The sequence below is a fragment of the Nomascus leucogenys genome, chromosome 7b, assembly GCF_006542625.1.
Source record: "Nomascus leucogenys isolate Asia chromosome 7b, Asia_NLE_v1, whole genome shotgun sequence".
NCBI classification, from domain to species: Eukaryota; Metazoa; Chordata; class Mammalia; order Primates; family Hylobatidae; genus Nomascus; species Nomascus leucogenys.
In genome coordinates this window covers 76,576,992-76,649,080 of record NC_044387.1, presented here as the reverse complement: position 1 = coordinate 76,649,080, position 72,089 = coordinate 76,576,992, and the positions used below count along the sequence as shown (strand labels likewise).

At 37.6% G+C, this 72,089-nt stretch overlaps 2 protein-coding genes across 2 annotated transcripts; one reads left to right on the top strand and one right to left on the bottom strand.

Annotated features, from left to right (window-relative positions):
* Nucleotides 1-20,872: 20,872 nt before the first annotated feature.
* CTSO (cathepsin O) lies at nt 20,873-50,798 on the top strand. Its single transcript, XM_003257885.3, has 8 exons — nt 20,873-21,068; nt 31,839-31,947; nt 32,646-32,785; nt 35,523-35,690; nt 37,603-37,724; nt 45,222-45,385; nt 46,495-46,587; nt 48,851-50,798. Exons 1-8 carry the CDS (start codon nt 20,943-20,945, stop codon nt 48,883-48,885), a joined length of 957 nt encoding a protein of 318 aa, XP_003257933.2. The 5' UTR covers nt 20,873-20,942; the 3' UTR covers nt 48,886-50,798.
* A 3,707-nt stretch (nt 50,799-54,505) lies between these two features.
* TDO2 (tryptophan 2,3-dioxygenase) lies at nt 54,506-71,591 on the bottom strand. The gene is made up of 12 exons (XM_003257884.4): nt 71,493-71,591; nt 71,163-71,268; nt 70,122-70,212; nt 67,168-67,238; nt 65,951-66,078; nt 64,738-64,924; nt 63,048-63,155; nt 60,216-60,327; nt 58,726-58,783; nt 57,428-57,507; nt 56,664-56,754; nt 54,506-55,065 (listed from the first exon to the last, which is right to left on the bottom strand). The coding sequence occupies exons 1-12, from the start codon at nt 71,525-71,527 to the stop codon at nt 54,912-54,914; spliced, it is 1,221 nt and encodes a 406-aa protein (XP_003257932.1). The 5' UTR covers nt 71,528-71,591; the 3' UTR covers nt 54,506-54,911.
* Nucleotides 71,592-72,089: the final 498 nt, after the last annotated feature.

Sequence of the window (72,089 nt, the reverse complement as noted above, 5' to 3'; positions counted from 1 at the left end):
CGTCACCTTCTTTGTCAATAAAGCAGAGTCTGCATCATTATTTGGATGATTTTCTTGTTCACTGGGTTTTACAAAGCATTTGTTCCTATACCATCGTAAAGATAGAATGGAAAATAAAGATAGAAGTACTGATTCTTATAATAAGAAGGACAGCCACAAAAACAAGAACAGATAAGATTAAGCTGATCTTGGCCGGGTTCGGTGGCTCACGCCTGTAATACTGGTATTTCAAGAGGCCAAGGCAGGTGGATCTTTTGAGGTCAGGAGTTTGAAATCAGCCTGGCCAACACAGTGAAACCTCATCTCTACTAAAAATACAAAAAAAATTAGCTGTGTGGTAGTGGCGCATACCTATAATCCCAGCCACTCGGGAGGATGAGGCAGGAGAATCATTTGAGCCTGGGAGGTGGAGGTTATAGTGAGCAGAGATCGTGCCACTGCAATCCCACTGGGTGAAAGAGTGAAACCCTGTCTCATAAATATATATATATATTTATTTAGTTATATTTATTTATATAATATACATTGTATTATATATTATTTATTATATTCAATATATTTTATATATTATATTTAATATTACATATTAAATATACATTATATGTGTGTGTATATATATATATATTAAGCTGGTCTCCTGCCTCAATAAGTCCACTCATCAGGCCTCCAGTTAGAGTCTAATTGTGAACACAGAATCAAAATGTAAGACTTGTATGGAATGCTAGAAGTATGCTAAAGTTTTAAGATAAAACTTTAGAAGTTCTAAACTTAAAACTTCCGGGTATAAGTACAGACTTTATTTACATTTCTTTCTCCCCTTCTATTGGTCTAAAGTACAGATGTGAGTTAATTCAACCTCTCAATTTCTAATACATTATTAATAAAGTCTATATTGACCCCCTCTTTTGTTTTATTCATTTTTTCCTCTTCAACTCAGAGATGTCTTTCTGGGTGTTGATGAGAGGCTACTGCTATGAGACCAGCTATTTACTGCTTGGAATGAATCCCAGGTCAAATAAAAAAATAAGGTCCAAATGAATATAAATGTTATGACTAAGAGCATATGAGTTCTTAAGATATAAAACTACTGAATATCTGTAGTGTAAGAGAAAATGTCCTTGATTGGTTCCAAACAGAAGGGTAATAAAATACGGAATGTAGAAGAGGCATTTGAGACTTAGGTTCAACATGAATGCACTAGTAAGACTTAATTAGATATCGAGCACCGAGTCAAATATTCACTCTCAAAATTGGGCAATTATCAAATTTTGGGAAGCTAAGGGAGTAGATAAATATCAGAAAAATTGATCTGTGTTTTTAGGATCATGGAATTCTTCAGATGGGAATATCTGAATAAACCACTCACTCAAGGCTTGCTGTCACAATTGTTCTATTAAAAATCTCCAGCATAAAAACATTTTTAAAAGGCCATCTTCTCTGCCCAACCTACATTCTGCCTCCTCCTTCTCCCACCATTCACTTTTCTAAATGGACATTGAGATATGACCTCCGAAATCTGAACCAGAAGCAAACAAAAAGGAAACTAGTCATTCAGAGTGAAAACGTGTCAGGAGAGAAGTTTGAGTCAAATCCAGGTGGCGATGTGCCATGAAATACTAACAGAACTCTTCATTTTCATGAGAGAGCAAGAACAGGCAGTGTTTATAATGACGCATTAGCATCTGTCTGCAAATATCATCTCCATGGCCCCAAAGTACACCACCCATACCTGTAATCCCAGCCACTCACAGTAAAGGCAAAACTGTACCTTTTTGTTTTAAAATAGGGAATTAGTATTTGAACTGACAAAGAATCATCATATACCATTGACAGGTTCAACTAAAGTATACTATTACCATAATGTGTCTTTTCATACTAGATTAGACATAATTAAAGCAGACACAACGGAAGTTTTAGTATGAAAAATGTCTCACAGTCCACCACAGTTGGTGGCAGTAAAAGTACAAGTGGAATAAGTACTGCCTTTGACACTATATTTACCTATATTTAATATCAGATTTATCATTCATTAACTTTGTGTCTCTGAGAAAGTTTTAATTTCTCTCGGCTTCAGTTAAATTGAGGAGAGTAATACACTGTTCACTGTAGGAATTAAATGAGGTAATAGACATAGACCCCTTGCAAATTACTTACCTATTAATGTCTGTACAATAACTGTCAGCGTTCTTTCTGCTTTCCTTACAAAATCGTCTCCATTACTCTGATCTAACTTCATAATTCCACATTCATTGTGAAAGCAGTTTTTTGAGGCTATAAAAATGAAATGGCTTTATATTTTTTCAGTCACTACTCTCAGCCCATGTCACTTGAATTCCCTTTCCCATCCTTGAATGTCATCTTGGGCAGATATTAGAACTTTCTGAATATCTTTCTGTTTAGAATTAACAAATTAGAATTCAGTCCTGTGCATATTAAAATTCCAGTCTCATATCTAATTCAAAGCTTTCCCTTCTGCTGTCTCCGGCTATGCTTGTGAAGTGAGCGAAGAAAAGGGACATGTTTTGCTCTTTCCCTATCTCCTCCATGCCCTTGACAACTTGCAGCCCTGGATAGTCGTGAGCAGGAGGCTGGACTGTGGGGAGCGGGAGGAGATCACTGTTTAACAGGACTCAGCTGCAGGGCTCCCAGGCCGGGTCATTGTTGCCCCTCCAGCTCTCACTGACTGGCCATCCAGCCTTCTGTGAGGCAGACGCCCGTGCTGACCCTGTCCTTGAGCACATGTGTGTGGTACATGGAACGCCCTCCATGGGCTCCTGGGGCACAGTTCTCTGAGATGAGAAACCTGGGTCTAGTCCAGTCCCCAGCCCTAGACCCTCATAGTCCACCCTGAGCCCCCTGCTTCTGGGTTCCCCTCATGCAGTGGAAACTCCCTCTGGAGGGTTCCACTTGACTCATGAGAAACACACTTTCTTGCCATGCCAGAGATGTGGGTGCCCCCTGCGTTATTCCTCTCCCATCTCTCCATCCCACCTTTTCCCCTGTTCAGGAGGGCATAAGGAGAAAAGCAGGAGTGTGGCCTAACAGGCATCTAAATGCAAATTAGAATACGAGGCTTCCCTTTTTTCCGTTTTTTGCAGACAATCCCCCCATCTTTCCCTCCCTCCTCATGAATCTTCGCCGCTACCAGTAAACGGGAGCATTGGGAAGGGAGTGCCTCTTCCTTAGATGAGGATGAGGGACTCAATACTCTCCACTAACACTGTAATTCCCAGACGACTGGCCACTTTTTCTTCCCCTCCTGGGGCACCTCCTGGTATAGTCTTGGAGGGGTTCCCCTTTTCATGGGGCTGACTCTGCAGGTGTCTTGTTGCAATGGTTCATGGTTGTCTTTACAATGTAGGGTAGGTGCTCTTGCTAGTTTTCAGGCATGAATTCAGGCTAACAGTTTTAGGGTAAAGGGAAAAATTTTCATCAGTGCTGAGTTGCAAATGGGAAACAAAAGCCTGAGAAACAATAGAATTGAATAAATGGCAAGAAGCACAAACATTAGGTGTATGCAGATTCTGCTTTTTCCTCTGTGATGTGGTCACAAACTTACTCCAACTACAACTTTGTAACTAACCTAGTCTTCACAGCTCCCACACAAGGCAGTAGAAAGACTTCAGTCTATTCTTTCTGCTCTCCAGCTCTCCATCATGTTCCTCTCTAGACAGTGTTTGATGTGTGAGTGCAAGGACATGTATGGGATTGTGAGGAGGCACAGGGAATAGACCCTCAGGTCTGCCCTGTGTCCTTGAGGTCCCTGCCAATCCTGGCTCTACATCTGATATTTCTTGGGGAGTATACACCCGGTTTCTTCTCTGGATGTTCTGATGAGCAACTGTGGCTGAATCAGCAGTTGACTAATGCACAGTGCTCAGCTCATTTAGGACCAGCCTCCTCTCCCTGCAGATCCACACTTTGCTTGGCTTGTGCAAGGCTAGACACACATTCTCTGTCAGGTACTTCACCCCGATAGCCTGTGAGGCATGTAATTCTACCCTCTTAACGATGCAGGCTTTCCTGTCCTCTATGGAATTGTTTTAATAATAAGGTGTGTTTTTTCTATCAATTCCCTATAATCATAAGTTTCCTTTGGAAATTTCCAATAACTATTGGGCTAAGAGAGTGATCTATTAAATATTTAGTTCCCTGAGATGATTCAGGACAGTCATCACCTCAAATGTAATTGATGGAAGAAAGAAGCCATTATTCTTTACTTTGTCATTTTGAATAGGCATTTTGTTAGATTATTTGTTGCTTCAATTTTTAAAATTTTAATTTTAATTTCAATGGTGTTTGGAGTACAGGTTACATGGATAAGTTCCAAGGTTTTGGTGCACCTGTCACCTAAGCAATGTATACTGTACCCAATGTGTAGTATTTTATCCCTCACCCCCCTCCCACCCTTCCTGCCGAGTCCCCAAAGTCCACTGTCCATTCTTCTGCTTTGCATCCTCATAGCTTAGCTCCCACTTATAAGTGAGAACATACGATATTTGATTTTCCAATCCTGAGTTACTTCACTTAGAATAATGGCCTCCAGTCCATCCAAGTTGCTACAAAAGACATTATTTGATTACTTTTTATGGCTGATTGATATTCCACAGTGTATATATACCACATTGTCTTTATCCACTCATTGGTTGATGGGCATTTAGGTTCATTCCATATCTTTGCAATTGCAAATTGTGCTGCTATAAACACCTGTGTGCATGTGTGTTTTTCATATAATGACTTATTTTGTTTGAGTTTCCTGTAGATTCTGGATACAGAGTACCTTTGGGTAGGTACTCAGTAGTGAGATTGCTGGATTGAATGGTAGTTTACTTTTAGTTTTTTAAGAAATCTCCAGTTGGGCGCAGTGGCTCACGCCTGTAACCCCAGCACACTGGGAGGCTGAGGCAGGTGAATCACGAGGTCAAGAGATTGAGACCATCCTGACCAACATGATGAAACCCCGTCTCTACCAAAAATACAAAACTTTGCTGTGCATGATGGTGTGCACCTGTAGTCCCAGCTACTTGGGAGGCTGAGGCAGGAGAATCACTTGAACCCGGGAGGCAGAGGTTGCAGTGAGCCGAGATCGTGCCATTGCACTCCAGCCTGGTGACAGGGTGAGACGCTGTCTCAAAGAAAAGAAAAAAAAAGAAAAAGGAATCTCCATACTGTTTTTCATAGTGGTTGTACCAGCTTACATTCCCACTGGCACTGTAAAATATTCCCTTCTCATCACATCCATACCAACATCTACTGTTCTTTGACTTTTTAATAATGGCCATTCTTGCAGGAGTAAGGTGGTATCTATCGCATTGGTTTTAATTTGCATTTCCCTGATAATTAGTGAGGTTAAGCATTTTTTATGTATTTGTTGGCTGTTTGTATATCTTCTGAGAATTCTTTATTCATGTCCTTTGACTGCTTTTCGATGGAATTGTTCTTTTTTTTTTCTTGCTGATTTGTTTGAGTTTCCTGTAGATTCTGGATATTAGTTCTGTGTGGGATGCATAGTTTGCAAATATTTTCTCCCACTCTATTGGTTGTCTGTTTACCCTTCTGATTATTTATCTTGCTGTGCAGATGTTGCTTCAATTTAATATGAACAAAAATCTTGCTACAATATGACAGTATTACCCTCATTAAAATAGAGAAATGATTTTTTTAAGTTTTCAATATCTTTAAAGCTGGCAATTGTGTTAGCATTGTCTCTAATAGGTATATATTATGGAAATCTACTATACAGAGAATAAAAGTGACACTTAAAAGTAATCCCAATCACTACAGAAACTAAATATCCCACCATAGTACACAAAAGTTTATTCCTTTTTAGATTTTACAGATACATGGTCTGTAATTTGATAGTTGAAAAAAATTTACATTTCACATCTAGGAACTTATGCAGTTGAGTTGAAGGTTTTTTAAGAAATTATATTAATATCATAAAAATCAGCTTATAAAAAAACTAGTGCCATTATTCTCCTAGCCCCTTTAATTCATGTTACAGTATAAACTGTATAGTGTATAACTTTGAAAAGCCTCAGAATCAATACTTCACAGTTGCAGATGGGGTAGATTTTTAAAGTATTTATGTCCCAAACTATCTTTGAAAATGTGCCTATGTTTATTTAACTGGTTTATTTTTAGTGTTACTGTAATTTTCCAGGTTTGGGATAGTTATGCTACTTTAAAAAAATGAAAGCATCAGTTACTGATGTGTGAAATGATCATATAGATCAAGACAATCACATAAAAATGTTTTTGAAACTCCAGATTGTCTGAATTTTCAGAGGAGTAAAATAATTTGGTCTGTAGTTTACATTATTTTAATGCATGTACTAACTACAGCTTTCCTTCAATGTGTGATGCATACTTATTGCTTGTTTTTAAGACCAAAATTCACCTCTTCCAAAAGGGTGATTATTAGCTTAGCTGGAAAAAAAGACAGGATTCATTTAAACAAAAAGTCTTTGGCCAGGTCTGTAATAGCAAAGTGTAGAAGAGAGGCAATCAGCAACAACGACTTAATACTCACTTTCCACAAACCTTTCTAGCATGTCCCATGCATAACTTTAAAGAGAGCAACAGTCTCTGCCTTCACGGTATTGAAAATTAATTAGGAAACCTAAAGAAAAGCATCAACACACATGAATAAAATACCAGCAATTTGGAAACATAGACAAATGCAGCCAACATAGCCTTTATTTGTGGCACACATGCTTCCTTTTTTTTTGAGACAGAGTCTCACTATGTCACCCAGGCTGGAATGCAGTGGCACGATCTCTACTCACTGCAACCTCTGCCTCCCGGGTTCTAGCGATTCTTCTGCCTTAGCCTCCTGAGTAGCTGGGATTACAGGCACCTGCCAACAAGCCCAGCTAATTTTTGTATTTTTAGCAGAGACAGGGTTATGCCATGTTGGCCAGGCTGGTCTCAAACTCCTGACCTCAGGTGATCAGCCCGCCTCAGACTCCCAAAGTGCTGGGATTACAGGCATGAGCCACTGCACCCGGCCAGCACACATGCTTTCAAAGATAAGCATATTGCTCTAATTCTTTACCTGTTTGGAAGAGATAGAATCTAATAAAGAAGAATGTAGTACAAAAAAAAAACCATAGGATTGATCTATTATAATACAGAGGAATAATGAGAGGCTTTGCACATTAGAAGAATCAACAGTTTCATACATAACTTTGTACATGGGACATGTACTATTCTAAAGAGCTCACCGGAAAAATCAAATTCTATGATCACAATGTTCAGGTACCAGTGTCCTGGTAAATTTTACCTATCTACCCTTTCCTAAAATAGAATCTTGCCACAGAATTGCTTTATGGCATTAAAAAAAAAAAAATACAGTGGCTCAAAGACCAGAGTTGCCCCATCCAACCTGGTTGTTTTTAGATATTGTCACCAGTAAATTCTTAGAGACATCCTATAGAGCTCTAGCAGGTTATTTAAATAAATGCATAGTCATTATATCATTGTTGTCAATAATATTCAATATTAATTCCTATAAGCACTCTTTCTATTAATCATTTTATCTTTTCTTCAATAAATTCACTATGTTTTTCATGGCACTTTATCAGTTGGTGAATTAATTAGGTTTCTTCTGAATTAATCAGGTTTCTTCTGTAATCCGATTTTTCCAGAGATTGCATCAGGTAATGCCCATGGGTTATAAAAACAATCCTTTCGTCACACTCCTATGTTATTGGGGGATCTGCCACTGGGCTCATCTCAATTGGGCTTGCCTAGGCTTTTAGCCCTAGCGTGGATCACAGGCCTCAGATGGGTTTGGGTTTTCATTTAGGCACCCAGGCTGAGAAAACAATAATTTCCTGAGACTCGCTCCACTTGTGGCAAAGGGCAGATATCCCAGGAGCATTGGGGGTAACTTTATGTGTCTCTCAAGGCATCAGTTTGGTATAAGCACATAATCATTTCTGGTCACTATTTCATTAGCCAAAGGAATTATCACTTGGCCAAGCCCTAAGTCAATGGGGTAAGGAAACAGACTACACCCACAGGGAAGCTATGGAAGGTAGGGGAGAGAAGGGAAAATTAGGGACTCATAATATAATCTACCCCATGTATGTAAGTAAAGAGAGAGAGAATAAAACCTAGTATCTCATAATAACTTATAAACACTATGCTAAGAAAATCATGATTGCAAAAGAGGTCAGGATGTGGCAATTTAAACTGGCTAATAAAGATGACTCAGGCTCATCTGATCCAGGCCAGGGAAGCCCCATGACTGTTCAGTTACTTCTTTCAGGCACTGATAGGGGTGCTTCCACGACTCGGTTACATAGCACACCCTCCTGGCCTTCATTTGGTTTAGTATTCTGGCAATGATTTACCAAACAGCAGCTTTATTTCTAGGTTTAGCTCTGGCTCTCCCTCACATATTCACTCTTACCAAACCCTTTATTTTTACTCACTTAACCTGGGTCAGGTGCTCCCAATAGCCAAGCCCTCACCATAAGCATCTGGCACCAAGAACCTGGCAACCGTGACTACAGAGTGTTTCCTGCCTTTAAATTATCCAGCTTCTTATGGAGGATAGTACTTATTCTCAAAATAGGAAAGTCATAAATCAGCAAAAATGTTATTAATCTAGACTACTTAAGCAATATACTTAAAAATATATGATCTGATTTTAAATACTACATTTTTATTTAAAACAAAGAGTGAGTGGCCAGGCGCAGTGGCTCATGCCTGTAATCCCAGCACTTTGGGAGGCCGAGGCAGGCGGATCACGGGGTCAGGAGATCGAGACCATCCTGGCTAACATGGTGAAACCCCGTCTCTACTAAAAATACAAAAAATTAGCCAGGCGTGGTGGCAAGCGCCTGTAGTCCCAGCTACTCAGGAGGCTGAGGCAGGAGAATGGCGTGAACCCGGGAGTCAGAGCTTGCAGTGAGCGGAGATCGCGCCACTACATTCCAGCCTGGGCCACAGAAGGAGACTCTGTCTCAAAAAAAAAAAAAAAAAAGCGTGAGTATAAGCTGCTGAGCTTCCTAAATACCAAATAAGTCATGAAATATAGTAGAATAAGATAGTTTATGCTTTTATTGTGGCCTCTGTCATTAAGATTTAGTTACTTTTCACATGACATACATCCCTATATTTGATACCTTGGTAACCTCACTCGAATGATGGCAAATATTAGCTTTAAGGGTTTTGTATTGTCCTAGTCAACTGATATTAACTATTTGAGACATTACAAAATTATCTCTTTTTTTGAGATGGAGTTTCGTTCTTGTCGCCCAGGCTGGAGTGCAATGGCACGATCTAGGCTCACTACATCCTTCACCTCCCGGATTCAAGCGATTCTCCAGCCTCAGCCTCCAGAGTAGCTGGAATTACAGGCGTTCGCCATCTTGCCTGGCTAGTTTTTGTATATTTAGTAGAGACAGGGTTTCGCCATGTTGGCCAGGCTGGTCTTGAACTTCTCGAAATTATCTTTTTAAATTAAACACATACATATATTTTATTCATAAAGAATCCCAGTACCATATACATACAACTCTTCTAATTTGAAAGTATGGAAATTCCATAAAAATTTAGTCAATAATATATGATTTAAAGAACATTTAGGTAAAGTTGTACTTTTTAATTTAATCTCGAATCATTTTCAGATTAGCATCTCAAAGAAGTCTTATTCTCATGATTGTATTTTCATATAATTTGTGCATTGAATCAAAGGTCAGTCATTTCAGAGAACACTTATTGATCATCTACTATATTAGGCATTGAGTATTCAAAATGTAAAGGCCAGCAGTAGAGACAGCTTCAGTCATCAAGGACAATATAGTTTACAGATATTGTCTGCCAGTGATATCGACAGAAAGAGCAAACCAAGTTAAAAAGAAAGGCTGGGTGCAGTGGCTCACACTTGTAATCCCAGCACTTTGGGAGGCTGAGATGGGTGGATTACTTGAGCCCAAGAGCTGGAGACCAGCCTGGGCAACATGGCAAAACCCAAGCTCCACAAGAAATACAAAAATTAGCTGAGGGTGGTGGCACATGCCACCCCCAGGAGGCTGAGGTGGGAGGATAACCTGAGTCCAGGGAGGTGGAAGCTGCAGTGAGCCTTAATGACACCACTGCTCTCCATCCTGGGTGACAGAGTGAGACCCTGTCTCAAAAAAGAGAAGAAAATACATTTTTGGATAAAGTTTTATGAAGAATATAAACTTGGAAACAGGATAGAAAATGACTCGCAAGATGTGCACCACTTGAAATAGGGAGGTCAAGGAAGACATCTGAGTGAAATCTAAGGAAAAATGAGAAGAAGCCAGCAATGTGTGATACTGCAAAAAGAGATTCTAGGTTCTGCAGAAAAGAGGAAAGAGGCCGTCATGTGTGAATGAGCCTGTGGGGTTCAAGAGACATGGGGAAAAAAGACTCTTGCCTGACACCACAGAGCAAGGGTGAGCGTGGTACTTGGGGATTCAGGGGAGTGGGCAGGGGCTGGGTCCCTGAGGGAGTTTTGACATAGATGATGGTGACTTCCAGGGAAGCAGTGTGCCCATGATGAAACAGCAAATACTGGGTTTCTAAAAGTCACTCCCCCACCGTTCAGTAACTACGCATACCAGAAGTAAACCACTCTTTGGTTCTCATTTTATAAGCTGTAAAAAATGGGAATCTTTACAGTCATAGTACCAATATAGATTTTAATAGATTTATTTAATCAAAAATCTCAAGATCTAACATATTGACTGAAAACTAACATATATTAAGCCTCTTTATCTTATGTTAATCATACTTGGAACTTGTTTTGTCGTTTGTCCTAAAACTATAATATGCATACCTTTGTGGCTGGACAAAGTGGTTTCCTAGCAACAAAATGATAAGCATTTTCTTTGCAAGAAACTAATCACCTTAATATAGATAGAAGAAAAAATGCTGGCACTCCAGTAGAAGCAAAAATTCTTTCACAAGATAACTGATGGAATTTATGTATTCACCCATTCAACACATATTTATTAAATGCCTACTAAACACCAAACACAATGATGACCATTGAGGACTAAATGTTACTGCCTAGCATGATGCAGGGCTTTCATATTTAATAGATTACTTGTTGAATTAGTATATAATCCTAATTCATAAATTATTGTATAAATGGCTGTCTAGTTTCAAATGAAAATATATTGAAAACAGTATAATGGTCTGTATTAGGTTCTCCAGAGAAACAGGACCAATAAGATATATACATGTATATATAGATGGAGATTAAAAGGAATCACCTCATGGAATTATGAAGATCTGGAGGGCAGGTCAGCAAGCTGGAGGCCCAGGTGAGCTGATGGTTTAGTTCCAATCTCAGTCAGAAGGCCTGAGAACCAGGAGAGTCTACGGTAAAGCTCTAGTGCAGAGGCCAGCAGACTAGAGACTCGGAAAGAACTGATGTATGAGTTGGAGTGTGAAAGCAAGAAGAAAGCCTGTGTCCCAGTTAGAAGGCAGGCAGAGGGGAAGACTTCTCTCTCACTCGGGGAAGGTCAGCCTTTTGTCAGAGTCAAACCCTCAACCGATTAGATGAGGCTGCCCGTATCATCTTGAATTCAAATGTCTCATTCAAAACCACCCTCACAGAAACACCTAGAATAATGTGTAATCAATTCTCTAAGCATCCGATGGCCCGGTCAAGTTGACACATAAACTACCCATCACAGTGTCCGATTTCTGAGGCTGATGAAATAATACAGATGAGTGATAATGATGGCAGTAGAAAGGAAAGATCTGCAAAGAATGAAAAGATATTAAGGAGGTAGAGAGAAGTGGAGAGAGTGGTATTGTAGAGTAAGCATATTCTATGTATCCAGATCATCTGTTTATTTGAAGTTTGAGAAGGGATATGTACGAGAACAACTATAGTTGCAAAGTTAAAGCATCCCTCCCTCCAAAGCCCTCCCACTGTGGTGTTGCCAGGAGAGAGTATGGATTTGTTTGCATGATTCTGGCTTTATATGTGTATGGATTTGTTTGACTGTGGAACTGGGGTGGGAATGATGAGAAAAAGTAGGTGAAAGAAAGCTAGAAGATTTCTAGCCAAAACCAATTAGAACCCTTCTCTTGTTTGCTGCGGCTTCTTGGAGACAGTGCTGCACTTTCAAGACAGCTCACAAACACACAGTTGTGAGCAAAATATTAATAGCAACCTTGAAAAATCACGCAGTTAACTCTTCTGCCTTCAAGAACATACTTAAGTCCTTTTAGAAATAAGATTCTGTTTTTCTCTTTCTTCAGAAAGGAACATTCCTCTTGCTAATTCATTATCAGAAATATTATATTGCCTCTAAAGTATTGTCACACAAAATATTAGTGCTTAATAAAAAGTCTCTTAAAGTAACTAGGTGCTCCAATAACGCAATTATTATTGCTACTATTAATGCTGTTGAATGGTTCTTTGCTCTACCTTCAAAAGATATCAGTTGTGTGATTGGACTTGCTAATTGTCCTCCTTAGACCTCAGTTCTTTCAATTGTAAAATTAAAGTTTGGATAAGAAGATCATTATGGAGACTTCTAGTTTTAATTTTGTACCCATGATTTTTATGGCTTTATACTATATTTTTTTTCCCTCCACTTAGGCGATGCTCTTTGTCTTAAAAGGTACCATGCTGCCCTCATGTGGTCCGACTTGAAATAACACACAAACTATTACTACAACTGGTACATGCATTTTTAAATTTTGTTTTAATGAATAATGAATGAAATCCTACATTTGAGCTTAAAATTCACAAACAGTCAATACTCAAATCAATTTGAATCATCTGTTTACAAAAGTGCCAAGCATTAACTCACTCATAGTGATGTAAAATTTTGATGTAGAAATAATATTACAAATACGAATAGCAATATTAATTTTAATGAGCACTACTATGTGCTAGGCACCATAAATATTTTACAAATCTCATCCCATTTGATTTTTCTAATACAGGTTTTTTTAATCTATTATTTGTCAGTTGAAGAAATTAAACCACTTTTGGGGAATGGGCGAAGATATCACAATAAGTAAAATGATAAGGCCGTCGCCAAACTCAAGTTGTGTGACTCCATAGCCCAAACTCTTTCATCACTAGCTTCCCACTCAACCATTTTATATTTATAAGAGCTTGTTCTCTAACAGGACCACGTTCCTGTTTCCAGGACACATTCACAGGGAAATGCACATAGAAAGCTTGAAATGTGATGAGGTAACATATGTGAAAACTGCATTAACATAACGCCTGATATTGAATTAGGAGCTCACAGAATGTTCACGTATTTTTTTCATTATGTACAATACTCTTTCATTTAATAATTAATATTCACCTTGTTGGTCAGGCTGGTCTCAAACTCCTGACCTCAGGTGATCCACCCACCGCGGCCTCCTAAAATGCTAGGATTACAGGCATGAGCCACCGCACCCGGCCCTATATTCACTCTTAATCATGGCATGAATAAAGAGATAAAACATGTTGCCATAACAAATGAGTACCAGTTTTCTAAGCAGTTCTAACTTTATCACTTGTGAGTGTGAATAGGTCTATCTGAAGTTTTGTAATTCAGGAAAACTTTTTCAGGTTTATAACTTTATGTATGACTTCCTGGGACGTATGAACAATGGCTGTGTTTTAAATTCCATAAAGGAAAATAAATGCAGTAACTCTAGTTTTAAAAGTGAGAGGGGCTTATCCACTCAACAAGGCACCCTAAAATATCAGAAGGAGGTGGATGGTAGGAGGCAGGATACCGTGTCAACCCCTGGCTCTCCAAGTGCCAGCTCTGTGATTTTAGGAGCATGTTCATCTTATTAGGAAACTTCTCATCTGCAAATTAAAGAGGCGGGCTGTAGGATTTGGACATGCTCTGCTAGCCTCCACATTCCATTTTTCTAGTAATCCTAAAGTCTTAGGTTCTGAGCCACTTTCTTTCCTTGGGCCGCTTTGTTGAATTATACCGCAGTCACTCCCTGGCTGTGTGGATTAAGCCTCAGAAAGCCCCCATGGGAGGAGGACTTGTGCTTGGTTAGGCTTTGTTTAACTTACTTTCCTATTTCTTAACTACCTCTGTAAGACTCGAAGTTAATGGTCTTATCTCTGTCCATTATAACCGAATGCCAGAGCACGTGCCATTAGAGCCTCTTCTTAAAGCACTGCGCAGATACAGGAAGCTAGCAATTCCACTCCAGTTACTATTCTCTCTCCCCAAATTCCATGGCAGAAATCACACTTCCCTCTCTGCCATCCCCATTGCCTCTCTTTTCTATTCCAAACCCCCAAACCTTGTTTACCGAAACATCTCCAACCTTAGAGACATCACCTTAAAGAAAAATTCTCTGAGTTTTCTGGATCAGCAAGATATCTGAAAAGAAATTATGGCTAGGGTGGAATTACTGTATTTATAAAACCTAAACAAAGTCATTAGAAAATTGCCATATTCCTCCAGTATTAATGATAGCTACCTCTAATATGATATAATTATTAATGCAATGTTGATGTTAGTAAAGAAAATCATTAAGAAGCAGAATAGACAGGGAAGGGTGATGATCCTCAAATATAAAATTATTTTTGTCCAAAGACTTATCAATGAAGAGAGTAAAGTCTAATAATGTTGATCCTAAATCTTACCACAAAAGGAAACTTCATCGCCAATTATAGCTGCCATTATGAATGAATGCCTATGATCCAAGCATTCTGTATTCATTGTCTCTGACCTTCAGAACACCACCAGAACTAGAAATTATCATTTCCAATTTGCAGGTAATGAAACAGAAGCTAAAGAAGGATAACTAACATTCCTAAGGTCACAAAAGCCAGTAAACAAACAAGAAGAATCCATGTTAATTGGAATTAAAGAATGTGTTGTATCTACTATATTATATCATTTGACATTACCTGGGGTCTTAGCCCGAAGATTACCTTAGAGACTATGAGGTGGACCAATATGATATTTAAAATGAAGATCAAATAAAAATCATTTAAACCAAATAGTTCTTCAAAGCAATGAAACAAAATTTGTCTTTTTTTTTTTTTGACGTGGTCTCACTCTGTTGCCCAGGCTGGAGTGCAGAGGTGCAATCCCGGCTTTCTTCAGCCTTAATCTCCTAGGCTCAAGAGCTCCTTCCACCTCAGCCTCCCAAGTAGCTGCGACTAGAGGCGTGCACTACTATGCCCAAAACAAAATTTTTCTAGAGCTAACTGCCTCTGTGGCTCTCTTTCTCATATGCTGCCTGAGCTACAGGGTTTTCTATAATTGTTAGTTGGAAGGCAGGATTTACAATTAGGATGAGCCACCTTATTTTATATGAATTCCATCTAAAGACAGTTTTTTCTATGTGTATGTCTTCCCTGTGAGTCTTGCTTTCTCTTGCATCCCTCCTTTGGGATAATGTGATTTTTGCTCAGGCAATAGAAGTCAAAAGGTGTGTAATTCTTGCAGGCTCCATCTAACTTGAGGGAAATGGAGGGCTGTTAAAGCAGAATGGAGCATTAGCATTAATGGCATGCATTAGTGTTAATGACACATTAAAGATACTGGAGTTATTTTCTTAGATGATGAAAATGACAAATTTTGGCTCTTTAAAATTTTTACATGAGTAGGAAAGGGAGTTTTTGGAGCCTACAAAATAATAGTCATGTCAAAAGTGTTGTTTTGCCTACTGATCGTAGATTTTTCAGAAGTACTTAAGACTGTGGAATAATCTAAGTCTATGAGGGGACAACTGATGCAATTTTGCTCTGAGTAGTTAATAATGGTTCTAAGATAAACCCATTAGCGCTGTCTCCACAGTGTGTGTAATGTGACTGAGCTAAAGCATGCGTCAGCTCACATTTATTCAAATGTCAGCAGAATGGAAATGGATTGAGGTTTCCATAGAAACTGCTCTTGAGTTCAGGTGTTTCTTGGGGCTTTTTGTTCCATTAACTGTTTGGAGAAAGAGGTATACGTTATGGCTTTTCATTTACGCTATTTACTTTGTTGTTAGAAGTTGGCTGGTGGAGTTACCATGTCTTCCTTTGTTTTATGGCATTTTTGCCAACCCCTCTTACAGCCTTTCCCCTCCAGCTGAGAAACAGGAATGAGCAATTTCTATGACCTGACAAATCCTGCCCGTTAGCAGTGGCTGTTCAGACAGCATTTCTTCAATTTCAGCCAGAAAGGAAGTTTGAACATCTCTTACCTAGAAATTTATGTAACTCATTTTCTTATTCAAGATTTACATTATCCCTATGGAATGTCACCATTATAAGAAGTTAAGAACAAAGCAATGACTATGAACATAATTAACAACCACAATAAAAAAAAAGGATTTCCTGGCATTAGTAAAATATTCAGGTGTAAAATCTAAGATTAAAGTTAATCAACATTTTCAACTCACACACAAGCCAATTAGTTTCCTGGAGAAATAATGTTCCTTCCCATAATATAGAAAAAAAATTTAAAAGCGGGAAAAAAAACCCGAACAATTCAACTCAGAGGGACTACAATGACTCATGTCCATTACCGAATGCCACGCTTGCCTGTAAGTTAAACTAGAACATAAAAAGCTCACAGACTACCAAAGGTATGTTAATAAAGAAGAGCCAATATAAAATAGAAATAGTAATGACAAATAGCAAGATAGGCCTTGGACTTCCCGAGAGCAGGCTGGTGTAGAAGAAAACGCAGGCATGAGCTCTGAAGTCTGATAGCTCAATTTACATCTCACCATGGCCACTTACTACTTAGGATCTTGAATAAGTCCCTAATTGCTATACATGTCAGTACCCTCATGTGTAAAGTGAGAACAATAATTTCTACCTTGTTGGGTTGTTGTAAGGATTAGCAGTAATAGACATGGTTCCTTCTTATCAGTGTATTAAATATCTGAAACCCTGCAATCATGAGGTTGCGGGGATGCAAAATTCTTCATATTGTGAAAAACTCACTAAATACCTAATCTCTTATACAATTGGTATTCATTCCAATATTTTCCCCAGATTAACCCTAGCATTTTTCTCAGTTTATGTTTCAAATTATTTAATAATCTCTAGCTGATTATATGAGGTTTCCAATATCTCATGCAATTAGTACTTAACTTTTCTCTGCCTCAGTTTTCTCATCTATAAAATAGAAATGATGATAATACTACCTTTTGCAATGGGGAATTAAGGTTAATATTTGCAAAATGCTTAGCACAGTGGTAAATCATAATAAACACATGAATGTGTTGTGTATCAAGTAAAAATAAAAACAAGGCTGGGTGCGGTGGCTCACGCCTGTAATCCTAACCCTTCGGGAGGCTGAGGTGGGAGGATCACCTGAGGTCAGTTGTTTGAGACCAGCCTTGCCAACATGGTGAAACCTCGTCTCTACTAAAAATACAAAAAATTAGCTGGGCGTGGTGGCACTTGCCTGTAATCCCAGCTACCCAGGAGGCTGAGGCTGCAATGAGCCGAGATCGCGCCACTGCACTCCAGCCTGAGCGAGAGAGATACTCCGTCTCAAAAAACAAACAAACAAACAAAAAAACAGGTAAAAAAAAGAAAGAAAGAAAATAACTCCGTAGCAAGGTCACTGAAACATGAAGTAGCATGATTAAAAATGGAAGAAAACCCAGAAGGTGCATAAAGGGATAAAAACAACGGTAAATATTGATTTGTGTATCATAAAGGTTAAGAGGTATTTGTGAAAATGGTTAGCTCCGGAGTATTTTCACACATAAAGAAATGACTGCGTTTGTTACTGGGCTTATAATATCCAACATGGGGCTGTGGTAGCGGGCCTCCAAGATGGCACCCGATGACCCCACCTTATGTCAGCTCCACCTCCCACATCTTACCAGACTGGCTCTGTGTAACCAATGGCAGAAGAGATGATACGTTTCAAGATAAGATTATAAAAAGACACTGCTGCTCCCACCTCAGTCATTCCCTGGTCCATCGTCTCAATTTCTCTAGTCACTCGTTCTGCAGGAACAAAGAGCAGTCTGGAAAAGCCCAGCCTTCTGATAAGGTTCTGAGGATTTTGTCCAAAGGCCTAAGAGGAGCTGAGGACTCTTGCTAACAGCCACATGAGCTTGAAATTGAATCCTTTAACCTTGGGAAACCTTCAGAAGATTGCAGCCACATGCAACAGCTTGTCTGCGACCTCATGAGACACTCTGAGCTGGAACCACCCAGATAAGCTGCTCCCACCTGGTCCACAGAAACTGTATAAGAAAAATTCATATTTTTAAGATGCTAAGTTTGAGGGTTATATTTTATATGGCAATAGATATCTAATACAGAGTTGAGGGAAGTTCCATGTGCTATTTTGCAAATTTGATGAAAAAAACACGTCTCCACATATACATGTAATTTGTAGTGTTTATTCTAAGAATTAGCAGATACTTGCCACCTTCACTTTTCAAGACACTTTTCAAAAACTTTGTTTTACTACTTAATAGATGATTCTGATCTCCCTTTTAACTGACCCAAAATTATTCACAATCTGTGTGCTTCTTACTTATCTCATATTCTACTCTCCCCTCATCCTTTTTTTCCTCCTTTACTCCATCCATGCTGACTTCTTTTATGTTTCTGGAACATACCAAACAAACTTCCATCTCAAGAAGAAAGTGAGCCACATGGATATTCAGATATCCAGGGAAAGGGAGAAGCTAAGATGGAAAGAATTGTCAACACAAACAATTCTTTCTATCTTAGCTTCTCTTTCCCTGGATATCTGAATATCCACGTGGCTCACTTTCTTCTCCTTCAAATCTTTGCTCAGAAGTCTCCTCATCAGCGAGGACAGTATTGAACAGCTTATTTAAAATAGCAATGCAACCCCTCACACTCATGACTCTCCTTATCTGGATTTATTGTCCTTTAACACAGCATCTCTAATCCAAACACCCAAAATGCTCCAAAATCTGAAACTTATTAAGTATTGACATCATGCCACACCTAGAAAATCTCACACTTGACTTCATATGGTGGGTCATAGTCAAAATGCATTCAAAGCCTTGTTTTATGCATAAAATTACCTAAAATAGTCAGTAAGATTACCTTCAGGATATGTGCATAAGTGAAACACAAATGAATTTTGTGTTTAGACTTGGGTCTCATCCCCAGGAGATCTCATTATGCATATGCAAATATTCCAAAATCTGGGGGAAAAAAATCTGAAATCTGAAACACTTCCAGACCCAGGCATTGTGGATAAGGGATCCTCAACCTGTAGTAATTTTATTGCATCTCTCCCCTCACTGAAATACCAGTTCCAACAGGGTGGGGCTTTTCATCTCTTTAGTCACTTATGCACTTGATGTGTCCCGATGACCTAGAACAATGCCTGACACTTAGGAAGTACTCAATAAAATATCTGCTGATGTAAATCAATTGAAATATCAGTCTCATAGGGATGGGGATTTTCATCCCTTCAGTCACTTATGCACTTACTTGATATATCCTCGTTACCTAGAATAATGCCTGACACTTAGCAGGTACTCAATAAATACTTGATGTGAGCTCCTGAAATGAGTTTAGTTCAAGGGGCTTTTTTACAATACCAATTATCCTAAAGTAAAGATGACTGCCTATATTTAAATTTCCTAATTCAGTAGGTTGTCAATAAACAGGGACTAAGATCTGAAAGCAAAGCTCAGTTTAAAAAGAAAAGTATGTGCTTGTATGAGTTACAAGAAAGGGCTAAGTACAAAAGAACTGCTGAGGTTAACATGAACATCTTTCTGTGAACTTATGATTTAAATAAAATCTTTATCACCACACTTGCCAAGAGCAATATATCTTATCATGAAGGTACATAAAAAACTCTTGTGTCTTTCCTCTTAATACTCGGAACATTATTTTTATTTTATTTTTATTTTTATTACCGAGTTTGCACTGGAGAATATTGTAACTCACTGCACCTAGGTAAAAACTAAAGACATAAATCTGATGTTAGTTCTAAAAATCTACAAGGGTAATGATATGAATTTCATAGACATGGAAGCCTTATTCAGAATAGATTATAAAAGAAAGGCTCCGTAGAGCCAGGTTCATGAGTGTGTGACCTGTGCACAAGTGGGTGCTTAGAAGGCCCATGGCTTGGGTTAATGCTCTGCTGTTGCCTTCTTGAAATTCTTCACAATTTATGAACAAGGGATTTTCATTTTCAGTTTACATGGAACCCTGCAAATTATGTACCTGGCTCTATCTTCCTTTGCAAACGGAGAAACAGGCTTCAGGAGTTTTGAAACTGCCATAATAGATCCAAAAACTGTGTATGCTTTTCACATCTGTACAATTTTGTTACGTATTTATAAACATCTGCTGAATGGATGACTCTACGTATTGGCCCACATCACTTCAGAACCGGGTCTTGAACTTAGGGATTGTGGCAAGAAGGAAAAAGGCAGGTTCCGGTGGCTCACAGGGCAGGCCAGGTGGCTCACACCTGTGAGCACTTTGGGAGGCCAAGGCGGGCGGATCACTAGAGTCCAGGAGTTCGAGACTGGCCTGGGCAATATGGCAAGATACTATCTCTACTAAAAATACAAAAATAGCCTGGCATGGTGGTACGCGCCTGTAGTCCCAGGTACTCTGGAGGCTGAGGCAGGAGGATGACTTGAACCTGAAGGTCGAGGCTGCAGTGAGCCCTGATCTCAACACACACACAAAAAGAATGACTCTCAGGCTTCTTTTTTTCTAATGGATGGAAGTGAAACCTCGAAAGCACATGGTCAAGTGCCTGACTCTTCCAAAACAAAAACAAGAACAAAAAACTAGCCTCAGCAAGGAGGTCCGTAGCCTCCAGCTGACCGGATTTTCAGTCACAGAACACCGGCGACCTAAAAAAGGGTCAATCTCAGCACCATGCACTCAACCCGGCTCCTTCCGCCCCTCGAGCGCAGGATGGGAGGAGCCGAGGAACCGAAAGAGAAAATAAGCGGCGCGGGCGGCTGAGGAGTCGGGCGCCGCAATGGAGCTGCGGGCGCTGCCGTGGCTGCTGTGGCTGCTGTGCCGGGGCGGCGGCGATGCGGACTCCCGCGCCCCCTTCACCCCGACCTGGCCGCGGAGCCGCGAGCGTGAGGCCGCCGCCTTCCGGGTACCGAGCGCGCGCCTCCCCGGGTCTGTCCCTGCTCTCCCACTTCCTGTCCCGGGTCTGGGCTGCGGAAAAGGGCCCCGAGAGCTGACCCTGCTTGTGGGCACGCGTGGCTCTGCGATGCGTCTGGGGCCCTGAGCTGCGGGTGCAAAAGCCAGCTTCTCTCTCCCCTCTCCTTGTGCCATGGTGTCACTCCCCCATGCCTTTGCTAACCAAAAGATTTGATTTTCCAGAAAAGATTTGTCGCTATGGATTTTTGGGACGCACCCAAATAAATACATAGATACGTCCAAAGTGTTCTTGTTGGGAAGAAGCACCCCCATTTAGCAATCCCCTCGATCGTTGCCACTGGCTTCCAAAGCTCTTCTATTACTCTTTTATGAGAACCAGAAACAGGGAGCAGCCTGTTGGTGGAAGAAACCTGTCGTTTTTCTTTTTTCCCGAGGAGGGCGCTAGTGATCACAAGTTAGAGACAAAGAGCCTGCCTTTAGCCAGATTAAAGAATCCTGATGGTTTATGATTCTCCCTAAACTAACGCACCACCTTAGAAGTTCTTCCTGTCTTGGCGGAGACTGAGTTGAAGAAAAGAGAAACATTTAATTTCCTTTTCATATTATTATGAAAAAGTCTTTATAATAAATGCTTAGATTTGAGTCTAGCGTGAAAACTCTGAAAGGGACCAGTTAGCTGAGCACAAATAATGATTTTCCCAAGGAAACTACAAGGGATGCCGATTTAGTGTTCGCCTCACTATGTTCTAGATAGCTGATACTCTTTAACACGTTTTTAAATTCATGAAAGATGCCATTATCATGATTTAATTTATTAGAAAAGAAAATTCTTTCATTCTGAATCAAACGTAAGTCTGAGTTGAGTAATATTCGTCAAGAAAGTGCATCTTTTTTCTGGTGTTTGTTAGAATTTCTCACAGGATTTCATAGCTATGCTCTTTTCCCCCCACTCTCCTGGAAAGCTCCAATGTTTAGGAAGGCCAGCCTTCCCTGATTCTGTCCACTCTTAGTTTTGTCCAAACCGAGATGTGTAATGTTATCTCCACTCTATTATTCTTGAGTTCAGTTCTAGCTTTCAAAACCAGAAGTCCTCTTCCTCTTTCAAGAACAAAATTCTGGCCTGTATTCTACCCCTATCCTCAACTCAGTTTCGTTTTCCTGGTAAACCAAACCCCTTAGGGGAAAAGTCAGTCTCACCTTTACTGGTAAGGTATTCATTGGCTAAATAAATAAACAAACAGTCAGGATCCTAAAAAAAAATCCTATTTCAGGACAAAGCTCAAAGGGCTAGACTTATAAATATATTTTAACATTTATTTAGATTTTAGATAATTTATAAATATATATGTATATAATTTATGTAGTGACTCATACTGGTCCTGTAAAGGGGCCATACCCTGATGAATGTCTAGATAATGTAACTTTTCTCAGGCGAAATACAAAGATCCAGGTTGAAAGATGGAAAGTTGGAAGTGGAGGAGGATGGAATTATGAAGACTCTTAGTACATTTTAAAACCTTTGGGTTAAGAAATATCAAAAAAGGTTTCAAAGCAGTTGCTGCCTGTAGGAATTTGCTTCATGAGAAAGGAATTTGCTTCATGAGAAAGGAATTTGCTTCATGAGAAAGGAGAACAGTGAGGCTTCAAAGCACAGTTGCTGGAAACTGAACACCTCTTGGTGCTTAGTTGGACTTTATCCAAGAATGCTTTAAAACCGATTTTCTACCTTAGTGGTCCCCAATCTTTTTGGCACTAGGGACCGGTTTAATGGAAGACAATTTTTCCATGGACGGTGGGGGTGAAGGAGGGAAGTGGGGGAATGGATGGTTTTGGGATGAAACTCTTTAACCTCACATCATGAGGCATTAGTTAGATTAGTTAGCTGGAGATTGCTGTTTGGACTTGGGATAGAGAGCTGGACACTGGGAAAGGTGGAAAGGGCCTTGCCTCCTTGGTAACCATGAAACTTCTTGTTGAAATCAAGTGAATCCGTTGGTGAATTCATGATTCAGGAGTTTGCAGCTGAAGATCCGGTTCAAGAAAGTCCTTGATTAATTAGTAGTGTCTTTCATGGTCATGGGTTTAGAGAATGATGAAGGTTTTTTAATTTGTTTTAATCTTAGCCTTAGATGGTTTTGTAAGTTTCCCAGGAATGCACGTTAAATGAAAGTTAGGTTAGCCCATGACTTTCCCACAAAATATTAGATCATGTTCAGTGAAAACTAGAGTCCTCTATGGTTTGTTATGGGATGCCGCACAAGACACCTGACATTGGATGGCACCCCTTATCTCTGCGCTTTCACTCCTTTGGAAACTTCCAGTGCTCGGGAAACTCTTAACTATTGAATTCAGCCTACTGTCCTTTGTGCCAAAACCTAGGTATGCTCTCATATTTACTGATGCTCATTATTTTACCACAGAACATTTGGTATTCTTATCCTTTTGGGAGGCACAGACCCAATATTGGATCCAATAAAAGTTGTTTGATACGATCACTTTAGAATAATATCTATGCCAAAGCACATGTGATTTTACATAAAAGTTCAGAAACTTCACCTTAAGACCAGTTGCCATAATGGCACAGGTTATATTATTATAAGATTGTGTATATATTTAGGAATATTTATTTATGTATGAATAGATAGCCATAGCATCTTTATAACAAGTGATCCTAACTAATGAGCCACTTATATGTGCTTGCCATAATCAGCCCCTTGAAATCTGGAATTAGGTCCTCCAAATAGGCTTTATGCAAGAAAGCTTTAAAACCTATTTTCTACCTCGGTGGTCCCCAAACATTTTGGCACCAGGGATTTGTTTCATGGAAGACAATTTTTCCACGGACTGGGGTGTGGGGGTGGGGTGAGGAGGATGCGGATGATTTCAGGATGAAGCTATTCCACCCCAGATCATCAAGCATTAGATTCACATAAGGACTGTGCAAACTAGATCCCTCACATGCACCGTTCGCAGTAGGGTTTGTGCTCCTATGATAATCTAATGCTGCTGCTGATCTGACGGAAGGTAGAGATCAGGTGGTGATGCTCGCTCGCAGGCCCCTCACCACCTGCTGTGCAGCCTGGTCCTTAACAGGTCACAGAGCAGTACTGGTCCATGGCCCTGGGGTTTGAGACTCCTGTTCTACCTTATATAAAGATAAAAACACGAATTTGATGTTAGATAATGTTGTTCAGCAGACTTTTTCTGATGATTCTCACTTAAAGCATACATTGACTAAATGGATTTCCATTTAGTCATAAACTTAAAATCATAGATGATAATTTATTCATTCATTCATCTTCCCATACATTCATCCAAGACTTTATTTAATTTCTACTGTGTCTAAAGAACTGGTCTGGGTTTTCTAAGGGATACAGTGGAGAATAAGACGTGTTGTCCTCTAAGAAATGTACACAAAAAATGAATATCGTTATGTTTAAGCATTGTATCCTGTAAATAAACATTTTCCTGTAAATAAAAAGAAGAATGTAAAGACTTATACACTAGAGAAGTAGATTCTCCCAAGTAGTCACAAAAGAATGTATTTTTAATTCAATCTTTTTGTGTACATGCTCACACAAATACTGACTACACATTTCTTATCATACATAGTAAATATATATCTGCAATATGTTTACACCCACTTCAGTACACTGTATAGAAAATACTTTGTCTAAGGAACTTTTCAAAAGCAGTCATTTATGAAAGTGTATCCTTTAAAAAGCTTTTATTGTTCTAATCCAGGGCTTCTCAACAGTGGCACTATTGACATTGGAGAATGGGTAGTGATTTGTTGTGGGGGACCTTCCTCTTCATTGTAGGGCGAGTAGCAGCATGCATGGGCTCTATGCACCAGATGCCAGTGGCATCCCACCAGTATGACAATCCCCAGTATGACAAATGAGGGACAAAGTTATCCTCAGTTGAGAATCACTGATCTGAAGTTTACAATTCCTAAGTCTTCCAAGAAATTCCCAGCAATGCTCTTTGTATACAAGTATTTTACCTGTTTTGCTCATCCTCAGATTTACTGCAATTTCCAGAAACTAAAGCACTCCCAAGGAGAACATTTTAAATCTATGTGTACAATTTACGATTTATCCTATGAAACTTCAAAATCTGCAAATGAAAGTTGTTAAAAGTCTGAGTAATGGAACTGCAAGACAAACAATGAGTTTAAAGTGCCGAAGATAAAGGGATCTTCCAAAGTACCTTAGGTGTCTCTGAGAATTTCAATATAAAACTTATCCCATGGATACATGGGATTCATTGTAAGGGAATACACACATCATTGCATATATTGATAAGGGCAAATAAATCATCATTAGTGGAAGGAAACCTAGATATCAATGGGGAAAAATAATAGATGTTCACTGCCTTTTCAGCTGATAAAACAGACGTGAAGTCCCTTAAAGTTTATATCCCATCAGTAGATTTCTTGCAGGCTAAATAACTATACCCCTCCACCAAATACTAGTTGTGTGACCTTAGGCAAATCATGTATCTGTTTCTCAGATTTATTCATCTGTGAAGAGGGGGTAATGTTAGCAATTACCTTTATACAGGGCTAAGTTAATTCATGTAAAACACTTAGAATGAATACTTGAATTCAATTTAACAATCCTTTCAACTCTTTGTATTTAGTGCATTCCGTGGCTGAGAACTTTGTTTGTACAGAAATGAAAACTCAACAGTTTGCTCATAAAAGATTCACTTACTCCTTTAGAAACAGTTGAGTACATGCAAGAAGAAAATACATGATTTCATTTACTCTTACTTAGTTGCAGTCTGTGAGAAAGATTTCACAGATTTTTCCCCTCAGGGAAGTAGATTAAGGAAATATCTGAGAACCCCTCAAGCCACCCTCGATGGATTTCTACTCTTAGATCATTTTGAACATGACCATTTTCCTCTTAACTTACCCTAACCGGAGCACTGTCTAAGACTATGGTTACCCACAGCTGGAAAGGTAAGGGGGCCAAGATGCCTGAGATAGCTGGAAGGACTTTCTGATCCTGTAAGAAAAATGTTGATTTCTGAGGAATTTTAAAACTACAGCCTGACCTCCTCATGAGACTTGTTCAGATCTCTTGTCAGTAGAGTTATCCTGTTTTATGATCAGACTGAACCCATCCTCTGTTATTCGGCCTTGCTGGGATGTTTCATGATTACTCTGCAGTTCTTATCAACCTCCTTTAGCATAGGCATGAAGCATCCTAGCCAGGCTAACAGGCGGGAAATTAGAATATGGAAGACACTGCTTAGAAACATATTACATTTAAATCAAGTTCAAATATGTGACCACCTCCAGTACACATGTGCACACACACACACACAAAGGCAGCTTTAAGAGATTCTACCTCTTTCTTAGAAGGGTGGCTGCTAGAAGTCATAATAAGGATAGCTTTAGGGACAGAGTCTTACAGGGACAAGGTCCTAGGTATAAAGTTGAGAGGTTATACCCATAATAAATAGAGATTTAGTATGCACAAGATGTACTAATGCCCAATGGACATGTTTTTCCTAGTTGTATAATCAGGATAATTTCTTCAAGCTCTTAGGTTCTGAGTTACCCTTCTGTTCAGGAATCTGGTATCTCCCTTTGTAACTCATTCAATTAAACACATTTAACAAAAAAAAAAAAAAAAAGGTGAAAGTAGTTATTTTTCACCAAATCTGTTCAAAGGCTGTTCTGATTTATCAGCTCTAATTTTTCTCATGTAAGATCTAATTTTTAAACGTGCACTTTTCAAAAGTATCAATGAGAAGTTTCCTATGTATTCATCAAAACTTTACATCTTTCCTCTCATAAATGAAGTTAAGGTTCAGGTCTTTTCTTTAATATTTTATATGACTTTAGAGACGGCTACTCTAAATTTGCTCCTTATCATATCTTACTCTGTTGAGAACATGTACTCACTGATCCTTTACCTACCGGAGGTTTTTGGATGTAATGAGCAGCAAGGGCCTCATACAGACTTCAGTTTGCGATGCTTCTATGAAATCTTTAATAGCCAGAATCAGGAGAGACCAGAAAAGTCACTTAAAAGAATTGATAATTCAAGAAATGAAATACAGGGCTTTTTAAATTTTAAATGATGTGAAACCCATGTTAGTGAACTTGATAAGTGTATAGCAAACAAGAGAATAAATAAAAAGAGAATAGATATTCTTAGATATACTGATAGTATTATTTTACCATGAAAGCAACAGATTGCTTTCAATAGATAATATTGATCCTCATTTCTAATGACATGAGAAATACTTGCTCCAAGTGAATCTGAAAGTATGGTCTTTGAGCGCCATTTCTATAATCCAAATACTCTGTTTAAAGGAAAAGGAAGATAGAGGATGAGAGTATTTTAAATGAGTGTTTATTTTGCCAGTCTCTGTAATATGTTTTCCAAGTATTATTTTGTTTAATCCTTACATTCTTCCAGATCAGTATTACTCCATTTGTTGATGGAAAAAAGCTCAGAGAGGTTGAGTATATAGCCAAAAATTGCACAGCAATGGTAAGACATGTCAAATTGTTGCAAAGTTAAAAAGAGGCCAGGCGCGGTGGCTCATGCCTGTGATCCCAGCACTTTGGGAGGCTGAGGCGGGCAGATCACGAGGTCAGGAGATTGAGACCATCCTGGCTAACACGGTGAAACCCCGTCTCTACTAAAAAAAAATACAAAAAAAAATTAGCCGGGCATGGTGGCGGGTGCCTGTAGTCCCAGCTACTTGCGAGGCTGAGGCAGGAGAATGGCATGAACCCGGGAGGCGGAGCTTGCAGTGAGCGGAGATCACGCCACTGCACTCGCCTGGGTGACAGAGTGAGACTCCATCTCAAAATAATAATAATAATTACTATTATGCTGTGTTCAGAAGCCTCCAGGGAAGTACTTTTAATGTTATTGATGGTTTTGCAAAATCAAAACAAGTGGGTAGAGATTAGAGGTAGGGAGAGGATGAAGCAGAGAACTTAGTGGTTTAGAGTATTTCGCTGTTGGCAAGAAGTCAACACTTTGTATAAAGATTGAGTAGCCCTGACATGGACTATGGAAGGCTGTGAAATGACAGGAGTCATTACACTAGAATAGAAAATGGAATTCTTTTAGAGGTTGGCTCCTGGTTGAACAAGTGGAAGACAGCAACATTTTCAGAAGTCCTGCAGATACTGGTGCCACTGACATAAATTGAAGAACAGTGTATCACGTGGTAACAAATAGAAAATATATGTGGAGCTATTTGTCTTTTCAAACACATGGCACAAGACCAAAACTAAGTAACTGTTATTGGAATCATCATTGAAAATTAGGGACATAAATATTTAAAATAAATAAATATTACATTCATTTATTTCATTATTAAATTGGTGTCATTATAACTACTTCACAACCAGAACACCTAAACTTTGGATGGTGAAATGACACTCATAAGGCAACACAAAAATTAAGAGAAGTACATGGGAATTCCCTGCCAACGATGTGTAAGTTTGTTTCATCTGGCATTTGCCAACTTGAGTGGAAATATATTGTTTTTCTCGTAGATGTCACACATCATCTAGTAAGATAAACTTGCATTAGCTCTCCAACTAAATAGAGTATGTGGCTCAACTACTGCCTCCCCTCCCAGACACACGTGTAGAACCCACATGTACAGCATTGCCTACACTCGAGTCTAAAATACATTCCTAGAATTAGATTTTTTTAATTAAACAATTTGTGTAATTTTAAGGATCTTGAAAGGGCGTTCCAGTCTATACCTCATGTGCGTGCATGTGTGTGTGTGTGTGTGTGTGGTGTGGTGTGGTGTGTGTGTGTGTGGTATATTCCTTTTTTGTTCTGTTAATATGATGTATCATACTGACGATTGATTTTGAAATTTTAAGCCAACCTAACATTTCTAAATAAACTTCACTTCGTCACAATGTATTGTCCTTTACATATATTGTTAGATTTGATTTGCTATTTTGTTAAGGATTTTGTATCTACAGCATATTTATGAGGGATACTGGTATGTAGTTCTATTTTATTTAGATATGTTTTTCTGGTTTAGAATCAGGGTAAAACTGGTCTTATTTAAGTTGCAGCTTAGTCCCTTCTTCTTGATTTTCTCAAAGGATAATATTGGTATTACTTCTTTCTTCATTGTATAAAGTTCACCAAAAAGCCACCTGGGCCTGAAGTTTGCTTTGTGAGTCAGTTTTCACTTACAAATTTAATGCCTTTAGCTAATAAAAGGCTGCTCAAGTTTTCTATTTTTCCTTTCTTTTTTTTTTTTTTTCTTTTTTTTGAGACAGAGTCTTGCTCTGTCGCCCAGGCTGGAGTACAGTGGCGCAATCTCAGCTCACTGCAAGCTCCGCCTCCCGGGTTCACGCCATTCTCCTGCCTCAGCCTCTCCGAGTAGCTGGGACTACAGGCACCCGCCACCACGCCTGGCTAATTTTTTTGTATTTTTAGTAGGGACGGGGTTTCACCGTGGTCTCGATCTCCTGACCTCGTGACCCACCCGCCTCGGCCTCCCAAAGTGCTGGGATTACAAGCGTGAGCCACTGCACCCGGCCTATTTCTTTCATCTTTGGCAATCTGTGCCTTTCAAAAAGTTTGTCCATTTTGTACAGTTTGCCAAGTTACTGTCATAAAGTTGTCAAAATATTGTTCTTCTAATGTCTGAAGCATCTGTAATCATGGCTCTTCTTTCATTCCTAATATTGGTAAATTGGTTATTCATGTCTTCCTGTTCTATTTATTTATTTATTTATTTATTTATTTATTTATTTTGAGTTGGAGGCTCACTCTGTCGTCCAAGCTGGAGTCCAGTGGTGTGATCTCGGCTCACTGCAACCTCCGCCTCTGGGTTCAAGCAATTCTCCTGCCTCAGCCCCCTGAGTAGCTGAGATGACAGGCACGCCACCACCACGCCCGGGTAATTTTTGTATTTTTAGTAGAGACAGGGTTTCACCATGTTGGCCAGGCTGGTCTCGAACTCCTGACCTCAGGTGATCCACCCACTTCGGCCTCCCAAAGTGCTGGGATTACAGGCATGAGCCACTGCGCTCCAGCCTTTTTTTTTTTTTGGATCAATCACAGGAGCAATTCCTGTGAATGAATAGGGAGAGGTCCAGGTAGAGCTGTCTGATTGCAATGTAATTCTGCCCCTAAGTGAAGGAAAAAGGGAAGGAAGGTTGGGGAAGAGTTCCATGCTGTCTCACAGTCCAAGGAAAGTTTGGTTTGGCAAGGCCATCAGTGAGTCATTAATCAAAAACCAGCTGTCAGGGGAGTCCCATTTGTCCCCCAAATAGCAAGCCTTAGTACTCAGTCATGAGGTAGGTGCAGCCCATAAGAACTGTGGCTTCCCTTGGTGTGATCATGGGGAGATTCAACTAGCAGCAACTAAACTCCCTATAAAAAGAAGGCTGGGAGGCACATTCTCATGGCTGCCACATTCTCTCCTGTGCATTCTGAACATCCTACATTCTTAGTCCCTTCCTGACTACTCCAGCTCATAAAGATGGCCAGGCAGTACTTACTGATTGAATGAATCCTCTGAATTCCTTAGCAGTTAATAGTCTCTGGCTTATATTTGTCATTTGCCATATACAGAATTACTTTATATTCTAGTTCTATTTTTACATTTATATATCCAGGTTATATTGAAAGCCTTGCTTCATCAAGATTATTTTTAAGTACCTCAAAAACTTTATGAATTTGTTGATTAGCAATCTTCCTAGGTATGCACAAAAGGAAAAAAAAATAAGATTATGACAACTTCCAACAATAATTTACTTAAAAATAAACAGCTTAAAGTTATTAAGGGCATGATATGGAAAATGTCACTTATCTATTTATTCAACAACAAACACTTATCAAGGATCTATTGTGCGCCAGGCATGTACTAAGTGAGGATATCACGGTAAGGAATAAGATATATAAGCAGTCATCATTTTGCTTATAGGTTTTTGATACAGACACTCAATAAACACATAAGTACATAGACAAATATGTAGAAGCACTAGGGTTGGAAAGGTACCAAATGATAGCCCCCTGAAATTTTGTTTATTCTATGTAATTGGTTAGTATTATGAAATTGAAGCATGTTTATGTATAAAAGATAAGCTTAAGATAAATTATCACAAAATTCAAAGTTGAGAAATCAGTAAATAATGGTCACATTTCCCCTCCAGATAGAGAAACCAGGCTATCTTCTTCAAATATTTCCAGAATTGCATCTGTCACAGAGCCTTTGTACCCTACATGAGATAAAGATATCTATAAAGCTTTAATAGAATCAGATTGATTTATTAATTTATTTACTTAGTCTGTTTTTCATGCTTCATTACTTAGTTCCGGGAAACACAGAGGTGAAGAGGTCATATTCCATATTCATAATTGTTTAACCACATGAGTGAATGTCTGTAGGTGACAATTTGCTTCTAGTATCTAGTGTTTTATTTGCAGTCTATTTCTTTTTTCCCACTATGTCAGTACTTTAACAGCTGTGTATGGAATGCTTGCAACAAGCCTGGTGATGGGGAATTATAAATGAATAAAATACACTTTTCTCAGCCTCAAAAAATGTCTGAAATTAGATAATAATTCTAATAGAAAATGTTTATGAATCTCCTATGGGTATCTTATACAACTTTTCATTGTAGTCTGAAGGAAATCAAGCTTTAACTTTATAATTGAAAAATATCTCCAAGTTAGTTATACACAGTTTACTCTGGAAAACTGACATAGTGGATATGAAATAGTTTTTGTTTTTCTTCTAGGAAAGTCTTAATAGACATCGATACTTGAATTCTTTATTTCCCAGTGAAAACTCCACCGCCTTCTATGGAATAAATCAGTTTTCCTATTTGTTTCCTGAAGAGTTTAAAGGTATGGTCCGATGGTGCTATTTGGGTGATTTCCTGATTTTAATTTGCTTGCTTAACTTTTGATAAATATTTCATTGTAAATCTAATATATCGAGTAATAGTTAACATTTATTAACTGTTTATCTACTAAGTATCAGGCATGTACCATGTGCTCACATAAGAAAATAAATTCCTGGCCACTCTCTTCTAATTACTGCTTAAGAAATGAATATTATAATTATGCACATTTCCATGTGGCTATGAAGGATAATTGTCTAATCACTTCTGCAGTTTTCTAGCTATTTCTGTTCAGGACACACATGGTTCCATGAGTTATGATAGAACAAATGATGTCAATTATACTTATTTTTATTATTGACCTGGTTCTATCAAACAAGCCATTTTATGTGTCAACTCCAGCCTTATTGTAGGAATTCTCTTTTGTAGTTTTTAATGAATGCATTTTATGTTATAGAAAAGCACAAAGGAAAATCTAAAATAGCAGGTCTACTAGAAGACTCTGTTTCTTCTTTAAAAGTTCCTCCCAAAGAATCTCAAGGATATAATACAATATAATATTGGTTGTCTTTTAATATAATGTTGATTGTCTCCCTATAATATAGTATTGATTGTCTTTATATATAACATATATATGATATATATAATATAATATATTGTAATATAATATTGGTTGTCTTTTCATTTTATGTTTCTACTCAGCCATTTATTTAAGAAGCAAACCTTCCAAGTTTCCCAGATACTCAGCAGAAGTACATATGTCCATCCCCAATGTGTCTTTGCCGTTAAAATTTGACTGGAGGGACAAGCATGTTGTGACACAAGTGAGAAACCAGCAGATGGTAAGTTTAAATCCCTTTTCTTTTCTAATCATCTAAGCATTGAAAGGCAGCTTTGAGGTCAAGTTTAATCAAACTTATAATGGAACCATCATTTCTCTAGGAAAATCACATCTCAGTCATCCAAAAATGACAATGAAAAGAGAATCTGTGGAGGAATGAGAGGCAAATGTCAAAGCCCTGACTTTTATTTCTGAAGATAAACCTTCCTTGCCGTGTCCTCTTACTAATTGCCATTGCCACCACCACAATAACTCAGCGATACTTCCCAGTAGCTCTATCACAGATACCAAGCTTTCTGTACAGTAGCAGATGGAAAGCTGGAGAAGGTAAACATGAGCACTAAAGGCTTAAATGGTTAAGAAAAAAAAAGTGAAAAAGTAAAATGAAAATGGATAAATTTACCAACAGCGTGGCCAAATCTCCTGGGTTCTCAAGCCTCATCTTGCAAGCTCTATTAGAAAATCTGCCCCCATCTTCACAGGATCATATACCTTTGAATCTGTGGGCCTTAAAATATAGTTAGTAGTCAGTTCAGCCATAACGTGACACATACATTCCAGAAAATCACCACCTTTGCAGAATTGAGCAGTAGCATGACAGGGATTATGGGAGAAATGAGGTTAGGTCACGCTACCTAGGAACTTAGTCAATGACATATTTTTTGAAAGACAGAAAACTAATAGACACAGTAGCACAGTTTTACACATGTTTACTGATTAAGAAATATGTAAGTACTGGAATAAATATAGCAATTTACCTTGAAAAGAGACTCCAAGTGTGCTGAGGACGTGGGAGTTGGCAGGGCAGCAGCTTGTGAGTTATTCTGAAGTGGTGGAAGGAGGTGCCTTTGAAATAGAAAGGAAAGTGGTAAGAGCAGATGTGGGTGGGTATGACCTGTAATGCATGTAGTGAACCCATCTAGCTGGCAGACGTTTGAGGGGTGTGTGCATACTTTGCTGACCTTCTCTACCCGTCTGTACCCCCCACTGTTGGCATAGGGAATGCCTGCCAACTAGGGAAAGTCAAACCCCTAACCAGAGGGGATAGTCACAGTTTGTCTGCAGTGGAAACCTCAACAGATCATTCAGCCTTCCCTTGTATGTAAAGTGTTTTGGTGCCAGCTGTTTCTCAGTCAATGTGTAGTTAGAATGATTTTTGCTTCTCAGATTCTATATTTATTTTTGTACATTAAGTTTTTACCACCATGTCATTTGCTTTATTATTGGATTCGTAATAACATGTGAATTAGACATAAATCGAATCCTTTCAAAAATTGTCCACAGTATATTAAAGAGGGAACTTTTACTTAGAGATCTTTAATTAAAGGAATATACGAGAGACTTTTTTTTTTAAGCAGGCACTGCCCTTGTGGCTTGACTAAAACTGGCTAAGCTGGCTATAGGGGTGGTGTTAGCAGCCTGTTACGTTTTCTCTTTTTTTTTATTTTTTGAGACGGAGTCTCACTCTACCACCCAGGCTGGAGTGCAGTAATGCAATCTTGGCTCACTGCAACCTCCACCTCCCAGGTTCAAGCGATTCTCCTGCCTCAGCCTCCTGAGTAGCTGGGATTACAAGTGTGCGCCACCATGCCCAGCTAATTTTTGTATTTTTAGTAGAAACAGGGTTTCACCATGTTGGTCAGGCAGGTCTTGAACTCCTGACCTCATGATCCGCCTGCCTTGGCCTCCCAAAGTGCTGGGATTACGGGTGTGAGCCACCCTGTGTTCACCTTTGTCAAAGTTTGGAGACCCTGCTGTATAGTCACTTAGTGAGTGTTTTTACTATGCCATAGGCACTAGAGATATAACCTTTAAAAGGGCACTTAAAGCCATAAGGTTGCTCAAAACAACTCGGCAAAGATATCCAATTGTCATTCTTTTTTTTTTTTTTTTTTTTTGGTCTAACTCTGCCACACATGGCCCTCCAGTTATGTTAGTTTCATCCAATCTCAAATCCTACTCTTATCTGCCTTTTCTGTGGATCCTTCTTCCTTTTACGTGATCCTAATTTCATTCCCTCTGTCTCCTCTCTTTCTTTCAGGACTAGTTCTTTTATTCTTTTGTTCTAGTTTGTTAAGTAAAAGCAAGTTAATAGATCCACTATAAGCAGGATTGGCAGCCGATACTGGAGTAATGACTAATATGGGTTTATATCCTTAGGATATTTCATGTGCATCCACTATAAGCATACTTAATAGGGCATCTTTGTAGCCTAAAAAGTAATTCATTAATATTTATTAATTCTGTTATCTCCATCAAATAATGAGCACGACATACATCTTTCCCCTCCTCACCCTTAGGATGGAAGTGGTATATGACCATGGAAGCAGAGTGTCCTAAGAAAAGCAAGGGAGATGGAAGGATGGGGTGGGAGTCAGCACACACTCTCCAGCAGAAAAGCCACTTACAAAGAGAAGTCACATATTCAGTGAACTGAATAGTCTTTTAGAAGATCATCAGTTAGCCCAAGTATTTCCTGTGTCTCTAAAAATTCACTTTTATCTTGCATTGCCAAATTTAGAATAGTAATAATGCTGACAACATGAACTAATAATTAAATGATGCTCAAAAGAGACTTTTGGTTTTGTCTTTTTTTTCAATTTAAAAATCTAGAGGATAGGCATATATATTTCCAGAATCTGGAAACCTTACTTGATTTGATAACTTGTCACATTTAGAGATGTTGGTAAGTTGATTTAAACCCTATAAATACCACCCCTTTTTCTATTTTTAAACAGTGTGGAGGATGCTGGGCCTTCAGCGTGGTGGGGGCAGTGGAATCTGCATATGCAATAAAAGGGAAGCCCCTGGAAGACCTAAGTGTCCAGCAGGTCATTGACTGTTCGTATAATAATTATGGCTGCAATGGAGGCTCTACTCTCAATGCTTTGAACTGGTTAAACAAGGTGACTAGTCTCTCAGCCTCTTAAACTCTTTATTTCCTTTTTTGCTTGTTTACTGTGTGTTCAAAATTCAAACAGTTTGTTCGCATATATTAAATAATGTTTCCACATTTGGAAATGTAGGTGATCAAAGCATGAAGTAATTAATCAGAATATTTAGAAATGAATCACTTCTAGGCAAAGCAGTTGTCAAGAAATCAAAAGGGGAAAAATCTGAAGTCTGTCTTCAGAGAAATATTTATATTTATTTCTTAACATTTCTTAATATATACATGCTTTTTTGCAGATCTGAATATCTCATAATGTCCCAGAAAGATGAGAATATATGATTTTTTTATTTTCATAGAATTTCTGAATGTTAAGGTTAAAAGGAACATTAGAGACTAATTTTTTAGCTCTTTATTTATTTATTTATTTATTTATTTATTTATTTATTTATTTTTGAGACAGAGTCTCACTCTGTCACCCAGGCTGGAGTACAGTGGCGCAATCTTGGCTCACTGCAACCTCCGCCTCCCGTGTTCAAGCAATTCTGCTGCCTCAGCCTCCGGAGTAGCTGAGAACTGCAGGTGCCCACCACCATGCCTGGCTAATTTTTTTTTTTTTTTTTTTTGCCGTTGTTGTTGTTGTTGTTTTAGTAGAGACGTGGTTTCACCATATTGGCCAGGCTGATCTTGATCTCCTGACCTTGTGATCCACCCCCCTCAGCCTCCCAAATTGCTGGGATTACAGGCATCAGCCACCGCACCCAGCCTGTAGCTCTTTTTATAGATGAAGAAATGAAGCCTGAGAGGTGAGATCATGTTGCCAAGTCAGTAGCTGAGCCGGAGTTGTACCTTCAGTCCCCAGCCTCTCACAGTAGGGCTTTGCTCAGTATACTGCAGTGTCCCTCAGTGTTCTTAGGACTTGCCCTGACAGTGTCCCATATCTGATATCAACTGCATGAAATTTGCCAATGAGCGTGCTATTAGGTTCTGTAAAACGTCATCAAATCAGAGTTCCCCAAACCTGAATTCTCTTCCATTATCCATTGGTTGCATTTTTAATCACGTATTCCAGGAGATGCTCTGTACACACTGTAGACAGCAATGAATTATGAGTCTCCTCCCTTTCATTAGCCTAGCATTCAAAAAGGGAGGATTTTGTACAGATAACTGTGAAGCATTTGACACATGCTATATGAATGGCATAAAAGTGAAGTGATAGAAAGAATGCTTGGCTTAACCATTGCCTGTGTATAAACCACTGGATGGACTCTGAAAGACTTGGCAGAACGAGAAGCACTGGGAGGAAAGTGAGCTGCCCTACAGCACCGTCAGGAGAAAGATGACAAGACTGTTATTAAATCCATGGAGGATCTACAAAAGGATGCTGTAAGATAAAGAGAAGTAAGGGAGAAGGAAAGATACTGACTCCAAATGTCTAGACTACCCACAGCAAGCACCTAAAGATTTAATTTATAATATTAAAAACCCAAAGTATAGGCTGGGCACAATGCCTCACGCCTGTAATCCCAGTATTTTGGGAGGCCAAGGCAGGTGGATTTCTTGAGTCCAGGAGTTAAAGACCAGCCTGGGCAACAGAGTGAGACCCTATCTTTACAAAAAATACAAAAAATTAGCCTGGCGTGGTGGCTCATACCTGCAGTCATAGCTACTGGGGAGATGGAGGTGGGATGATCACTGGAGCCCAGGAGGCGGAGGTTGCAGTGAGACAAGATCGAGCCACTGCACTCCAGCCTGAGCAACAGAACAAGACTCTGTCTCAAAAAAGAAAAAGAAAAACAAAAGAACGCAAAGTATATCCACATGATGAAGGTGTGTGAAATTGAACCTGTTTTGACACAGTGAAGTAAGTTCTATTTGATTTATAAAACAATTGACAGTAAACATTTTTGGTGATTGTTTTCTTTTAGATGCAAGTAAAACTGGTGAAAGATTCAGAATATCCTTTTAAAGCACAAAATGGTCTGTGCCATTACTTTTTGGGTTCACATTCTGGATTTTCAATCAAAGGTTATTCTGCGTATGACTTCAGGTAAAGATCTTACTGTATTATGTTTTTCTTTATATATTTTTATTTTATGATCTATTGACTATTTAGTTAATAATTCGATTGAAGGCATCGCTGCATACTCTTAATCGTTGTGAAACCTACTTTTTACTAGAAAGAGTAGCAATTACAATGAAATGTTGTAAATGTTGTTTCTTAATTATAATCTACTTATTTTTCCAAGTGTCATTACAATAGAAATGAAAAATTTAAATTCTGTTTAAGATACAATTTATATGTATATTTATTTGTTATATTTTATATTCTATTTATTATACTTATAAATTATTAGTGCATAATTTATATTTAGATATCCCACCTTCATCTTATCAAATTTAGGTGCTATATTATCATTAGCATATTTCAATCTTAATGGTGAGTCCATCCAGAATTGCTTTGTATGGACTGTGCAGCTAATATCACTCAGGCTACATATCAGGAAGCATATTTTGAACATCTTCTATGTTCTTTGCATTTTTCAAGACATCAGCCATTTGAAAAATATAACACAAAACTTCAGATTAGAAACAAGAGGGAAGCGTATACTACTGAAGATAAATTATGTAGCATACACTATAAGCATGATGGGAATGTAGGGATAGATAAAGACAGGCTGAGGAAAAGGACTTGTGTTGGAATTGAAGGGTAGGATAACTATGGATAGTTTTGGAGGACACAATCATTAAAAATGCTTTTAAAACACATGAAAAACATAGAGCTGGCTGGAGACTCATCATGACCATTTGATAGCATGCACAATAGGTGTTCATGGGGGAAAAGGACAAAGGAAGACCCAACCAACTCCTGGCTTCATTAAGAAAATATATGATGAGAACTTTGCAGTCTTTTGAAACAGAGAAAACAGGAACTAAATTAAATTTGGATAAGGTAACAGAATCCCCTATGACTTGGTGGTCCTGAATATAAAAGAATCCCTTGATCCAGATGGTATCCACCCATGGGATCTGAAAGAAATCAAGGGTGAAATTGCATCCTTGAACAAAATGTACCCGTTTAAATGAGCATAAGTGTGCCAGAGAACTGGCAGCTTGTCAACACAGCTCTGGTCTGCAACAAGGGTCCTCAGGGTGACACTAGGAACCATATACCAGACAGCCTTAATTCCACAGCTGGCAGGCTACATAGGATTTATAGTAAAATGTGCAGGGTCGCTAAGTACCGTGGTCAACACCTCCTTTGGGGGTAAAGGTAATGTGCTTTCTAAAATGAGAAAGTATGCCCTATAAACTATGATCTCCTTGAGAGTATAAGGGAAGGACGTGTACAAGAAAAAACTAGATTTACAAAATATCATTAAAAGGGATTAAGGGAATCTCTTGTCATGGTAGGAAATTGAAAAAAAATTTAAGAAGAAGCAAAAGAATCATAGGCATTAGTCTGAATTAAGGGAAAGAGAGAATGCAGGAGTTGTTGGCATTGGGCCTTTGATTAGGAAGGAAGAGGTCCCAATCAAAATCTCTTGTTTATATTGAAGATTAAACTCTAACAGTACAATGCTAAGCTGATAGCATTTGACGGCAAGAAGATCTTTCTTTGATTGATTTATTCATTCAAATATCTACTGATTTTTTTTTAAGTTCTGGGGATTTGGCAGAGAACAAAACACACAAAAACCTTGCCCTCATTAGTAATTGAGACAGACAATCCACAAAATATAAAAATACATATGGCATGTTAGCTGTAATAATTTCCAAAGAGAACAAAAGAAAGCAGTGGGAAGAAGAGGAAAGATCTGGTAGTAAGGGGAGTGTACAATTTGAGAAAGGGTTGCCTGGCAGGGCCTCACTCACTGAAAAGGTTATGTTCAAGTGAAGACTTGAAGAAGTGTGTGGACTTAACCACGCAGATATCTGGGGGAACATGGTTCCAAGCAGAGAGGCTGTAAATGCAAAGATCGTGAGGCAAAAACACGTCTGGCGTGTTAGAACAATGATGAAGCCACTGTGGCTGTAGTGTGAAGAAGAAAGACAAGACTAGTAGGAGATGAGGTCATACTGTCCCTGTATTAGTCTGCTTTTATGCTGCTGATAAAGACATACCCAAGACACAGAAGAAAAAGAGGTTTAATTGGACTTACGGTTCCACATGGCTGAGGAGGCTTCAGAATCATGGTGGGAGGCAAAAGGCACTTCTTACATGGCAGCAGCAAGAGAAAATGAGGAAGAAGCAAAAGCGGAATCCCCTGATAAAACCATCAGATCTTGTGAGACTTATTCACTATCATGAGAATAGCATGGGAAAGACCAGTCCCCATGAATTCAGTTACCTCCCCCTGGGTCCCTCCACAACATGTGGGAATTCTGGGAGATACAATTAAAGTTGAGACATGGGTGGGGACACAGCCAAACCATATCATTCCATCCCTGGCCCCTCCAAATCTCATGTCCTCACATTTCAAAACCAATCATGCCTTGTCAACAGTCCCCCAAAGTCTTAACTCATTTCAGCATTAACCCGAAAGTCCACAGTCCAAAGTCTCATCTGAGAGAAGGCAAGTCCCTTCCGCCTATAAGCCTGTAAAATCAAAAGCAAGCTAATTACTTCCTAGATACAGTAGGGATACAGGTATTAGGTAAATACAGCCATTCCAAATGGGAGAAATTGGCCAAAACAAAGGAGTTACGGGGCCCATGGAACTCCAAAATCCAGCAAGTAGTCAAATTTTAAAGTTCCAAGATGATCTCCTTTGACTCCAGATCTCGCATCCAGGTCATGCTGATGCAAGATATGGGTTCCCATGGTCTTGGGCAGCTCTGTCTCTGTGCTTTGCAGGGTACAGCCTCTCTCCTGGCTGCTTTCATGATCTGGCATTTTCTGCAGCTTTTCCAGGTGCATGGTGCAAGCTGTCAGTGGATCTACCATTCTGGGGTCTGGAGGACAGTGGCCCTCTTCTCACAGCTCCTGTGGGACTCTGTGTGGAGTCTCCAACCCCACATTTTTCTTCTGCACTGCCCTAACAGAGGTTTTCCATGAGGACCCTGCTCCTGCAGCAAACTTTTGCCTGGGCATCGAGGCATTTCCGTACATCTTCTGATATCTAGGTGGAGGTTCACCAATCTCAATTCTTGTCTTCTGTGTACCCACAGGCTCAACCCCAAATGGAAGCTGCCAAGGCCACAGCCTGAGCTCTATATTGGCCCCTTTGAGCCATAGCCAGATCATCTGAGACATAGGGCACTAAGTCCCTAGGCTGCACACAGCACAAGGACCCTGGCCTATCCCATGAAACCAATTTTTCCTTCTGGGCCTCCAAGCCTGTTATGGGAGGGGCTGCCATGAAGGTGTCTGACATAACCTGAAGACATTTTTTCCCCATGGTGTTGGGGATTGACATTAGGCTCCTTGCTACTTACGCAAATTTCTGCAGCTGGCTTGAATGTCTCCTCAAAAAATGGGTTTTTCTTTTCTACTGCATCATCAGGCTGCAAATTTTCTGAACTTTTATGCTCTTTGTGTTTCCCTTTTAAAATGGAATGCTTTTAACAGCACCCAAGTCACCTTTTGAATGCTTTGCTGCTTAGAAATTTCTTCTGCCAGATACCCTAAATCATCTCTCTCAAGTTCAAAGTTCCACAAATCTCTAGTGCAGTGGCAAAATGCTGCCAGTCTATTTGCTAAAACATAACAAGAGTCACCTTTGCTCCATTTCCCACAAGTTTCTCATCTGCATCTGAAACCACCTCAGCCTGGACCTAATTATTGTTCATATCACTATTGGCATTTTGGGGAAAGCCATTTGACAAGTCTCTAGGAAGTTCCAAACTTTCCCCCATTTTCCTTTCTTCATCTGAGCCCTTGAAACTATTCCAACCATCTGCCTATTACCCAGTTCCAAGGTCACTTCCACATTTTCAAGTATCTTTTCAGCAGTGCCCCACTCTACTGGTACCAATTTACTATGAGTCCATTTTCATGCTGCTGATAAAGACTGGGAAGAAAAAGAAGTTTAATTGGACTTACAGTTCCACATGGCTAGAGAGGCCTCAGAATCATGGTGGGAGGAGAAAGGCACTTCTACATGGCAGCTACAAGAGGAATTGAGGAAGAAGCAAAAGTGGAAACCCCTGATAAAATCATCAGATCTCATGAGACTTATGCTCACGAGAACAGCACTGGAAAGACTGGCCGCCATGATTCAATTACCTCCCCCTGGGTTCCTCCCACAGCACATGGGAATTCTGGGAGATACAGTTCAATCTGAGACTTGGGTAGAGACACAGCCAAACCATATCAGTCGCCAAGCAGTAGCCTTAGAGCAGGGTATTAGGAGAATGGCCTTGGAGATGAGAGATGAGGGGTATGTATAGATTAATACCCCTCCCAGAGGGTAAAGCCCTACACAATTTTTTACTGGAGAGGAGATAAGAGAGAAGGGAATCTAGGAGGATTCCTGGCCGTTTGATCTGAATGACTGAAAAATAGAATTACCATTAATGAAACTTGAAAGTCTAAGACAGGAACAGATTTAGAAAGAAACAGCAAGAGTTCAGTTGGAACACCTAGGAAGTGATCCCAGGAAAGACTGGTGGTGGGGTTGGGAAATGAGAGAACCTGGGAAGCAGGGTTTCTTGATTAAACCAGTTAGTGCTGTGGCTAACCTCATGCTTAGTCTTGCTGGGGAACTCTGGCAGCCAGGGTAAAATGTACACTTCAGTGTCATCCCACCCAAGTTGATGATTGTCGTCTTCCCTGATTCATTAGTTGAGGGTGCAGCTGGGGATGGAGATGGGGACTGGGCTTGCTTTCCTGGCTCTAGGAGGAAAAGGGCTCAGGGAAAGAACTGCAGGATCTCATTGTTGCAAGTTGAGTGAGTGCATTGCAGTGGTGACAGCCTGAGGATGTGTGAAGGTCTTCCAAAGCGTTTGCTATAACTGGGCACAAGACCTGGTCCTTTGTACTCCAATAATATTATTTCCATGTAAGATGGATGCCTGAGACTCAGGGAGGGCCATACAGCTAGTAAACTTTGGAGTCGGATTAGAACTCCTATCTTTTCAACTCCAAAGCTTGTGGTTTTACCCCCAACACTATTGGTAATGTCATGCGGTCTTAGGTTTTCAGCCAAACACTCCTTAAAACATTGTACAGAACCTGAAAACACCTAAGAAGGGAAAAAAATCCTCTAAAATATAAAAACATAACCTAATTTTAAAGCAAAATGACCATTCCCACCCAAGGTTCTTCATGAATTTTTGTTTATCAGACCCCAGAAATTTCAGGACTCAAACTAGAATATGAGAATGACTATGTAAATAAACAAAAACTGTAGGAACCTACTACATATAACAATAGTCAGAAAAATTCAGACACAGTGTAACACACTGAATTCTAGGGAAGATGAGATGGAAATCTACATCATGAAGTGTCAGTAACAGGTCAGACTTGCCTTCATCGCCACATCTTGATGACAATAAAATTTAGGAAAATTATTTGAAGACTGTAGGTTTTGGAAATTATTAATCTGTGAAATGAATAGTAAGCTCATGGAATCAATGTTTGTTAATATAGCCATTATCATAACAATGTACATGTTGATAGTAGTTCTATATTGGGTTAATAATGGAAATTAAAATGCTGTCTGGAGCATATTTGAACTCTCTAAAAGCTGAAATCTTTCTGAAAGACAAATGATAGAAATGCCACTCAATTCTGGGGCCAAATGGAACATTTGCCTCTGCTTATGACTGAGACTTGTCCTTCTATTTCTTACTTCTAATCTTTGATATATTTTCTTCAGCTCTGGCCCAAATCAGGGATTATTACTAAATTGCTTCTTTGATTCTGCAATGTCAGTTACCCTTTGCATTCTAAAAATATTCCTTCTTCTTGATCTTTCTGCTTTTCTCCTGGTGTCCCTGAAACTGGATCTTTGATGAAATGAACTTCCAGTAATCCTTTGTTATCTTAAATTGATGGAGACAGCTGTGTTCTGGTTGATAGAGAGATCATTATATATATCATGTTTAAATCACGAAATATGCTAAGAATTTTGATACAATAAGATATACTTTATACACTAAATCCTATGGGGAACACAATTAGTTATTAGATAAGTTAGAAATGAGGTAAATAAATAATCCTTATTGTAAACTTGGTGTATAACATATGTGCTGGGCATGCTCCATAATTTATGTCTTGCAAAATTGTATGCCATAATTTTATCCTTATATTGATTCTCCATGGTAGGTTGAATGGCTGCAGTGTATAGTTGGAATTTGAACCCAGGTGTGGGATAATTAAAAACCTATAACCTATCATGATGCCGTTTAAAAATTTTACAATTTTGCCTGTCTCAGGATAATCTTAATATGAACTGTTTTACAGTAACAAAAATTAGAAATATCTACTTATAGATCTCAAAAAGCAGATATTCATGTTAATAGGTAACATGAATAAATGTATAAAATGAATATATAGTTTCTATTTCAATCAATTCCATTATTATGCAGTCAACGTTTTGCTCCTCTTTGGACAAAATATTCCCTCTCTAGAAACTGGTCTCCAGCTGGTCGTCATGAAATATTATTTACTTACTTATTAGTGGATTGTTACCACTAATCCACCCATGGCTTGCAATAGCAGTAAACTATCCAATGTTATCTTAATAGCTTGAACTATTAGGAACTTGGTTTCAGCATCCTTCACCCACAAAGCTGACCTTTGAAAAATGTAAATAATGATTTGATCACTCACTTGTAAGATCAATGAAGGACAAATGTTGTATAATATGAGACTTTATGTCCACGTGTGAAAGCAATAATTGTGTATTTTGCAGTCTTCACAGTTGAACACCTAGTTCTCCTGGCATCCTAACATTTCTTCTCTTTTTAAAATATTTGCTTAACATTTCTTCTATTGTATAAGAATAGCCACTTTTGAGTAGCCCTTCCCTATAATTTCTATATTTGACAATGACTAACATAAGTTAGTCTCTTGATTCTCATGGTATGGCAGAGATGGCCATACCTTAATAAAAGAAGCCCTATGTCTTAACTAATTTTCCAGCCAGCTACAGAACTCATTCCCCATCTTCCTTTAAGCTAGACTTAGCCATATGACTGAGTTCTGGCCAATGAGATCCATGAAGATATACGTGGAAGTGTTGCGTGTTATTTCTGGGAAGTCTTCTCAACAGAGATGTACCACTTCTCCTTTCTACTTCCTGCTGTATTAAATATGTGTTAAATGGCTGGAGTCCCAGCAGCCATCTTGGACCATGAATGGACCCTGAAAATGGAAATCTTTGAATAGCAGGACAACGATAGAGAAAGAGCTTGGGTTCCTGATATCCTGAAACCCTATCCCAGCCATAGACTACCGTTCTCTCAGACTTAGCTTCCATTGTTTAGGTCCTTTGTAACTGCAACCAAACCTACTCAGAATCATACACAGATTATATAGATCATTGTATTTTTACCTTAAAAACTAAATTTTCTAACCAAATATTTCCTCTTTTGGTAGTAACCAAGAAGATGAAATGGCAAAAGCACTTCTTACCTTTGGCCCTTTGGTAGTCATAGTAGATGCAGTGAGCTGGCAAGATTATCTGGGAGGCATTATACAGCATCACTGCTCTAGCGGAGAAGCAAATCATGCAGTTCTCATAACTGGGTTTGATAAAACAGGTAAGTGCTGATAAGACTCAGTTGATTGCTTTCCAGCCTGGATGCTGACTGCAAAATGATCACCATCCTGTAGAACGTTGAAATTTGGTTCTGCTATGGCTAAGTCCTCATAAGACCTTCACAGCTTCTCAACAATCTTATAGGTGTAAATGTGCCGAGACCAGCTCGGTCGTGGAGACCCTAACCCAGTGGCGCTAGAGGAATTAAAGACACACACACAGAAATACAGAGTATGGAGTAGGAAATCAGGGGTCTCATAGCCTTCAGAGCTGAGAGCCCCGAACAGAGCTTTACCCACATATTCATTGACAGCAAGCCTGGGATAAGCATTGTTTCTATAGATTATAGATTAACTAAAAGTATTCCCTATGGGAAATAAAGGGATGGGCTGAAATAAAGGGATGGGTCTGGCTAGTTATCTGCAGCAGGAGCATGTCCTTAAGGCACAGATCACTCATGTTATTGTTTGTGGCTTAAGAACGCCTTTAAGCAGTTTTCTGCCCAGGGTTCAGCCAGGTGTTCCTTGCCCTAATTCCAGTAAACCCACAACCTTGAAGCGTGGGCATCATGGCCATCACAAACAGGTCACAGTGCTGCAGAGATTTTGTTTATGGCCAGTTTTGGGTCCAGTTTATGGCCGGATTTGGGGGGACTGTTCCCAACATAAATGTCTTGTCAGATTCCACCTGTCAATTTTTGGGTGGATATCTTGTTAAAATGATGATAATTTTTATCGATATAAAACTGTATCTGGAGCATTTAGAATAATTGTTGGGAAAAGGTAAGTGCATATTATTTTATCATATCTAACAGTTCTTTGTTTCTTTTTCTGATTCCTTTGAAATTAGTGTTTGTTTTCATTTTATGCAGTCCCTGTATAAAGGGAAGTGAATTCAAACATATATTTCTACTGATTGGAGAGTGTCCATAAGTACTGCTCAGGTTTACTTAGTTAAAATAAAGTAGTTTAAGTTACCATTACGTTACATTTTTAATCTTCTTCTCAGAGCTACTATCCTTATCAAGAATCTAACTTAAAATAAAGAAACTTAAACATTCATAACAAATTTGAGTTTTCAGGATTTGTTACCATTTATGTTTCATTGCAGGAAGCACTCCATATTGGATTGTGCGGAATTCCTGGGGAAGTTCATGGGGAGTAGATGGTTATGCCCATGTCAAAATGGGAAGTAATGTTTGTGGTAAGTCATGAGTTTGTGTTTAAAACCTCAATATAAATATTAAGGAGATTATTTGAATATTTTAGAGTTACAATCTACTCAAACCACTTTAGCAGTAATAATTTTTGTCCTTTAACCAAATGATAAAAAAAAAAGTGTTTTGCAAGAGGAACTGTTAAACATATTAGTATTTGAAAAAGGAAGAGGGACCTTAGTAAAAAATATATATTACATATATATCTCAAAACATAAGATAAAGTAATAATTTACCAAGGTTAATTGCTTTAAAAATGAGATAAACACACAGCTTAGGAGACTGGCCTCCTGCAGAAATGTCTTCTTGTTCCAAATTTACATTTCATAACTATAAATTTTTCTTAATTTGTGTATTATAATATCTGCTCAATGATTATCGAGAGTTTTTCTTTGTTTTAAAATATACGAAAACTAAGCATTAGTATTGTTTGTGATTTAATATGCCCCTTGCCACCTACAAAATTCTAGCAAAACACCCACTAGAATTGAGAGGCTTAGGCAAATACCAAACATGCTTTTTTATTGAATGACAACTTTCTTTTTTTGAGATGGAGTCTTGCTCTGTCTCCCAGGCTGGAGTGCAATGGCGTGATCTCGGCTCACTGCAAGCTCCACCTCCCGGGTTCACACTCTTCTCCAGCCTCAGCCTCCTGAGTAGCTGGGACTACAGATGCCTGCCACCACACCTGGCTAAATTTTTGTTTTTGTATTTTTAGTAGAGACGAGGTTTCACCCTGTTAGCCAGGATGGTCTCAACTCCTGACCTCGTGATCTGCCCGCCTTGGCCTCCCAAAGTGCTGGGATTACAGACGTGAGCCACCGCACCCTGCCTGAATGACAACTTTTTAAATGAACCACCAACCAAACTAAAATAGCTAGTTAAGAATTTTAACCGTGTTATGAAACTATATTCAAACCTATATTCTAAAACTTTTGGTCTAGAAATCAACATTTTCTGAATCAAGCTAGACCCAAACTAAGTTACATATTAGAGCAGTCATGTCATTTCTCATTATAATTTGTTCCAACATATATACAATTTTTTAAAAAATGCAGAATCTTTCAGATTATGAGACTGATTAAATAGTTACAGAGAAATTTGAAAGTTTGTGTTCAATGACAATTAACCAATCATTCCATAAGGCAGAATCCATGAGAGTTCATGAGTGATCTATTCTATCACTCTGATGAGACAGTTTTAATAAGTTATTCATTGAAAAAAGTCAACATCACAGAAATACATTGGCCAGAGCACTAGCAACCCCATCAGGCCTCCACTTTTCAGCATCACTGGGGACTCATACATCTTTGGAACTTGCAGATAAAGTACTGATGCTAATCATTGAACCCTTGCTACTGAACATATATTATGTCCGACTGCAGCAGTGGTGGATCCTGGATTTGGGCTGAGGGGTGACTGCTTTCAAACCTCTTACAGGAGTGTTAAAATAACATATTCAAATATTGGTTCATAATTGCCTCAATTATAACTACATCCCTCACCACAACCTTTCTCCATCCCTCAGCTACTAAGGGTGAGTGGAGATAATTTCTGCTCTCTACCTGCTTTCATAATGTAAATCATTAAGGGCATGCCTGGTTAGTAATCATACAGGGATTCAAATTCTTCCTGAAAGTGAGTATTCCCTGAAAGTTACAATGATGTCATATTACTCTTATGAACAATGGTATAAGGCAGATAGTATTTCATAGCTGCAAGAGATTTCGAAGATATGGTTAGTTACCAAAAAAGCCAGTCTTCAGATAGGCTATTTATTGCTTTTGCCGTGATGTTGCAATCTGTGTTCTCGTGTGTAAAGAAAGCATAGCACACTTGTGATTTATTAAAGTTTTGCCCACATTCAAATTTTAGAATTTGAGTTATGAAATTGTATTTAAAATAATTTCTTAAGTTATTTTGCCTCTAAGAAATAATGTAGTAGTTTAATACAGCTTCCAGTTGCATTCATTTATTCAGTTAACAAGTAGTTTTTGTTGTGGATTTTTTAAATCTTTAAAATTATTTTAGTTTCTTAAAACGAAAATATTAGGCATACTTCTAATATGCCTAATCTCTTCTTATATCTGCTTTTGATGATACCATGTTTACATTGACAAGCTGTGATAAGTATTACATTATTTTCTTGGTAGATACTAACTCTTTCTGAACCCAAATGGAAAATTGCTTTTACAATTTCAAAAGCATCTAAAGAGGAGATAGACTAATAATTCCTTTTTCTACCCTTAGGTATTGCAGATTCCGTTTCTTCTATATTTGTGTGACATGTTGGGCAGATCAAGAGACAGCTACAAAAATGAAGGTTTTCATAATGCAATGTAACATAGTACTTCAAAGTATTATTCAACTTCAAGTTTCAGCAACTACCTACAAAAGATTCTAAGGCCTAGTAGTATTTAAACTACGTTTCAGAATGTTCCCTTCTTGTCGAGAGATGGACAACCAAAGTCAGTGGGACGAACTCCAGCACAGAAGCCTGCGAGGAAGCCTATGGGATAGTTTCCTGCCCTGAGAGGAAATTCAGATTAGGAGATATTTTAGGACCCTGCAACAGGGGGAGGCTACTGTTTGTTTTTGTTTGCTTATTATTTATTTGTTTGTTTATTATGCGATATTTCAGGTGGGATCAAAGAGGTCATAAGAATTTATTTTCTTTTGTGGAGTATAATTACTAGCTTTAGAGTACCCCTATACACAAGAATGGCCAACCTAAAATTTTGTGTGCCTTGTACAGTTAGTTATATTAGCAGCCCTCTGAGACGGTATATCGGAAGGATTTGAAACACCAATTGCTTTACTTGAACAAATGGTGCTTACCCTTTGAACAGCAGAGTGACCACGTAGAAGGAAGGAAAAGGGCAAAATCCCTTCAGTTAAACTGAAATTAAATGAACAATAAGGCAACTATGTAAGTAACTTCTATTAGCATCGCCTGAGAGACAAATTATTGTTTGATAATTTTCATTGTGAATAGGAATCCAATAGATCGTATTTCTTACTTTGTTCTTTTTATACTACAGAATAATATTTTGTTCTCTAGTATATCAAAATACCAAAATATTATCTCATATTTTCTCCCTCTCTTTCTCTTACTCTTTACCAGGTTTTCCTGGTGGCTTGGCTTCCCTGACTAAAGAATTAAGTCTCATTTTTTACTTTCTATTTTTTTCTTACTACGTAGTTGGCTCCCTTTGTCTCTGTACCTTTACCAACATTAGGATCTCACCTCTTTCTTCCTCCCCTAATTCATAAGCACCACTTCTATCAAAGTCCCGTCTCTTAACCCTGGGTATCAATCAAACTGTGAGTTTTCCAGACTCTGTTTCCCAGTTTTCCCCTTAGCTTTCCTGGTCTCCCATCCGAACTGCTTCTTTGTGCATCTCTTTTTCTTTCCCTTGGCTCCCAGTCTTGATTCCTGTGATCACTCTTGCATCACTAATTGCACAAGTGATTTCAGGTGCAATTCGGATTGGCCTGCGTCCGCACAGTGATCAATAATCCTGTGTGCGTAGAAAGGACACTGTGTGCTGCTCATGACCTGCAACAGGAAAAAAGCCATTTCTTGTTAGCAGTGTAAGAACCTTAGAGCAAACGAGTTGACCTTCTGATTGAATATAAGCACAACCGTATTAAATGAGTCAATACAAGAAAATTATTTCTGATACTATGTATGTACATATTTCTTCTCTAAAATGTATCATTCTTTTCTAATTTATATGATCTAACAAAAATGAAACATGAAATGCAGTAGCAACCACTAAAAAAAAAATTCAAGGACATCTAACTTTTTCTGTCACTTTTGCCCTTTGTTTATCCTTCCCTGTGATTAGATAAACAAAATAAAAAACAAAATGCTATATTTCTCTTCTTATGCCAATCAGAACCAATCCCAAAAGAATGTGTGTTGACTCAGGGTTAGAGTTATTTCAGGAAGACAGATATTGACCTTTTAACTGATAAATATTCTTATTATCCAGGAATGCCAGAAAAGAACTATGTCCTGCTTGTTTAGTTTGTATTCACTGACTTTCTATGTGATATAAATGCATTTGTAATACTCTTTTTCAAGTGCTAAAGGATTTCTAAAATTTCAGACTGATTAATATGTTTCTGCTGTTCTGGATTTTGATGACATTTACAATAAAACAACCTACATTTGACTTTGGTTTAAAAAGAACCTCTTCTTAAGTGTATGGCTTACATTTTGTCAACATGAATGTGCTTTATATTTACACTGTTTTCTCAGCTCTAAATTAATATATCCAGCTTTTGGTTTTCTCCATAGGCACTTTAACCTCAGTGTTTCCAAAACTCCATTCATCATCCTCCCTAACTTCTCCCACCGCCCCCAACAAAAAGTTCCTTTACCTCCTAGAGCCTCTATTTTGGTTAACAGAATCAACCTTATGGAATCACCCAATCAATAAAATTAAGACAAATCCTAAACATTTAAGCAGGTCATCTACACCTTGGTAACCGATCAATGAATTACCTACCTCCTGTGGCTACTGTCATTTCTTAGTTGCATGTTCTTTAGTGTCATTTATCTCCATTATTCAGTAGCCTACTCATTATTCTCTATGTCCCTTAGTCCAGACCCAAAGTCTGGTGATTCAGATCGATGTTCTTATAGTCCATCTACTATATTTCCCCTGCATTTACGTTTCTCAAAGACATTATCAGTTTTTCTGTTCACAGCCGTTCAAAGGCTCCCAATGCCTATATGATACTATGTGAGCTCTTTTAAGTGAGCTTTCATGAAGAAGCCCCTCTCTACCTTTTCAACCATGATTGCTGCTGTGCTGCATAGTTTGATCACTCTTATGCTGTGATCCAGCCATAACAAACTGCTTGAAGTCAAAGCAACAGAATCCTCACCTAATAATTAGAAGTCATAATGAAAGTCATCAACGTGTTTCTGGATGTGGTTTCACAAAGATCTCAAAGTGAATTCTAAATTAGCCAACCTTACAGTGATTTTCTAACCCATTTAAAAGTTATAAAGTGGGTCATCAGCACTAGAAGCAAGTGTGACTGGGGAGGGTGGGAACTTGCAGTCTAAATTATTTTGATATTTACTTTAAGAATGACTGATATATCCTTTGATAAAACTCTTGCAACTTCTAGCTTAGTCACACCAAGAAATATAGGTGTAAAGAACCAAATATAACCGTATAGTCTGTGATATGGTTTAGCTATGATATGGTTTAGCTGTGTCTTAACCCAAATCTCACCTTGAATTGTAATAGTCCCCACATGTCAAGGACAGGGCCAGGTGGAGATAATTGAATTATGAGGGTGGTTTCCCCCATACTGTTCTCATGGTACTGAATAAGTCTCACAAGATCTGATGGTTTTATAAATGGGAGTTCCCCTGCACAAGCTCTCTTGCCTGCCACCATGTAAGACATGCTTTGCTTCTCCTTTGCTTTCCACCATGATTTTGAAGCCTCCCCAACCATGTGGAACTGTGAGTCCATTAAACCTCTTTCCTTTGTGACTTACCCAGTCTCAGGTATGTCTTTATTAGCAGCATAACAGCAGACTAATACAACAGGCTAAGAAGGGAGTTACAGTATTGGCCAGGGTGATTGACCCGGACTGTGAAGATGAAATCAGTCTACTACTTCACAATGGAGGTAAGGAAGAGTAGGCATGGAACAGAGGAGATCCCTTAGGGTGTCTCTTAGTATTGCCATGCCCTGTGATTAATGTCAATGGGAAACTACAACAGCACAATCCTGACAGGACTACAAATGGCCCAGACACTTCAGGAATGAAGGTTTGGGTCACTCCACCAGGTAAAAAGCCACAACCTGCTGAGGTGCTTGCTGAAGGAAAAGAGAATAAGGAATGAGGGTAGTGGAATAAGGTAGTCATCAATAGCAGCTTCAGCCATGTGACCAGTTGCAGAAATGAGGATTGTAATTGTCATGAGTATTTCCTCCTTATTTTGTTGAGAACTTGTTTGCACATATATACACTTGTACTAAGAAAATATATTCATTTTATTTCCTTTATTTTTCCTTTATCATGTGATGTAAGATTTGTTGACTTCATATCAGCATTTAACTGTTGTTAACTTTAGGTAATTGCATTTGGATTGGGGATTGGTACACTTCCAGTTGTACAAAGGATAGCTGTATTGTGTTAGGTGTAATTATGACCTTATTATTGGCTTTATTTGAAGATTGTGTGTGATTTCAGGACATGTGGATGAGTTCAAGTTGACAAAGTTGTGATGGTTAATATTGAGTGCCAACTTGATTAGATTGAAGGATACAAAGTATTGTTCCTGGATGTGTTTGTGAGGGTGTTGCCAAAGGAGATTAACTTTTGAGTTAGTGGACTGGGAAAGGCAGACCCACCCTCGGCCTGGGTGGGCCCTGTCTAATCAGCTGCCAGTGTGAAAGCAGGCATGGAAAGAACAGACCTGCTGAGTTTTCTGGCCTCCATCTTTCTCCCATGCTGGAGGCTTCCTGCCCTGGAATATCAGACTCCAAGTTCTTCAACTTTTGGACTCTTGGACTTATATCAGTGATTTGCCAGGGGCTCTGGGGCCTTCAGCCACAGACTGAAGGCTACACTATTGGCTTCCCTACTTTTGAGGTTTTGGAACTCGGACTGGCTTCCTGGCTTGCAGACCTATCGTGGGACATCACCTTGTGATTGTGTAAGTCAATACTCCTTAATAAACTCCCCTTCATATACATACATCGATCCTGTTAGTTTTGTCCCTTTGGAGAATCTTGACAAATACAGTCTATTAAAATAATGATAAGTGTTGACAAATAACATTTACACCAATATTCTAATGCACTTTGGTGACAGAACATCTATTAACATATTTTTTTCCTGAGAAATAGCAAAGCTTATAAAATAAGTACTTTTATCCCCAGATGGATAGGAAACTAGGCTTCAACTGGTGATTGTACCAGATAGTTAATAAATGGCAGAGCCAGAATTTGCCCTCGAGCTTGTTGATTTCAAAGCTAGTACCTTTTAACCACCATGCCATTTGCCTCTGTATTATATCAGCCTAGCCACCATCAGATACTGTGCATACACACACACATGAGCACACAACAGTCATGGAGACAAAAGCAATTATATGTAATTCTGAGACAAACTAGATGATATGATCCTTATAAGAAAAAACTTTCAACTGAAACCAAAGAATAGTTCAATTCCACCAAGAACTTACTGCTTGCTAGTGATAATCACTCTAGGTCAAGGTTGACATACATTTTAGATTTTTTAAATAATATTATGTACTTCCTCCCATAACAAAAATTTAAGTTTTCCCAATAACCTGGCCAAGCTAGAAAAAGAAGACTAAAAGTCACGTCTGATCTAAACTCTTAGCTTAGTTAATGTCTTATTAGAAATGAACTGGGTCACTGTTCAGTCTGTGTACTTTCTTCTGGAAAGCACATCTTCTTTGAGGGGACTGTTGCTTGCTTCTACCTCAGTTCTGCATGCATTAGAGTTCACTCCACCTCCCAGACCACAGGCATGGGAGCCGGGGGAAAGAGGAGCTTTGCCCTGTGTGAGTCTGATGGTGCTGGAAACTAGGACCCAGCCTGAGACAGAAGCTGTTCTATTACAGGAAAGAATAAAGCCAACACCTGCAGAGAAGAGGAGATGAGACAAAAAAGATCTCAGAGTGTTCCAGGAATATAGCACTCCAGGAACTGGACCCAGTCCTTGTGGCATCAGAGTTTCCATGCTCCTCTTTCAAGGCTTTTTGGGCAGTGTTCATTTGAATTCTGCAAGCAGTAATTCTCCAGTATATCCCCTCTAGACAAACTTCAGATAGATTTCTGTCTTTGGTCATTAAGATTCCTAACAAATACAATCAATATTTCAAAAACAATACAGGGAGAAAGATTAATACTTTATTAATTTAAAAATTTTATTTGAAAGTCTTTGTACAGAATAACAGTGTATTGCATAAAATATTTGAAATAGCTGAAGTTTACAAGTTTATAAAGGTGAAACGGTGAGATAATAATTACATTAAGTGGTTACATTAAGTCTCAGGGGAAATTGAATTTTTAATAGGAAAACACCACATGTACAATGTTACTATTTAAATGAATTCTTTCTCATCTTAACGCTTAGTCTTGTCACAAACAAGAGGTAATCAAATTATTTCTAGAATTAAATCAGAGCATTGCGGTGCTGAACAATACATGTATACATATATTAAAACTGTATTTATGAAAATTCATAGAAAATAAAAGATAGACTGTGAAACCAGTATTCTTCATAGATTTTGTAGACGATTTTAATCTGATTCGTCACTGCTGAAGTAGGAGCTATCACAGTATTCAGCTGTATATAGAAATTTGTGAATGGTTGGGTTCATCTTCGGTATCCAGTGTCGGGGAATCAGGTATGTTGAAAGATTAAATAAATCTACAAATACCTTGTACCTATCACTGGAAAAACACATACATGAAGATGTGTTACACTGGTTGACATGAAATATTTAAAATTTTCAATTAGAAAATTTATTTCTCAGATATTTTCCATAATTAGTATTCAATATTATAATATATATTGCATGTTGTATGTATCATATATTAAATTAGATATTATGTAGCATTAGTATTGATTGCCTACTTTTTATTCCATTTTCAAAGTTTATGCCCATAAAACAGTATTATGTGTTTTAGAACAGGGTGTTTCCTATTAAAACCGAGAGTCTTATTGCTGACACCTTCATAAAAATAAGGATGTGTTCTCATTTCCTACTTCTGAAGGATGGTATGCAAGGTAATACATTTAAAGCATACAGAGTCTTAGATGCTCATTTGGAAATATTTCCAGCTGAAAAGCTGCCAAATAACTGCCCTGAAGGGTTTAATAAATTGAAATGCCATCTTAGACTCACAATAAATGTCCATGAAGTAGTTTTAGCAGTAAATTTGCTTTTGTGTTGTTAGTCAACAATTTTAACTGTTGCAGTTTTATGGAGGAAGAACATTTGCCTTTGAAGTCAAATAAATCTGGGTTCAAATTCTGGATCTATCACCTACAATTGAAGGACCTTTGACAAGTTGTTTAAACTTCAATGCCCCAGTTTCTAACTCTATAAAATGAAAACTTCAGTCCTTCCTTTTGGTCAGGTCTTTTTAAAACAGATAACAACACACTAGAGATGTCATTTATATTAGTTATTCCCACCACCCACTGATGTGTGTACTCATTTGGTATAGGCAGTTATCGACTGTTTTGTGCTTACAGAATTTATTTCCAGGGAAAGTGAAAATGTCTAAAAATGATGAAAATTTAAACCTGTGTATTTTAGAAACCAACCAATCTGGTAATAACAGTAGGGATGAAAGCCATGTGCCGTAAAGATTTGAGGGGGGGCTAAATGCAAATGTCTAATTTATTCTTGAATTGATTCTTCTTCAAGGAACCATAGAAGTTTTTCAGTTTCCAGATGTATCCATTTGTCCATTTATCTATGATATTGTGAATATCAAAATAAGAATGTACATCCCTTAGAAACCTCTCTAGCATATTTTAAGTCCTCAATAAATGTTGATCTCTTTCCTTGTGAACACTTTAAAAGGGGCACTCTCTGTAGTAGATGGAAATAGTTTTATAATAGAAGATAGAGTCATATCAGAAAACAAGATGCTACTTTAACTGTGTCATTTATCTAGCCAGGAAGACATTAGTAGAATTAATGATAAATGTTTTAGTCGGGTCAAAACTTGAGCCACAATGAGTTGAAGACTTTTCTGCTTGGATGTAAGCACTGTTAAACCCTTTGTGTCCTCACATATCATGCAGGCATTGATACCATATCCCTTTTCATACAGGATCAAAACAGTGAAGGTTCGTAATTAAAGATTTTATAAAATTACCTCCAAAAGACTGAACTGGAATATTCTAACTACAAACATGTTGTTAGTAGTTCAGACAGGAGCAAATAAAATGGGTTTTTTTAGATAACAAATGTATAGATGGAGAAACAAATTGTTGGTAACTGCCACCAGGAAGAAAGGAGAATTTCCCCACCTACCTCACGGTTGATCGCAAGTAGTGATAGCCTGAGGAACCACCAGTGCCAGCTTTGCTGCCCAGCATTCTGTGCACCATGCACACATGGTTATCTAGGCAAACATACAAATTTACTCCGTGGATATTTTTCCACCATTAGTTCCACAATGTTCTAACAACAAGGGGTTGGTAATGATTATTGCTTCTGAGAAAATGCTGGCAACTAACACTTGGCCAGATGGAAGGCTCATACATGAGTGCCGGATGAGACTGTGAGGTTGCCTAGCGCTCCACTTGCTTCAGGCTACATGCATTTCACTCCATCCTTCATTGCATTTAGCCCATGGATACAGCAGAAGAGACCAGGACCATGATATGACTCATGAGCCCATGCCACATTTGCCTTTATGGGGTCCTTCATTTAAAAAAATAAAAAAACTATTAAAATTAAAAATTTAAAACTGCATTGGCATAATGGCAAATATATTACTCTTATATAATAAAACTTTTTTTGACCTAAAGTTTAATTTTTCCTTCAGATTTTAAAATACAACATTTTCATGAGCTCCCAAAAGTATTGTGGGCCTTAGGTACTGTGCCTAGCGTGCATATGGATAAGTTGGCCCTGGGAGAGAGTGATGGTCAAGCTGATTTGTATGAAAGAATGCACCCACACAAAGGAGGGGGGAAGAGAGAAAGTGGGCAGGAGGGCACACAGAAGACCAAGATAAAGAGCACAGGAACAGCATGTGGGAAAGCAGCATGGGGTGAGTGGGAAGGACTTACACCTCCATTTGGTCATCAGTGAATCTATGTCCATAAGAGAAGTCAGCAACTGAAAAGGCACCTGGAACCTAGGCTCTTCCCTAAAGGAAAAAAAGAAGAAAAAGAAGAATACATTCAAGTAAATCGAGTGTGTTAGGAGGAGCATGAGTTTGACAATCAGTTGGCCCTGGAAACAAATGTCAGCTTTGCCTGTGAGGAGCTGTGGCAGCTTTGGCTTATTCTCTCAGTCTCAGTTTCTTCGTCTCAAAGATGAAATAATACTACTCAACTTGCAGTGTTTGTTTGAAGTCTTGAAAAGTCCGTGTAATATACGTGAAGTAATCACCTACAGTCACACCTAACATTGGTTCTTATTAAAAGGGAGAAAGGTGCACTAGTACAGATTTCCCAGCCAAAAATAGTCAAACGCTACTAGGCAAAGATATTAAAACGCAAAAGGAAAAACCACTTTTAATTTATTTTTATCTATTTTTTGTTGTTGTTGTTGTTGTTTTGTTTTGTTTTGTTTTTGTTTTGTTTTGTTTTGTTTACATCTATTTCTTCAACTCTCTCAGTATATTTTCTACTTAGGACACACATGCCTGACTGGCATACATTTACTTGAGTTTAGGAAAAGAGTCAAAAGATGTTGTTTAGGTTGCCATTTAGAAGAAAGACTTGAGAAGATTTTAAAAATTAAATATACAGAAGCATGACAACCTGTAAATGTAGGTATTTTTTACTAGTGTGATATTTATTGTTTCACATTTAATTCATGAACCCTGAGGATGAGACCTTCATAAAATAGAGTAGGAGTGAGTCAACATTTCAGGAATAGTTCAAGCGTTTTAGACAATGAAGCTAATTTTACTTGAAATTGCTGAATAAGTGGTACGGTTTGCAAGTTATTTTCACTTCATGCATTTTTTATTTTCTTAAACAGGAATAATCTTAGAGCATTGTTTAATGATAGAACACATTTCAAGAGTGAGTCTCTGAGAGAGTAAACTGGCCATTTAGGACACTTAGTGTTACATAGTGCTTTTTAGAATTCAGTTAAAAAGAATATTTCATTAATTTGTGCAGTGTTTAACCCCATTTAACCCTGTTCAGGGAAAAAGTTATGCCTTTACTATTTAAAAGAAATAAAAGCGGGGTGGGGGAGGTGTAAAACTTCATTACTAATTATCTGCTAAGTTTTCTCCAAAAACTAAATTACTGCATTAAACTATAATTGTAATTTTTAGGCTTTATACTGGATATGTTATCCATATCCACCCCTCAATTTTAACTTCAGTCTCTCTTTGGATTTGCTTTACCTGTAAAAATATATCATCAATGCTCCCTGAAGTGCTCTGTATGACAGCCGTCTTTCACCTGCAAAATACATAGCAAATTTAAATTTATTAGGTCGTTTAAGGTAATTTTGTATTAATTTGGCATCATCGTCTTAAAAAATTTAATGGATTACATTTAGAAATCAATATAAGTTTCAGTTTACATTTTTTATCCCTTAGGTTGAATTTGTAAACATATCACTTAACATACAATTATAACATTGGATTTTAAAAAACAAACTAAAAATGTACGTGTTTTAAATTTTCAAAACCTTCAAATAGCATGTTAAGAAAACCTGATTTTTCTAGAAAATACTTGACTTTCTAGAAAATAAAATTCATTTTCCGAGTAAAATAATATGTGTCTTTCATTTCAAAACAGTAGGGATGTGTTATAAGCATCATTTCAAAGTAGTTTTCATTAATTCACTTGACATTATTTAATTTGCTTTTAATGAGCACAATTATGTAAAATCATATATGTGTGCGCTAATGAAAGACTATCTTCGCTGTAGGAAAACAAGATTTTGCTATTCTTTACTGAGGTTTGTTTTTTTTAGAAAACAGAAGCTAACAACCTTTAAGCTTATAAAACAATGCCAATTTCATATATTGCTATGTTTTGTACTTGTGTTATAAAAATTAATTTTTACTTTTATTCTGCCTATTTCCAAAAAGGTTTGGGATGCTTTACAATAAAAGTTCTAAGTCAAAATGAACACAAAAGTTTAGAAATGAAAGTACTGATTTTACAGCTCAATAAGTTTCAGGAACTAATAGCTCAGTACCAATTGTCTAAATGTGTGCTTTTCCTGGTCTCCTGGTCAGTCAAGCAGATTTGTATGAAAGAACACACCCACACACAAAGGAGGAAGGAAGAGAGACAGAGGGCAGGAATATTCCATGTAATTGGAATGTAAGAACATTCCAAGCCCAGAGAACACATAAAAAGACTCTTGGTGGTAAATCCAAACAACTAAACTTAGCTAATAAAAGAAACTTAGTTTGGCTGGACCACATGAACATGAGATCATAAAAGGCCTTATAGACCACGTTAAAGATTTTATCTTAATCCTAAAACAATGGGGCGACATCAATACTTGCTCTCACAGTAGCTATTCCTTCCTTTTCTTACCTCTACCATAGTGTTTACTATTACAACGATTTGTCTTCATTTCTGTCCCTATTAGGCTGTGAACTACTTGAGAAACTATATGCAACTGATCTTGATATCCCTTATATCTGGCAGAGACTATAAAATTTTTTTCTTATGTTTTTGAAATAATCTGGGCATAGAAACCTGTTAAAATAGGTTTATCACCAAAAACATTTACTCCATTTTTGTTTCTATCAGTAGAATATCAATTTTCATTCTATTTCTCCCAAGTAAGTCTTGATAGTCTTATAAAATGATGTCTTGATCTCATATTCACACATTCCAGGGAAAAGATTCATAAAGTAAAAATACCTACCTTTACTAAGGAGATGTTCATGACGTTTCTCATCAAATAAGGACAGTAGCACCTCTTTTTGCTTCTGAAATTCAGCCACCTGTTCCTCTTTTTCTTCAGACTCTTCCTTAGCCTTTAGGAAAAATATGGCATTAATAGTCCTGAGAGAGAATAAGTAGATTGATATTTTAGAAAACTTTGCTTATGAGGAAAAGACTTGTGGTTGCTGAAATGAAGTACTTTTAATATTTACTGTATCATCTAATATTACTATTTGGAAATTATGTCTTATGAGAAGGAATCTTCCACATACTCAGTGGTTCTATCCTTTTATTTAAGTTTAGATGATTTCTCAATATTAAAGATTATCTTCATAAATATAATAAGCAATGGACTCAGATGGACAAAATTGGAGATAACTACCAGCAGTTAATAATGACCTAATTTTAAACAAGAATTATTTAACACAGGAAGTAAGGTAACTTCACTTAGAAAAAGTTAAGAATTCCTAGTCAGAAGAACTATTAACTCTATTGAAATTCTATATTCTATATTCAGTGTTGAATTCTGTAAATACAATTTCTTAGATATTTCTCACTCATGTTTTATTCATTTTCTATCTATCTATTGATTGGTTTAAGAAAATTCTTATTTTTCTGCCTACAACACATATTCTGCTTATAAGCCAATTAATCGAGCTGGGGCAAATTATTTAACCCAATTATTTCCAATTCATCAGAAAAATCACACTATGTGGTACTAACCTATATGCATATTATTTCAAATTAATTATTTATTTATTCAATACATGTCATGCTAAGATGATAGAGATAAAATTGTGAGCAAAAATTGAGAGTCGTGATATTATACAGGAATTATCTGGTAGGAATAAGACATTGAACAAATAATCACCTAGTCATTACATTACAACCATAGACTATGCTACATGTCATAACTTAAAGTAATAAGGAGTTTAGGAAAGACCTTTCTAAAGAAGTTTTCCTTGAGCCAAGATCTTAAGAGTGGGAAGGAGTTAGTTGGGGAAGAACATTCCAAGCCCAGAGAAGAATACATAAAAGGACTTCTTGGTGATAAATCCAAAGAACTAAACTTAGCTAATAAAGAAACTTAGTATGGCTTGACCACATGAATGTGAGATCAAAAAGGCCTTATAGACCAGGTTAATTTTATCTTAATTCTAAAAGCAATGAGGCAACATCAAAAGGCTTTACACAAAAGGGAGATGTGATCAGATTTGCCTTCTGAAAAGATTATTCATACTGCAGTGTGCAGACTAAATTGGAATAGAGGCATACTGGGAAGGTGGGGGAGCACAGTTCAGAGATTATTATAGTCCAGGTGAAAAACACGATAGAGGGTTGCACTTGAGTGGTAGTGGTAAATTAAAGGATGATATTTGAGAGCTAATAGGTAACATTAGTAGGACTTGATAGCTTGAAGAAGTGGTGAAACAACAGGGCGGAGCCAAGGATCACTGATTGATAGGAGTCTGACGACAGCCTAGATGGATTATAGGAGAAAAAATTCTTTAATGCAGAGAAGACAATGTTGGTAGGAGAGTGGATGGAAGGGGAAATGTTCAAGTTTGGTTTTATTGGTGTGTTTTTGAGAGGACCAGGAGGAAATATCAAGTAAGGTATTATATACATGTTCTGAAATCTAAGGGGATATATGAACCAGAGATAAATGTTTGAGAACTATGGTGGCTAAGTAGATATTGAAGCAGTGGGTATAAATGACATCATCTAATGAAAGAGTATAGAGATAGAAAAGAAAGGATCTAAGCCAATGGACTACAAAACTCTATCATTTATTGGTCTGAGAGAGAAATAAGAGCAAGTAAAAGAGATAGAGAAATAAGGGCCAGAGAATTAGAAGCAAACACAATGGTATGTACTAAATCCAAGAGAAAAGAATGTTCAAGAAAGAATAAGTAGTAGTCATTAGTATTGAATGTTTCTGCGAGGTCAACTAAGTTAAGATTAAAAATGGCCATTGGATTTATGTACACGAAGGCCACATGAGAATGACAGTACAGGAAGACAACTTGAAGTAAGCTGAGGATTAGATGAGAGATAAATAATTATTCTGACTTCTGTTCTCAATGCTTTACAAGTATTTATTTAATTTCCTGATCATAATAATCTTATGAGTTAGATATTCTTATTTTTCTATTTTGCCAATGCTGAAAGATAGGCAAAGAGAGGTGCAGTCATTTGTTCTCTGTCACATAGTTGTTTAAGAAGTGGAAGTGGAACTGGAACCCAAGTAGCGTGACTTCAAAGTCTATGCTTTCGGCACTACCTGATGCAACCTCTCAAGATGTAGAATGTAAACAAGTCTTCCAGGAAATTTAGTCATGCCAAGAGGATGAGAGACCTTAAAGATCAGGGCAATGAGCAATCAACAGTATCTTTTAAGTAGGAGAAAACTGACATTGTCTAAGAGCTGCCAGAAAGCACCCAGTAAATACACAAGAGCAAAAGCAAAGTTACAGAGCTAAATAGATTTGGTTGGTTAGTCCACTGTGGGCCTGGTTCTGTCTAGAATTCGTTCTAATATAGAATTTTCAATAGAAATGAAAAAATAATATTAATCTCAGCTGGTTATCATAGACAAAATTCTCCCTTGCAATGAAGGTCTTATTTTAGTATAAAATTTATCACACATAAAGAAAGTGAAATAAGTCATGTAATATAGTCCAAGAAAATACATTTGTGAAAGAAAAAAATACGAGAAAGATGAAAGCTTAAAAGAAAAGCAAAAAATAATTAAAATATAATTTTGAATATTTCTGTGTTACATTTATATTAACTCATGTCATCTAAATACCTGAATCCTTATGAATTCCTCTTCCAGGCCTCTGGTGATACTTTTTTCGAGCTTTCCCCAGAAGTTAAATCCATGTGGCTCTAAACCTGGAGTTCTTTCCAGCCATGCCTTAAATAAACATTATTTTTTAAGTGAGTACATCGTAAAATTTAAATTATGTAAAATGCATTGTAACTGACATGCATAAACTTGAAAAAAGAAATCTTCATGGTTTCCAGAAACAATGCTACAAGTTTTATTTGTAAATGTTTTTTGTTTCTCTTCAATTTCTTTATTTATGAAATAATTAATATATTCAATTTTCTTAATTTTTATGGCAACTGTTAATAATGTTTACTCTTTATTTCTTAAGAAATATGTGATTACAGAAATTCCAATTGTCTTCTAGAAATCCACAAACATATCTAAACATATTTAAAGAGTATATTCTTAATAATTATTTTACCAATATATTCTGGTTTATTCTCAAGTTATTTTATGTCACAGTAGCTGAAGAAATTATGATATGTATAAGATACGATCTCTTCTAAATTCATGGTCACTGTATACTTAGCAACTTTGAAATTAACCATCCATGTGATTACTTTGAGATTTTAAAATATTTTTAAATCTAGAAATAAAACTAAATTCATGTACCTCTGTGAGTTCTCATTTAACCTATACTTATTATAATTCTCAAATTAGCTTTGTAATTCTTTTTCTCCCTATTCTTATATGCCATTATTTGGCATTATATATAATACATTAACCTAAATCCACATTTACAATACCCAGAGGATTAATGATCAGAGTATAATTCAACACAAGAAAAGTTAATTTGCAGAAGAAAAGGCTTTGTAATGGAAACCAAGACCATACAATCTTTGTTTAATAATCTGTTTTTGAAGAAAAAATTAATAATTCCTAAAGGCTACTTACAGACCTTTAGGGAATTTGGATATGAAGGGAACATTTTCTGAGGTGTATATTCTTAGTAATTTAGTTCAGCTAAGAAAAATACTAAATAACCGGAAATTATCAATTACAGAATATTTTAAAGCAATAAAGCTCACTAAATAATCACACTCAGTCTAAAAATCAGCCAATTAAGTGTTACTTAGTAGGGATGTTTAAGGAATTGTTTTATTGAGATGACAAAGTTATTAAATATTAACATACAATTGATTACATAAGTATTTCTGAAGTTCTCAGCAGGGTTCTTGACATTTTCAATATTTTAGTAATATGAATTTACAAATTCATGTATTTTTATGAATTCTTTCTATCCTTATTTCCACTGAATGTAACTCAGTTTTGATATGAGTTTTTAAAATTCTGATTTAGCAAAAGCTAAATTAAGAAGATGTATTGAGGCCGGGCACGGTGGCTCACGCCTGTAATCCCAGCACTTTGGGAGGCCGAGGCGGGCGGATCACGAGGTCAGGAGATCGAGACCATCCTGGCTAACACGGTGAAACCTCGTCACTACTAAAAATATAAAAAAATTAGCTGGGCATGGTGGCGAGAGCCTGTAGTCCCAGCTACTTGGGAGGCTAAGGCAGGAGAATGGCGTGAACTCGGGAGGCGGAGCTTGCAGTGAGCCGAGATCGTGCCTCTGCACTCCAGCCTGGGTGACAGAGCGAGACTCCGTCTCAAAAAAAAAAGAAGAAGATGTATTGAGTTAAACTTTAGAAATTGTATGAATCCATACCTCCACTAATTCCAGAAGTGTTTTTTCCTGCTCAGACTTAAGTAGCAGTTCATTTTCTTCTCCTTTGAAGTTATCACGATAATGTCTTCTGTTATAAGGGACTCTCATGTTCTGAAGAACACCTATCTTGTTTTCTAATAGTCGGAATTGCAAACTCTGGAAGCCTGATGCTGGAGATAAGTACTCTCTTTGAGATTAAATGGGGGAAGGAAAGGCAAGGGAAGGGAAAGAGAGGAGAGGAAAAGAGCAGAAGAGGAGGGGGGGGAGGGGAGGGAAGAGGAGAGGAGAGGAGAAGAGAGAAGAGAAGAGAGAAGAGAAGAGAAGAGAAGAGAAGAGAAGAGAAGAGAAGAGAAGAGAAGAGAAGAGAAGAAGAAGAGAAGAGAAGAGGAGAAGAGAAAAGAGAAGAGCTGACATTATCAATCACCATAATGGTTTCTTCTATTGTAAGAGATTGTAGAGATTGTCAGTTTTACTCTCTTGGATATCAAGAGCAAATACACACAACTGTCTAGAGTTAGACCTGTGATTTGACTCACTGAAATCAGAAAAATGAGCTACTTAAATATCATCGGATATCAAAAATGTTATTACTCCCACTCCCCATATTACATCCTTGTGAATGTCTTTCATTTCACTGCTGCTAAGACTTAAACGTTTTAAATTCACCACAAATTCTACTTTTCCTTTGTCAGACATGTTCAGGACATTGCTTGTTACATCCTACATCCAATGGAAGTTTCTTAAACTTTTTTCTTCTCATATTTTGGTAAGAAAAAAGCTATCTATATGGTATTGCCATGAAATGTACAGGTAAAATTTATGGTTTAATCCGTAACTTCTACTTTGATTGACATGCTTCTGTATATATCGCTCCTGTTTTGAGTTTTTATATTTTTTAAATTTAATTACATGTATTTTATTAGCTATTTTAGTCAATGTGCTAAGTTGACTAAAATTCTTTTTGGAGAAAAACAGGACACACAGTGATGAATTTAAATTAATTGATCATATTATGCTTACATGTAAAAATGAATAATAAAATATTTTTAATAACTTCTCAGATGCTTTGTGATTGAAGACCCCTAAGTCCATATAGTGACAAAGTGTTAGTAAGACAGACTCCTCATGCCACACAACACACACATGCTGCTTTTACCCCACCAAAATGAGAAAGTAATTCCATCACATTTTTTAAAATGCCAAAGGTGCACACCTGAAGTCATTGAAGTCCAAGGCTGTCATCGTCTCAAGAATGGAAAACTGCTGCACCAGCAGTTTCAGGATCACTGACACTCGGTGCATCCGAGAAACAATCTTAAGCATGTTCCTTTCATCTCTGACCTGATGGTTAAGAAATGAAACACTGAGTTAGCAATGCTGACCTCTAGAAAATACAAAATAGACAACGGCACTGCATTCCCATTAATTTTGTCTCTAACTTTGTTTTAAAGGGAAACTTTGAAACTAAAATTTGCCAAGAGTATCTAACAGTTCTGAATTGTGGGCAAGGAATTTCTGCAAAATAAGAAATTTTTTCTTTCTTTGACAATAGAAAATTATATAGAAGCAAGGTAGAAGTAAATTCTAGAATACAACCCCCCACTGATTTCAAAACAAGTTTCTCTTTTAGTTTTGTTTCAAAGAACAGAGGTCAAGATAACACAGGAACTTCTGAGTGAGGATTAAACAACATGTGGATCAATCTACTCTTTACTGAGGGCCAAAGTTGCCACTGACACAAATGGGAAGTGGATTCATACAGGCAGGAAGAGTCCCATCTGTATGTATGTGCTCTGTCTCCTAGCCCTTCTTGGAGCAGGGACTCAGAGGTTGAGGACCCAAGGAGGGATCCTCAGAGCCATGGCAAGAGGAAGCAGGGTGGGAGATGGAGAAGTGCAGCTCAAACTCCTGCCATCACCAGAAGCTTTCCCTCCTCTCCTCCCACTCTTGGTCCTCCTGTCCTTTTCTTCCCCATTCCCCCATTCCCCTTTTCCCCCTTTTCTTCCTCTTTTTCCTTCTCCCACCACTCTTTCTCTACTGCCTCCTTCTCTTCCTTTTTCACTTTCCTTATTATTGCTCCTATCTTCCTGCAGCTAATATTCAGTAGAAATACAATTCTGGTACCTGTTAATTAAAGGATCCCCATTAGCTTGGTAATCCACCATCATTTATAACATCTTTGTGGGTGGAAATGAGTTCTAAACAAGGGACTTGAAACTGAAATTTGAAAGGAACCTTAAAGTCACATGTAATTTCGGAATAGCAATGGGAAAATATGACAGAACTCCTCATTCATTCATAAAATGTCTGTTTGTTTTATCATTAAACATTAAGACCACCATTTGGTGTTAATGTTTTTCTCTCATTAATAATACTTTCCATATCTTTCAAAAATATATATGAAACCAACATTGTGACATAAGAACTTACATGGCCATTCTGAAAGATCTCTCGAACAGAATCCAATTCCCAGAGGATTTGCTTAAACCAGAGTTCATAAGCTGTAATAAGGAAGTCATTGTCAGTTGGAAAGTTATGGGAGCCTTTTTGGCCATTATTATATGAAAGATATGTTTAACATTTTGAAAGAGAAATTAAAATGTTACCTTAAAATCAATAAATGTAAATATAGTCCCATTGTATGCCAGAAATAAATGTTAGTGTTAAAGTTGTAATAGCCTCCTTTTATTAAATGTTTTAATATGCTAGGTATGTTACCTAATGCTTCACATTCATTATTATTACACTAATTCCTCTCAACAAATGGATTTTTAGGTCTTTAAGGATACAGCACATAGCCTAATTCTAGCTTTCTCTATGGAAGCTGGAAGTATGTGGGGAAGCAGAAGCGATAATCAACTTCAACTACACACTGAGAAATTAGTATTTCCTAACCTAAATGAAAGATTGTAGGATTTTAAGAACTTGAAAATACAAAGCTAAGTTACTTAAAATGCAGCATTTTTTCTGTTTGTTTTATTTGTGAAAATCCTAGCATAGACTTAGCACATATGAGAAAGTGGCCAGATGTTTGTGGTCAAAGGAAAATGGCAAAGCTTCATATTACTGTAACAGCTAATTCCCAGGGGGAACTTTGTTGCAATTGAGTCCACATTACCCAGTAGATCATCCTTCAGAATTTCCGTGAGTCCAAGGTTTATTTGTTTAAACCTGAATTCTGCCAAAGCTTTTCTGTTGAAGGATTAAGTTTGTTCTCCCCTTTTACTAGGGGCTGTCAAACAATAACATTGGCATTAAAGAAAAGTGATATAGTAATGACACTTTGGAAGAAGCATAGTTGGAATCAATCTATCTGAAGTTACTGGCTGTGTCAATTGGGGCAAAACCATTTTCTTTAACTTCAGTTGACTCATTTGTAAAATGGATCAGTTACCTACCTACAACTGGAAACCTATGATTCAAAAACCTTATGACTGACTTATAGCAGTATGATAGACATGGATAGACATTTTGACTCCTTTGTGTTACTAGATGATTCATAGCAAATATAAATGGTTCTCCCCATTGATTTGTCCTTCCCATAATATTCTATACCACTAGAAACTAAGGACTTATTCATATTCATCCATTTTTCTTCAGTACCTAGCACAGTGTCAGGCACAAAGTAAATATTGGGTGATTATTTTATGAATAAATTAAATAGACAATGTAATAATTAGATGAGCACAGGAAGTTGATAATCTTAGAGATCTTCAGTGCATCCTGTTTGGTTCTATCATATGGATAAAGGCAATGTTTCCATACTAATTAAGGGACTCCAATTATAACTCTAAGTTATGTTTAAAAAGACTTTGGGGGACCTAATTTTTATATTTGAGCAAAGAACAATCAAACATTTATTGATCAGTTTATGTATATCTTTTTTAACCCTATGTAACCACTGCCCACATGTTGTAACTAAAGAATAGAAGAAAAGTGTTTTTATAAAATAATGATAGCTACCATTTCTTGCATGTTTATTATGTGTTACATCTTGGGCTAAGTGCTTAATGCACATTATCTTATTTATCTTCACAGGAACTCTGTAAGTGAGAGCATCAGTAATTCTCTCCATTTTACATATGGGAAAATGGAGGTCCTGAGATCTAAGCAACTTGACCAGAGTCACACAATTTATAACAATAGAATTGAGATTCTAAACAATTCTTAATCTCTCCACTTTACGTATGGGAAAATGGAGGTCCTGAGATCTAAGCAATTTGACCAGAGTCACACAATTTATAACAATAGAATTGAGATTCTAAACAATTTTTAATCTCTCCACTTTACGTATGGGAAAATGGAGGTCCTGAGATCTAAGCAATTTGACCAGAGTCACACAATTTATAACAATAGAATTGAGATTCTAAACAATTTTTAATCTCTCCACTTTACATATGGGAAAATGGAGGTCCTGAGATCTAAGCAACTTGACCAGAGTCACACAATTTATAACAATAGAATTGAGATGCTAAACAATTCTTAAATTCCTAATTTATGCTACCATACAATGATTCTTCTCCTATTGATATTGCCTTGGTATAAGCCACCAATAAAAGTATAAATATAAAAACAGGAGAACTGACACATCAAGCCAGTTTTTTAACTTTTAATTTCTTTACTAGAAAGAGTTTATTAATTTAGTCAATCACGTTGGAATGCACCCATTTGAGGAAAGAACACAAAGAATTGGTAAGGCAGGGAAACACATCTAGATGTGGGGCACTGGCAGGCAACAGCGATTGGGCTCCAGTCATTCAGAGGTCAGTATAGTGGTACTGAAAAGCTTAGAGTAAATGTTACTAATATTTTGGGGTCACAGGCCTCTTTAAGATAATATTCATGAAAATTTGCACATAATTTCGGAGTTCAGGGACCTTCTAAACTTCTGAAGTCATGAACACACAGGCTAAAAAAAACCCCACTGCCCAGAAATTATTATAGAAATCTGGAAAGGATAAACATACATTTTTGGACAAAATTTACATTTTTCTTTATTACCAGATTTGTATAGGATTATGTCAATCTAGCGTAAATTTCAATGATCTTGAAAATAGTTTTTTAGTGTTCCGAAGTGAGAAATGTAACATCGTCACTTGGGAATTCTTTGTGAAATTCCAAGAGACAAAAAGTCCCCTTGGAGTTAAGAACAAAGCTAAAGTCCTACTTCACCTATTAGCAGTGGAGTAACATAAAGAAGACTATTTAAATCCTTATATCAGTCCTATGAGAATTTATCTGGCAGCAAAATATTCTCAAACATTTCTAACAGAGGTAATTCCATGATCTTTCATCATTTTGTAGTTTAAAAATTATAGCTTTCCTCATTATCAATGAGAAATGCCTGCGGAATAGTTATTGTCCAAAACCTTTGTGCAACTTACCTTGATGAGTTATGATAAAAAGATGTTCATCATGGATTTTATTTCCTTTTGTTTCACTTTGCAGTTCTTGTGCATTCAAAACTTTTTCCAACTTGAAATGAAAAATAAAAAGCCTGTCTGAAATTGCAGAACTTGGTTTTTATCAACTTTAGTAAGAAGTAGAATATGATAATTAAAATGCTCCTCCAAACCCAAAATTCTCAGAAACCAATTTAGTTTCTTTTAAACAATGGATGAATCTCATCATAAAGAGTGAATTGAATTTGTGATTTTTATTCTTCTCAGAAAATTTCTATTTGGCAAGATTTAATCGTAATAAATCCTATTAAGCTTTTTGAGATGTCGTATCCCTTTTCATGAAATGAATATGACGAAAACTTGAAAACATGCTGAGTTGACTATGCATTTGGCATTCTTTTATTCCCCTAAGGAGTCTATTCTAAGAATATTTTAACATTCTTTATCAGTTCATCCTTAGAAACTCACCGATGAAGACATCAAGGACTCTAATCATTTTGCCTCTTAAAAAAAAATAGAAGACAAACAGGCTGAAACTTAGCCCAGAATAATCTCCCAATACCTCATTCATTAACATCCCTCTTTATATATTAATGATTTCAAGAAAATTCTCTGTGTGCCTTTTACATTTCTACTTTATGATAAGAGATTTAAAGGAGAATTTTTTCAAGATGCATTTGCAGTTATCTAGGCTGACATTTATTAACTATGTCTTATTTATACAAGTTGCACAATGCCTGCGAATCATCCACAGTGTATCTTATCATGTATACGCCTTGGCCCAGATTCTGGATTCTCTGCTCTTACTTCCACTGGAGAGATGAATTTTATCCTATAAGTCTCTTGAATTATTCTAACAAAAGTTGAAAACGTAAAAATGTTTATGAATAAAAATATCCTTAGGTCCAGAAAACTATTGGTGACTGAGAAAAAAAATCCAAGAAACAAAATCATAAAAAGTCACTTGGCAGAATTGAGTGCCTAACAATGGACACCAAACCCTGTAAGGACCCTGCCACTTACATGCAGGTAGTTCCCATAGATAAGACCTCCTTTGCTGGCTCTATTCACACCAGTTTGTGATTTATCTTCTTCACTGCCTTCTACGGGAAGTTTTTTAAAAGTATATCTGCAAATTTAATAAATCAAGAGGGAAAAATAGTGCTTTAGAAAACACAGTTGAATAATGATAGGGGTGATTAAAATTCTCATTGCAAATTTTCTTTAGAGTAGATTGTTAGACAAAGGAATAAAGGTGACAGTTTTCAATGCTCATTAAATTCAGAAATTAAAATGCTCACACTTGATACTTCTAAAAGCCTAAACCCACTTAGAATAAAGGTAAATACTCACCCGAAGTTGTTTCCTAAAAATGGGCACCCACTCATGGTGAAAAGGCACTGTCTGAGAAGCACGGAGGTTTGACTCTAGGCAGATGCTATCATTGACCTTCCCAGATGTTCTACAGCTGCCTTTTATGTATCCTGCTTACCCTGCACCAGCCAATCAGCATGCTTCTTGTACTCTTAGCTAACTTCTCATTTCCATTGGTACAGAACTGAACCTCTGTAAACTTTAGAGTGGATTTATGTTGGGCACAGTTCATTTGCTAAGAGTGAGTGATCTGCCAAATTGAGTTGTATGACTTGCCAAGTTCCGCTTTTATATTCAAAGTAACAAATATCCAATGAATCAACAGAGGCCAAGTTAAAAAAATTACATTTATTCAATCCCAAGAAAACGTTTGGCATAGTATTAGGATACATAAGACAATGAGCTTGTGAAAAACAAATATGTATTCTCTCAAATTTGAGTATTCTTACAGCTTCTAGACCAAAAACTGAAATTTAACAGCTCTGGGGAAATTAACTGTATAATAAAGTCTGGGTACATGCTCAAAGCCCACTTCCATTCAATGATCAGAGTTCTTCTGAACGAAATATCATCTAA

Coding starts and splice junctions, on each gene's coding strand:
- CTSO (XM_003257885.3), top strand. CDS start 20,943: ATGGAGCTGCGGGCGCTGCCGTGGCTGCTGTGGCTGCTGTGCCGGGGC. Junction 21,069..31,838: donor GTGAGGCCGCCGCCTTCCGG/GTACCGAGCGCG, acceptor TTTTTCTTCTAG/GAAAGTCTTAATAGACATCG. Junction 32,786..35,522: donor AAGTGAGAAACCAGCAGATG/GTAAGTTTAAAT, acceptor ATTTTTAAACAG/TGTGGAGGATGCTGGGCCTT.
- TDO2 (XM_003257884.4), bottom strand. CDS start 71,527: ATGAGTGGGTGCCCATTTTTAGGAAACAACTTCGG. Junction 71,269..71,492: donor TTTTTAGGAAACAACTTCGG/GTGAGTATTTAC, acceptor TTAAATTTGCAG/ATATACTTTTAAAAAACTTC. Junction 67,239..70,121: donor TTTTATCATAACTCATCAAG/GTAAGTTGCACA, acceptor TCCTTATTACAG/CTTATGAACTCTGGTTTAAG.